Genomic DNA, 72089 nt, shown 5'->3' on the forward strand with positions numbered 1-72089 from the left:
CAGGGAAAATGTCTACGAACAACAACACCAGTCGTGCCACCAACATTACATTTATCTGGAGATTTCTCTAGAAATTCATCTAGTAGTTCTTCCAAGAATTCCTCTAGAGATTTCTCCAGCAATTATCACAGGAATACTTCTAGGAATTCCTGCAGGAAATACCTCAGAAATTTCTTCAGGAGCTCCTCCAGGAATTTATGTCAGCAATTCAGGAAATCCTTAAGGGATTTCTTCAGAGATTCTTCCAGGAAGTTCCAGGAATACTTTCAGAAATTTTCAAGGGATTCCTCCAGACATTCCTTCAGGAATTCTTTCAGAAATTTATCCAGGAATTGCTTCAGGGATATTTCCAGAGATTCCTCCCGGTAATCCTCCAGAAATTCCTCCAAGGGTTCTTCCAGGAAATCCTCCTGGAATTTCCCAAGGGATTTTTTCACAAATTTCTACAGCAGTTCCTCCCGGAATTCCTCTGGAGATTTCCCCAGTAATTTTTCCAGGAATTGCTCCAAGAATTCATCCAAAAAATTTCTCCAGGAATTTCTACAGGATTCCCTGTTCGGTCTCATCCAATAATTCTTCCAAGAATTACGTTAGGAATTTGTTTAGAAGTTTCTCGAATTAGTTTCTCTTTTATAAGTTTCTAGAATTTGTTTAGAGAATCCTGTTCTCTCTAGATATTTTCCCAGGAATTGCTTCAGGGCTCAGGTGTTCATCCTGAAATTCCTTCAGAGGTTTCTCCAAGAACTGTCCCAAGGATTTTTTTTAATTTCTATAAGATTTCCTCTAGGAATTCCACAAGAGATTTATTCTGATTTTTTTCGAGGGGTTCCTCCCAGAATTCCTCCAGGAATTTCTCCAGAAATTTATCTAGAATTTCTTCTAGGATTTCCTCATGAGATCTCTTCAGGAATTCCTCCAGATAAACTTTCAAAAATTCTGCCAGGGATTCCTCCGGGAATTTCTATGGGAATTCCTCCGAGAATTCCTTCGGGCATTCCTCTAGGGATTCTATAGGACTTCCTCCAGACATTCCTGTAGGAATTGCTCCAGGGGTTTATTCAGGAAGTCTTCCAGGGATTGCTCCGGAAATTCCTCAAATTATTTCTTCAAAAATTCTTCTCAGGTTCAATTCAAAAATTCATTCAGGAGTTCCTTAGGAAATTTTACAAATCCTTCAATCATTTTTTCAAACATGTACCCAAAAAACTTCTCCAGGTTTACCTGATGATTTCTGGAGGAATTCCTCCAGCGAATAGTATTGAAAGATTATTTAAAAAGGACTCATACAGGAACCAAGAAATTCTAGTCCTAAAAATCCTTAATCTGCCAGAAATTGCTCACCGCTACTAGCACCACCTTGAATCATCTAGATCAGGCGAGTTTTTAACGTATTGTACAAAATACAGCAACGTGTCTGCTGAAGGGTTGAATAATACTTTTAGAATATGTTATTATATTCAATTTCATCGTATTGCGTATAGATATAGAAGCTAGTAGGCACAAATTTGCTAAGGGTGCTTGCCCCCCCCTGACCGAAAAGCTGGCTACGCCCTTGTGTTGAGTTATCACAATACGTAACGCCACAGACAAACAGACGAAAACACCTACGAAATTTCCATCGACCACGCTTTTAACGATAATTTTACGTCTTCATGGTTGTGGCTTTCACAACCAGAGTCGCGCACATCGTTTTTCTTCACGTTAGACGTTTCCCACTATCGCCTTCTGTTGACGATATTGCACAACGCAAAGTTTCGTGAACCATTTCCACCAGGTGTGAAGTGGGCGATGGATTTTCACGAAAATTGTTCTCGGAGTCACGTCTGTTTGTCTGTGGTAACGCTTTTCATCGAAGATTTGAGAAAACTAACTAGTGCCGCAATGCATTTTGAGTGTTACATCTCTTTATCTGTGGCCCATCGCTTTCATTTACTATATTAATGCCAAGAACTCAAAATTTCCCATTTTTCCTCTTATTCTACTTATATGATAAAAGCAATCCCATCAGATAGTATAATTGACTCATTTTTCGCTAATTATGATCCAATAAAAAAAGCTTCGTGCTACCAGCATATTACTCAAACGTGTTAATAGCATAGCTGTACGTACCCTTCTAGGATCACAACTAGCATTGCCTTGCCCATGATTTTCCATTTATTTTCCCATTTACTTTTTCATTTTCGCGTACCATGGGTCAGTTACAACTTCGCTTACCATCACAAGGTGTGAATTAATTAGAGAGAAGGTACCTACTCTCTAATAAAATTGCGGTTTGCGCGTTGCGTGCCGCGCAAAAAAACGATGGTTCTGACTGATCTCTGGTAATTAAGTATTACTGCGAAAGCCGTTATCACGCGAGTAGAAAGAGTTCCTCGCCCAGAAGTAGGTACCCATAGTGGACAGTAGTGTAATAACATAATTAACTCGCGTGTAATCAAGTTAAGGCTGGTGTCGTCGTCGTCGCATTTACGTGGCTTGCCACTCCCGGAGGGCGTTCCTCTATGTCTAGGATGGCCAACAACGGAACGGATTTCAATTAAGTGATTACTACTACGTGTGAACTATAACTTATGGGCAATGGTCCCGAACATATAATCATAAAAGGATACATTACGTATTACGCTGAAAGGAACGCCCCAATGCTTTCAGGATAACCTTTTCAAAGTTCGCGTTTCTTTGTTTTTGCAATAAATAAATCAGAATATGTACCCCAGGGTAACTCAAACAGTTACAATAATTATAACAATGAATTTAACAACGTCGTTTCAAAAGCGGAAAAATATGCGATGAAAATTTCAATAATTGAATTTCAGCGACTATAGGGCAGCGTTTCTCAAACTATGGGTCGCAACCCACTGGTGGGTCGTGGCATGATTTTTGGTGGGTCGCGAAAGTTTAGGCGGAAATATATTAAATACCATACTGAACTTACGCCAAATTATTCAGGTGACCTTGTTATCGACAATGTCGTTAACAAAGAAAGGTCAATTTTGAGTAGTCTTTCTTTCGCTTAAATGTTTAAAATTTCGATAAAAATTATTAAATTAAAATTAAATATATTTTGTTAGTAAAAATAATCAAAAATCATGAAAAGTATTGAAATCTGTTAGTAAAAATAAAATTCAAATATAGGGAACGTCCATAAATTACGTCACGCAAAAATCGACCATTTTCAACCCCCCCTCCCCCCTATGTCACGCTTTTTGTATGGGACCTCTAAAATTTTTGTATGAGTTGTCACACTTTTCTGAACCCCCCCTCCCCCCTCAAAGCGTGACGTAATTTATGGACGTTCCCATATTGTTAGTACTGAAAGCTCAAAAAACACTTGAGAACCTCTGCGATATTCAAAAAATGCCGAATCTGTTATTCTATATGCAACCTTGCAAAAAATGCTTAGAAAAGAGAGCAAAACTGAAATGTAACAACGCCAAATCCGGGAGAATGATCAGAGTAAAGAAAAAGTGGAACGGGAGGAAACAAAGAGGATTTGGGAGGAAAAGATTTGGAGAGGAAGAGGAGATAGGGAGAAGATGAGAGTTGCAGAAGATCATTAAAGTCCGAGATGAGGAAAGAACCACATGTTTTTTCGAAGTGGAAGGATTCGAGAGGTGTTCGGTAAAACCGGGTGAACAAATAGAGGATAGTTTGTCCTACGGTCGGCAAAAGTGAATTTTGGAGCAAATATCCGGATTAAAGTGCCTCCGCCAGTCCATATAGAGCTACCGTCACTTCAAAGTGTCAACGTGTGTTCTAAGTGCTTTCAAGACCCCACAGAACCGAGCAAGCTTACCAAACCACCTCCCAACCACCCCACCTCCCCCCACCCCTTTGGCAAAAAGGGTCAACCATCCAGCGCCATAGGTCGTTAATTTCGGCCCTGCGACCAACGTGAAAGTTTCCCTCCGTGCATCATCAAACCACGGTGTACATCTCGAAGATGCCGCTGGGTGCCGCGAGGATCCCCGGCCAACGGTCCCCTGAATTCGACCGCTGATGTGGAACCCAGCGGACTCTCCGTCAGCAAGCTACGTTCATCTCTCTCTGCGCTCTCCGCAGCCGGTATTCATCCCCACGACGCCGAGCACGTGATGGTACATCAGGTAGGCAGTCACTTCCTCCTTTCTTCCCCCGCAACAACAATGGGCCCCAACGAACACAATTTTGTAAACTAACCCACACAATTATAGAATATAGTATAGTATAGAATGTACTCACTTCTATTCCTTTAAAACAAAAGAGTTTTTCATTTAAAAATCAGTCCAATTTTTTCAAACGACTTATGTTAAGAAAATACGTACTGGTGGGTCGCCAATTTTTTTTTACAATCAAAAGTGGGTCGCCATCTGGGAAATATAATATTTGTAAAACGGGATAAGAGGATCATTCTTAGAGCCAGTAATAAATAAAAGGCGTCCGAGCGTGTTCATGGTTGATATGAAACTCTCCTTTATTGTCTTATGGGATACATGCTGCATGGATCCTACTGTAGTGTACTCAACTTGTATGAGTACCCCATAAAGGCAGGGATAGGGTGCGACTCAAAACTCTTTGCGTGCCGCACACTCTGCTACGAGACAGCACAACAAACTAGAAGGAGACGAGTACGCGCAATCGGTTGTGTGTTGCTCGTTTGCTTTGCCGCGCGCTGGAGCTCCCCTGTCTCTCACGCTGCACTCTCTCGGTGCTTGTCTCCGTGCTTTTCACTTGGCTTGATACTACGCATGTTTCCAAAATTTCGAATCAAACGACCCATCACTTGTCAACCCTTGACAAGCTTAACAACTTTGCCGAAAACACAAACTCTTCAATTAATTTATTAATTGATTTTTTCTGTTCGGAGACAAGCGCAGTCCCAAGCACCGTGCATTACTCCCTGCGCCGTAGAGCTAGTGCTGCGATTGTCTCTCGCACAATTACGAAAGCTCTCACTCATACGTCTCTTGTCTCTCGGCAAAACGGGAGACGAGCACTTGCGATTGTGTGAAGCACACGCTTTTTTCGCACCGCACGGTGCATGCCGCCAATCCCTGCATAAAGGGTATGGTGGTTTTACCGACCTAACCATTTTACAACAGAAAAGTTTGAGAACCCCTGCTGTAGGGTGTCTCAGAAAGTATGGGCGCATCTTTGCAGCCCAGCTATTTGGGAATGGGTGCATACACAAACTTTATTTTCACACATATTCTGCCATCAACAATTGGGTTTTTAAATTTAAAAAAATGTATTGATTTTATGATTTTTTACGAAAGAGCACCTTTTTCTGAGTCACGATTTTTTTCAGATTTTTAGAACTTTGTTTAGGTACCTAAAATCAATTTCAAAAAGATTTTTTGAAATCACCTTTTGACAGCTGGACAACTGTTTGACAGCTCCGCCCAGTACACACTTAAAACTGATTCTCGAGCTCGGCAGAAATATTTACTGATTTCGAACGGCAATTCTTAATTTTGCTGATATTTCAGCAAACAAAATGTTTATGCCGAGATTGTTCAAACCATTTTACCGAAATATCAGCAAACTGCTTTAAAAATTGCAAAACTGACAGCATTTTTTGCTGAACCTGTCGGTGAACACGGATTTTACCGAAATCAGTAAACGAGATTACTGAGATATCAGCAATCATGTCACCCTTTGCTGAATTTCGGTAATACAACTGTCACTTTTGCAGGCGCCATGTTTCGGAAAAAAAAACAAAACAACAAATCAGTGGTAGTGGTGCTGAAGCCACATGAAGCGCATTTGCAAAAGATTAAGAAGTCCAAACAGGTAAGAATTAAAGACTTCTGTAAATAAATTATTGCTAACTAGCGCCATATTCACCTTATTCTAGAAAAGCAGACACACCCATTAGTAGCTGTTTTTGGAGGAGCAGTGGTACGCCTTTGCAGTAGCAAATCTTGAGATGAAACCCTCGGATGAAAGAATGTTTCCGGCGACAAAATATATATTTTTCATTGCTACTCTGTGGATATGGACAATGCAAAATAAATGTTCGAGAATAAAACTTCTTTATTGCGCTTTCGTGCGGGTTAAGAACTCTTCTTTATATTCTCAATACATTTTTCATTCTCAAAAGAAAACAAAATCAAATGCCGAGATTCAGCAAATTAATTTATGCTGGGTAATGATGTTGCCGAGCTTTCAGCAAATATTTTAGCTGAGAATCTCGGCAAAATATCAATAGCTGTCATTTTTGTGATTGCCGAGGTCTCGTCAAATCTAATTTTTGCTGAGCTGGTTGCCGAGCACTCGGCGGTGCCAATCTCGGCAATTGGTTTGCCGAGATTCAGCGAAAAAAACTTAGTGTGTACAAACTGCGACGAGGGGTGATTCGACAAATCGCTTCCATACAAACTTCAAATTGATTTTAAAATAGGTTCCCGGACTCCGACATTCATGAAAATTTGGATTTCGGCTCAGTTTGACATGCAGATTCAGAATATCGAATTATCTCAACACCGCTAAAGAAGCCAATTGGGTATTTAAATGTTGACAAATTTATTGATTTGTTGATTTATACGAAAGAGCACCTTTTTCTGAGCCACTATTCTTTTTTTCAGATTTTAAGAACTTAATTTTGGTACTTAAAATCAAAAAATAAATTAATCACCTTTTGACAGCTGAACAACTGCTTGACAGCTTCGCCCAATATAAAATGCGACGAGGGGTGATTCGACAAATCACTTCTAAGGGAACGTCCATAAATTACGTCACGCAAAAATCGACCATTTTCAACCCCCCCTCCCCCCTATGTCACGCTTTTTGTATGGGACCTCTAAAATTTTTGTATGAGTTGTCACACTTTTCTGAACCCCCCCCTCCCCCCTCAAAGCGTAACGTAATTTATGGACGTTCCCTAAACAAACTTCAATTTGATCTTTGAATATTTATGTTCCCGGGCATCAATATTCATAAAAATCTGGATTTCGGCTCAGTTTGGCATAAAGATTCAGAATATGGAATTATCTCAAAAGCGCTAAAGAAGCCAATGAAGGCCGATGCAAATTATTTAGTTTGATTAATGTCACCAAAAATCCGAAAATATTGAAGGTACGAAAAACAAAACATGGCGGCCATAAACTAACTTTAGACGAAAATTAATAAATTTTCGAACCCTTACTTAAACCTAAAGCAGACTTTACATAGGATTATTTGATGATATTTCGGTGTAATAAGGTATTCATGACCATTCATGATCAGCTAAATTGGCTAAATATGTTGGAAGCCGCATGGCAGCTTGTAAATTAAGATGACAAACTTTTTCCTCATTAAAGTTATATCGAACTTGGAGTGTGAACGAGGTGCTTCTTGCAATGTCAATTCATAATTGAAACTGGCAGAATCTCCTTTTGGTGACACTGCTTCATAGAGTCTCCGTCTTAGTTTTAAACACTGAGTAGAGCTCGTTGTCTTTTGATAGCTCATTAAATTAACGCATCGCTTGCGAAAGACTGGATGATGAATGAATTTTCCATTAATTTTTTAGTTGGCATTCTTACTTGAAATGTAATTATATAAAGCTATATTTTGAATGAGCTGGGTATTTTATTATTGTTGTTGTTTGTTTATTACCAGGGATTTTAACCTTTATGGGTCATTCATCCCGTGTATTTTATTATTATTATTATTATTATTTATTTGCTTTTATATTTGACTTAACATACCGTAAAATTAGGTGTTAAGGGACGAAAAAATTTTTCGTCCCCATTAGTTTATAGATTCTACTTCTTTAAACTTTTAGGAAAAGCAGTCCGATCATTGTCTTGCTGCCTGCTACCCATATAGATTACAAAATTTGACGATTTTTTGGAGAAATTGAAGATATTTAACAAACTGTGCGATTTTTTAGAAAACATGAAAATGGGGTGTTAACCCTTTACTTCCCACGACTTTGAACGACTATTTCTATGCCAAGAAAACGTTTCCGAAAAAAGTGCCTGAACAAAAGTGATTGCAAACCGGCCAGATTTTTTAAAAACCAACGAAAAAAAATAGTTGTAAATCAATAGTTTTTTGATTGTTTATCAATTGTTGCACTATTGAAACAAGTAGTTGGGAGTTAAGTTTAGCTAATGAGATTACAATAATTTTTTAAAAACTTTTGCCTCATATTCATCTAATTCTGTTTGTCACGAATTCGTCGAAAATCGATGGTGCTCTAGAGTAACCATGGGAAGTAGAGGGTTAAGGAACATAATGGGATGGATGTAAAAGTTGTTATATTGTCGCGCTTATCTTTTATTAGAGTCCTGCGGTGGTCGTACGCTCGCAAGGCATACCGCCGCATGACAGTCGCAAGGCAATACAAAAGAAAAAGTGTTCCCGCCAAAAACAAAAGCACGTGGGTTTCGCGAAGTGACAGATGTTTTTGAATGTATTTGTGACGAACGACAAGAGTGGCTCAGTGGAATGAGTGTTCTTGCTGTCAAACCCCATATAGAGATAAGTGACATTTCAACACACGAACACTAGCGCAAATTTTTCCTCACACAAAAGTGCACGCCGATTGAAAGGCTACTCAGATTGCATATGCAAATATTACCCAATCGATTTGGGTAAAACGGGTAAATAATGATAAAACTAACGTCCGGGGCAAGAGTGCAAATACACTAGTTTACAGCATTTTTGAACTCGGTAAGCTGATGATCATTTTTGGTGTAGAATCATGCGCTGAGTTCGAAATCGCGAAGGAAAAAAATTACAGTAGAGCGGAAATTTTCCATACAAGGCTGATGATTTGAAATCGATTTTTGTTCTATTTCTAAGCAACGTCACTCACCTCACGCATCACATTCTTCGTAATCAATGCTCCGATTGTACTGATTTTTTTACTGTAACTCGCATACATATAATATGTCAAATAAACGTTGAGAAAGAATTTTTAGATTGTTTTTTTCTTATTGAAAAAAATACTTTTCTTCATATATTTTTGGAAATTTGACTAAAATTTAAGGAGATCGTCCCTAAAACTCGCCAATATCTTGAATTTCATCAATCTGACACAAAACCTGCATTCAGATGATCGAATCGTATTGTATTCAGCTTTTAATTTATGGAAAAAGATTTGAAATTGGTTGAACAAAACGCAAGGTATTTGAATTTTAGTAAATTCAATATTTTTAAAAGTTGTTGAACTCCATATTGAGCTAAAACTCAAAAACTGCTCTACTTAAAATTTTTTGAAGCACGGTTTCGATATTTGTGCTAAATTGTACTTCAAAAATTTTGGTCGTTGACAGAAGTTCACGACTTTCGTTTTATTTTGTAAACTAGTGATATTTTCCTCGCAGTTTCACAACTACATCTACAAAAAAGGCACGCATACATTTGAACGTGATTACCTCTATAATGGAATTATATACTTTTAAATCTGGTGACGCTGTTATGATTAGCGACTGTCGCGCTAATATCAGAAGCCATAGGCAGATAATCGCCATATTCTGATTTTTCTTGAGAGGCATAATATTTCGAAGAAAGATAAAAATTGATTTATTGTCAACAGTGACTGTAATATTTCTTGAACATCGCCTAAGAAGATCATCATAGTCCTAAAGATGCAGGGACAGTTTGATTGTCATCTACCTTTGTATATGAGTTTTTTTTTATTATAGCCTCGAAATCTTAAACAAAATACCGTCAATTGTACCTGAATGGCTTCAATTTTTAACAAACACATTATTCACAGTTACTATTTAGAGTAACCAAATTGAGCAGTTCTGACTGACCAATAGGTTGTTGGCTAAGGATGTGTATTGACAGTTTTTTGTTCACATAAAAACTCTTTCATATTGAAATGTTTTACATGCAAGCATCATTAGATGACCCAGAGTGTAAACTGTGTATTCATTGCGATATTTCTACTCTGGAGCATTGCATATTTCAGTTGTTGAGATATTTTAGTAGCTATGCGTCATCTTCCTAAATACTTACTTTTGCAAGAGTTAGTGACAGTGTGGTTTACATAATATGGAACAAGTGAGCATATTCCACATTTTCAAAAAGCTGTCACGTTTTAACGCCAATCATTGATAATATTCAAATAATAAAACAGATGGAAAATCTATTTATTTGAAGAATACGCCCTCGTTAAAACAAAACAAAACACCTAAAGAACACAAACACAAAGTATAAACATTTGATCATTTTTCTAATTATGTGTATCAATCTAACACTTGTTTTTAAAGATCTATATTGTATTAGTTGAATTTATCATTCATAGCAACTGTTGGGATGCTTATACCCAAAAAGAAATCCGTAATACGTCATTTAGAATAGTTACTGTTATACAATGAATCAATCGCTTCATAACTTCTTGATACAAATAAAAAAGTTGTAGGACAAATTTCATCCCCTAACACCCCACCAGTTTATAAAACTAGACTTTTTTTCTCAAAAACTGTCGGTGTTCGAAAACCACCTTAGTAACATTAAATATTTTACTCTAATTTCGTTAGAAATGAGTTGTAGAACATCTTACAATTACTCACATATTTTTCCTAATAAATGATGTTTCTACAAGAAGCGTTGATTGCTTTGCATTAAGGAGACAAGGGGCGATCTCTAGGATTTTTTATCTGTGAAAGTGTAACTTTTCCCATAGTAAATCCCATGCAAACTTTGAACCACTTGCGCTTTATTATAGTTTCACCGATTGCGCTGATATGTTGCACAGTTAGTTCGTATAGGACCTAAATGGAATTCAAAAAGTCGACTGGAGCGAGGATTAAGATTTTCCATACAAGCGTGTCCCACGCTAATGTCCATGGTTTGTCTAATGATCACTGACAATGTTCTCACAGATCTTCTGGGAAATATTTTGATTAAACTTCAGAAGAAACTTTTGTTTTATTGGAAAATTCTGGTAAAACCAATTAAACTAGTTGTCAAAAATAAGGAAAATAGATCGTTTGAATTTTCCTGATATCTCCTGAAAATCAATTCAGAATTGTTTTGAACATAATTAAGTTATTATGGGCTTCGTGGCCGTGCGGCTAGAGGCGTCAGTCATCTAGGCGTTTCGTAAGTCTCGGAGTGTGGGTTCGATTCCCGCTCCAGTCGGGGAAAACTTTTCGTCAAACGGAAAATTCTCCACTGGGCCACTGGGTGTTATGTGGTTGTCCGTTGTCATATGTTAGTGCTCGTTTAATCTGTACAACCTCTGGTTGAAGACGGTGTAGTGCCTTTTAAGAAAGAAATCCAGAAAAGGAAAATTAAATGCAAAATGTGTTCGTACTTCTACTTGTATAAGAGAAATACATTTTGAAAATATGTTGTGGCGACTTCCATTTAAATTCCTAAAGAAAAACACGAATGAAAAACAGTATGAGAAAATGAAAAAGCGGGAGAATTTGTTTTTTTAGAAACACCAAAATCCAACAGAAATTAAAACATAAAAAATAATGGGCCTGATTACGAGTGTCACTTCACGGTGAAATCGAAAAAGTGACACCGGTAATAAGGACGGTGAAAGGGATTCCCATTTGATTAACCCACAACTTTTTCACCGTGGATTCGCAATGTGTCACCGTGAACGATTTTCACCGTGAAGTGACACTCATAATAAGGGCCAATGAATAATCACGAACTTTGAAGACGATTCTTCGGCAAAAAAAAGTTAAATATTGTATGAGCAATACTTTAGGTAATCATTATTTTATTTATTTATTTTCATACAACTAAAACCTAAAAGAACATCCCAGAAACGTACATACATAGAAGAAAGAGCAAAGCCACACATTTCAGAGTCCGTAAATGCTGTTCGCTACCCACCGGAGGCCTCTATCGATCCGTTCGGCCAATATCGTCGTTTACGCTGACATCTGTAACGAATCGTAACAATTGTTATTAGAAGCAAAAGTTTTAAAATTTGAATGTAGCGCTTACTTTTGCCATCGCATGCCACGATCTTGACCTTGTCCACTCTGGCGAATTCGTGCACCTCCCGGAACTCGACGTCGTTCAACATCAGGGTCCACACATTATCGCAGAACCGGTACGTGTTCAGCTTGGCGGCTTTGAAGGTAACTCTCGATTTTACCCGATTGGATAGGGCCGAATTGATCGATTTGTCGAACTGCACCAGCACCCGGACCGCCAAAGCCGGAGTAATTTGACCGTACTGTAACATGAGAGAGAGCGCTTGAATGTTTCCATCTGGAACGGGAACACCAAAAATTTCCGCTTGTTTTTCTTACCTGAATCAGCTCGTCCAACGTTTCCTGCAGCGTATTGCCAATCGTTGTGTTCCGGTACAACTGGTACGACATTTTGCTGCACTAAGCGATGGCTTTATTAATTAAAATTAAAAGTTTTCTTCCGGACAGCCGCGGTTCTGGTTTCGATTTCATCAAGTGAATAAAATCAAAACAAAGCGCATTTTTGCCTGTGTCTGACAGATTGCTATCGAGGATGTAAAATTCTCTGTGAAGACAGTTGGAGTGCGCTCACAGCTGCATTCATCAGAGCGCACTGAAGGAAATTACAATTTTATTTTCACTGGATTCCTTATCTCTTGCGGCCGGCGGGACCATTTATGATCCGAGCTATGAAACCGAGCCTAACAAACGTGTTCGACACCAGCGAGATTGCGGCAATGGCAGCCTCCAAAAGGGTTATTTAAGGATATTCAGATTATTTTGTCGTTTTGTTTTAAAAGGTACGTTCACATATTACGTAATGCTATAGCGTAATTGCTTATAAGAGGGGCAGAGGAGAGAGGGGGTATACCGCTGTGTTTGCTTCATACAAAATTTCAAAATTCTTCATACAAGCGGTCAAGAATCAAAAACAAATCCAGCTCTTTATGCCAGCCTGTCATTATGGATACACTATGCCCAGAGAGCCAAGAAAAATTTGTGGGCATATATTAGTGGAGACCCCCCAACTAACAATTACAAGTCACAAACAAGCAAGCTTGCTGAATTGTTGCTTTATAATGGTAATGATAGCTGAACTAAAATTATGCTCAACAGATTACTGTTTAAATGATTTTTCAATTGAGAAAGTAGTCAATGTTCGACTTTCCTCATCGGTATCAACCAGGCTTGTAAACATTCGACACTTTTCACTACCTTCGTTTCGTTGCCGCGGTCGGGTGTCAGCTTGCTTTGTTTCATTTGAGCGCGACCGCTACCTCTTACGCACAACACGAGCGGCAGAACGAAGATCAATAAACAAAAAAGTGGATCAAATCATCGTCGTCTGACACGGTGACATTTGTCTAATTTCAACTTTTCGCAAGATTTCAGCTATTTTTGATTAAGATTGGTATAATATTAGTTTATTCGTGTGTGATAAATCGATTACGACACATACATTTATACAAAACAGCTCTCTTTATGGGGAAGACAGGAATAACAAAAACCGAACCATCTCCCGAAGGCGCAATCGTGGTCAAGCGCATTCATTCGACATTTTTGTTCCGGACAGTAGTTTGATCGCTTGTGTTGCGAATGTTGGAGACAAAGGCAGCCGAATATCGACAAAAAGGTGTCAAAGACTGTGATCGCTAGCAAGACTGGTATCAACAATGATAAATTAAAACACTTTTCAAAAGTTTAACAAGAAATTTTTTCGACAAGCATTGATTCCTCAACAAAATAGTTTAACAAAACATTTGTCTGCATCTTCTTAAGCTGATGTATCGATAAGCATATGCTCCTGAACAATATGCTTTTAACTTGTCAAATAAACGCCTTCAGCCCGTCATAGTTTGACTTGGAACTTTGTTCGGATTATGGGATAAATCATGGCTAAAACTGTTTAGACAACCAAGTTATTAAAGAACCAATATTTTAAACGAATCACATAAAATAAAACAGAATAGAATTATGTAGTTTAACATTGAGTGCCAAGAGACGTAATCAACGTAAAAATGAGGCATTTATATTTTTTTAATTAGTCTGTAACAAGATATCTTGTACCTTGATTATTATATTTTTTTATCTTCCGTAGCAGTTCGATTGTACGAGATGCTTGGATCGATGCATATTGCATTTCAGTGCTGTCGTTCTTACTGAATATTGTTCCCATAGTCACTATGCACTATTTATTTAGTCATTATGCACTATTTATTGAACATAATATCAAGATTCCATGACAAAAGCATAAATAAAAAAATGCTTAACGGATCTTCTTAACGGACTGAGCATGAGTAGATAACCTGAACAGACGCTATGAATGCACAATGTCCAAGACCATACCGCACCACATATTGTCATACATTTTTAAAGATCGATATTTAATATTAAAAATAAAATATATTCATATCGCAATTAGTACGTCTGGAAACAATATCTTCAATAAGGACCAACACTTTTTGGCCGCATTCGATACAAATTTGCTCACCGTGCGAGAAAAATACTGACAGCGAAATCAGAATGGAAAACACGTGTTTTGAGCTGAACAGCTGTTGACGTTGAGGCGTTGTTCAGTTGATTACCACGTGCTGTGCTAATTCACCACTGCTGAACACAAGTTCAGGAGTGATCATTATTGAGTCATGGGAAGTGGAGTGACTGGAAGGGAGAGTGGCGTCATGTTCCCATTTTGACAGGTCTCCTGCTCGTTTGGAACAGGAATTTGTATGGATTTGACAGATGATCGCTGTTCCAATTTTGACATTGACGCCACTCTAAGTTAGAGCCACTCTAATGGGAAGATTATGTTTTGCTTTGGGTGCTGCATCTCACCATCTCTAGGATGGCGCAGATAGGAAGGCATGCGGCTGGCAATCGATAGGTCTCGAGTTCTAATCCGGATTTAGGTAATTTTATATGTAATTGTTATTTCATAATAGAATGAGGCGACTCTCCATTTGATTTACACGGCGAGTCACTTCATTCGAGACGAGATTCCACACCTCGATATACGACTCCGACTTTTCTCACGTCACTCCATTCGCAGAATCAGCACATTAGAAACTCCTCCAAAGATTCTTTTGACGATTTCTCTATAAATTTATTCAGTGATTCTTTTGATAATTCTTACACGCATTCATTTGAAATTTTCCCCGGGTATTCGATAATTCCTCCAGCGATTCATTTTATTTTTTGCAGATATTATGCCTCTCAAGAAAAATCAGAATATGGCGATTATCTGCCTCTGGCTTCTTATTGTCGCGCTTATCTTTTATTAGAGTCCTGCGGCGGTCGTACGCTCGCAAGGCATACCACCGCATGACAGTCGCAAGGCAAAACAAAAGAAAAAGGTTTCCCGCCAAAAACAAAAGCACGGGGGTTTCGCGAAGTGACAGATGTTTTTGAATGTATTTGTGACGAACGGCTAGAGTGGCTCAGTGGAATGAGTGTTCATGCTGTCAAACCCCATATAATGGAATTATATACTTTTAAATCTGGTGTTACTGTTATGATTAGTGACTGTCGCGCTTATATCAGAAGCCAGAGGCAGATAATCGCCATATTCTGATTTTTCTTGAGAGGCATAATATATCAGCGCAACAGTCACTACTCATAACAGCGTCACCAGATTTAAAAGTATATAATTCCACTATATGGGGTTTGACAGCAAGAACACTCATTCCACTGAGCTACTCTGCCGTTCGTCACAAATACATTCGAAAACATCTGTCACTTCGCGAAACCCACGTGCTTTTGTTTTTGGCGGGAACACTTTTTCTTTTGTTTTGCCTTGCGACTGTCATGTGGCGGTATGCCTTGCGAGCATATGACCGCCGCAGGACTCTAATAAAAGATAAGCGCGACAATATGTTTTCCTATGTCTTCCAGGGATTCTTTCTAGAATTCCTCCGGAGATTTATCGAGGGTCTTCTTACAGGTATTTTTCCAGGAATCCCCTAATAAATTTCATCGGGAACTATCCGTTTCTCTCTGGAAACCTGTCGGAGATTCCCTTGGAGATTTCTTAAAGTTTTCTGTCTGCAGTTCTACCAGGAATTCCTTGGGGAATTTATCTAGATTCTTTCGCGAATTTTAGCAGGAGTTCCTTCAGGAATAGGAAGCAATCAGTGAAGTACTAGATTGAAAGTAGTGAGCTGGATTTTTGTATGGTGAGATGATCAGTTCTCCGTTTCTGCAATAAAATGGTGCAAACAGCTTGGGTTATATGATTTCTTGCCTAATTTGATGCTGTTTGAACAAAAGTTTGGGTGACTGCGTTGTTGTATTATTTATTTCTTGCAACTTCAACAACACAGTTACCCAAACTTTTGCTCAAACAGCATCAAATTAGGCAAGGAATCATATAACCCACGCTGTTTGCACCATTTCATTGCAAAAACGGAGAACTGATCATCTCACCATACAAAAATCCAGCTCACTACTTTCAATCTAGTACTTCACTGATTGCTTCCTATAGGACAGATCGGTGAAGTACTAGATTTGAAGTAATGAGCTGAATTTTAGTATGGTGAGAAAGTCAATTCTCCGTTTCTGAAATGAAATGCTGCAAAAAGCGTGTGTATTATGATTCCTTGCCTAATTTGATGCTGTTTGAGCAAAACTTTAGGCAACAGTGTTGTTGTTTTCTCAATTTCTTGCAACATAAACAAAACAGTTATTCAAAGTTTTGCACAAACAGCATCAAATTAGGCAAAGAATCATAATACCCACGCTTTTTGTACCATTTCATAGCAGAAACAGAGAACTGACATTCTCACCATACTAAAATTCAGCTCATTACTACAAATCTAGTACTACATCGAACGTGCCCCATTGCTACAGGAATTATTTCGAATATTCTTCGAAAGATTCCTTTTGCTGCTCCTTGAGGGATTTTTTGAAGAATTTTGTAGGTTCTAACTAACTAACTAACTAACTAACTAACTAACTAACTAACTAACTAACTAACTAACTAACTAACTAACTAACTAACTAACTAACTAACTAACTAACTAACTAACTAACTAACTAACTAACTAACTAACTAACTAACTAACTAACTAACTAACTAACTAACTAACTAACTAACTAACTAACTAACTAACTAACTAACTAACTAACTAACTAACTAACTAACTAACTAACTAACTAACTAACTAACTAACTAACTAACTAACTAACTAACTAACTAACTAACTAACTAACTAACTAACTAACTAACTAACTAACTAACTAACTAACTAACTAACTAACTAACTAACTAACTAACTAACTAACTAACTAACTAACTAACTAACTAACTAACTAACTAACTAACTAACTAACTAACTAACTAACTAACTAACTAACTAACTAACTAACTAACTAACTAACTAACTAACTAACTAACTAACTAACTAACTAACTAACTAACTAACTAACTAACTAACTAACTAACTAACTAACTAACTAACTAACTAACTAACTAACTAACTAACTAACTAACTAACTAACTAACTAACTAACTAACTAACTAACTAACTAACTAACTAACTAACTAACTAACTAACTAACTAACTAACTAACTAACTAACTAACTAACTAACTAACTAACTAACTAACTAACTAACTAACTAACTAACTAACTAACTAACTAACTAACTAACTAACTAACTAACTAACTAACTAACTAACTAACTAACTAACTAACTAACTAACTAACTAACTAACTAACTAACTAACTAACTAACTAACTAACTAACTAACTAACTAACTAACTAACTAACTAACTAACTAACTAACTAACTAACTAACTAACTAACTAACTAACTAACTAACTAACTAACTAACTAACTAACTAACTAACTAACTAACTAACTAACTAACTAACTAACTAACTAACTAACTAACTAACTAACTAACTAACTAACTAACTAACTAACTAACTAACTAACTAACTAACTAACTAACTAACTAACTAACTAACTAACTAACTAACTAACTAACTAACTAACTAACTAACTAACTAACTAACTAACTAACTAACTAACTAACTAACTAACTAACTAACTAACTAACTAACTAACTAACTAACTAACTAACTAACTAACTAACTAACTAACTAACTAACTAACTAACTAACTAACTAACTAACTAACTAACTAACTAACTAACTAACTAACTAACTAACTAACTAACTAACTAACTAACTAACTAACTAACTAACTAACTAACTAACTAACTAACTAACTAACTAACTAACTAACTAACTAACTAACTAACTAACTAACTAACTAACTAACTAACTAACTAACTAACTAACTAACTAACTAACTAACTAACTAACTAACTAACTAACTAACTAACTAACTAACTAACTAACTAACTAACTAACTAACTAACTAACTAACTAACTAACTAACTAACTAACTAACTAACTAACTAACTAACTAACTAACTAACTAACTAACTAACTAACTAACTAACTAACTAACTAACTAACTAACTAACTAACAAACAAACAAACAAACAAACAAACAAACAAACAAACAAACAAACAAACAAACAAACAAACAAACAAACAAACAAACAAACAAACAAACAAACAAACAAACAAACAAACAAACAAACAAACAAACAAACAAACAAACAAACAAACAAACAAACAAACAAACAAACAAACAAACAAACAAACAAACAAACAAACAAACAAACAAACAAACAAACAAACAAACAAACAAACAAACAAACAAACAAACAAACAAACAAACAAACAAACAAACAAACAAACAAACAAACAAACAAACAAACAAACAAACAAACAAACAAACAAACAAACAAACAAACAAACAAACAAACAAACAAACAAACAAACAAACAAACAAACAAACAAACAAACAAACAAACAAACAAACAAACAAACAAACAAACAAACAAACAAACAAACAAACAAACAAACAAACAAACAAACAAACAAACAAACAAACAAACAAACAAACAAACAAACAAACAAACAAACAAACAAACAAACAAACAAACAAACAAACAAACAAACAAACAAACAAACAAACAAACAAACAAACAAACAAACAAACAAACAAACAAACAAACAAACAAACAAACAAACAAACAAACAAACAAACAAACAAACAAACAAACAAACAAACAAACAAACAAACAAACAAACAAACAAACAAACAAACAAACAAACAAACAAACAAACAAACAAACAAACAAACAAACAAACAAACAAACAAACAAACAAACAAACAAACAAACAAACAAACAAACAAACAAACAAACAAACAAACAAACAAACAAACAAACAAACAAACAAACAAACAAACAAACAAACAAACAAACAAACAAACAAACAAACAAACAAACAAACAAACAAACAAACAAACAAACAAACAAACAAACAAACAAACAAACAAACAAACAAACAAACAAACAAACAAACAAACAAACAAACAAACAAACAAACAAACAAACAAACAAACAAACAAACAAACAAACAAACAAACAAACAAACAAACAAACAAACAAACAAACAAACAAACAAACAAACAAACAAACAAACAAACAAACAAACAAACAAACAAAAAAAAAAACAAACAAACAAACAAACAAACAAACAAACAAACAAACAAACAAACAAACAAACAAACAAACAAACAAACAAACAAACAAACAAACAAACAAACAAACAAACAAACAAACAAACAAACAAACAAACAAACAAACAAACAAACAAACAAACAAACAAACAAACAAACAAACAAACAAACAAACAAACAAACAAACAAACAAACAAACAAACAAACAAACAAACAAACAAACAAACAAACAAACAAACAAACAAACAAACAAACAAACAAACAAACAAACAAACAAACAAACAAACAAACAAACAAACAAACAAACAAACAAACAAACAAACAAACAAACAAACAAACAAACAAACAAACAAACAAACAAACAAACAAACAAACAAACAAACAAACAAACAAACAAACAAACAAACAAACAAACAAACAAACAAACAAACAAACAAACAAACAAACAAACAAACAAACAAACAAACAAACAAACAAACAAACAAACAAACAAACAAACAAACAAACAAACAAACAAACAAACAAACAAACAAACAAACAAACAAACAAACGAACAACGTTTGGTCACAAAGCTTTTTTACAACTAATTGAAGAAATGATTGTAAAATGCTTCAAATACTTAAACGTGATGTTGCTTCCATCCATAGTAAATCAAATCATCGGTTTCAAAGAGAGCGCCACAATAGTTCTCTCAACTCTTTTCCTTTCACTGCCCATCGTACATACTCATCGTTCTCCAATCCCAGCAACCCAACCACGCCGACACTAGACAGACGGCGGCGGCGGTGGCTCAGTCGTCGAGAGCAGAGCAAAGAGATTACGCATATTCACTTTTCGCACAGCTAGAGCAGTTCATGTCCGACAGACAATGTAAACCAGCCCGGGAGGATCGCATCCCGTATACGTAGAAGAGCTTCATTGTTCAAACAACAACGACTGATAACGACGATGTGAGGAGAGTTGCAACAACAATAATTGATACCGGGGTGGCTGGATTACTATCAGAAGCAGTCTGTCTCCTCTCTAGTCAGTGTCAACCAGCTGTTTTGTGTGGAATGTCCGGATGGTGCGGTGAAAATATGCTGTGAATGTGTGATGTTCGTGATAAGGAGATTTAGCAATAATTTAAACTAGTGTCATTAGGGAGGTGATTTACTCTTATCATCGACGCCAAGTGGAAGATCATCATCGTCGTCGTTGAGTGCTCGTTGGTGCTAAAATAGAAACGCAAATTTCGATTCAAACTTCGCAGCTCAAGGGTGCCTTATCTATATGTGATCAGTTATTGTGTGTTGTAGTGTTGTTGTAAATCTTAGCAGAAGATATCCAAGAGCTTTCGAAAACATGAGCATTGACACGATGAACGAGCTGAAGCAGAAGTACAAAAATTGGAAGTCCTACATAAAGGTACGTATGGTGGAATAAGGATGATGGTGATCCGTTAAACTCTGCGATCGAGTTTATTTTAACAATTAACACCCATTTCTTAACTGATACCCTCAATACACAGCAGTGGTGGCGTTGTTGCACCAAATCAGATAGCTGTAGGTAGGTGCCGTGCCGTTGGCCATTGTTGGTTGGCTGGCTGGTTTTGGCGTGGATGGTTGCTATAGCTCACCTCACATTGCTCGCTGGCAGGCATAGGTATTTGCAATGACAGTGTGGCAATTCTTTTTCCTGTAACTTGAACGACTCAAAAACCGAACGAAAAACTACAACGCACGATAGGTATAATAGCATAGGGGGAGAATGGGGTGAAATGGTTGTCTGAAGAAATCTTTCGCACGAATCTATCTAGATTTTTGGTTTAAACCTCAACATATGGTCAAAGCGTACATATTTACTTATTTCTTGACGTTTTTATTGACCATGGTAATAAATATTCAAATTTTAATTTTCAAATCTTTTGTCACGCTTCTAGCTTATAACTCATACTTAGAGTGATTTTTTCCAATCGTGTACGTAAGATACAGTAGACGTTCGCTCGGTGCAAACGGTTTAACTGCAATGCTTTTTGACTGCAAGTCCGCTGAGTGCAACAATTTTGCAGTTATCGCACCGCTATCTGTCAAAAACAAAACGTCAACAGAGTTGCGATGTTTTTCGGATGCACTACAGCTACATTGCGATGTTTTTGAGTGCATTCTGCCTGCATCCAACAGCATTTGACAACTGTTTGACGGCTGTCACTCGTTGTAGTTAGCGAATTTCATTCGGCCATCCGACCATAATTAACAAACGTAAGCAAAACAACTTGCACCACAACAAAGTCACGCACAAAGTTTGAACTTCTAGCTTTGTGGCAAGTGTTGGAAGCAGTCGTAAACAAAACAAACAGCGTTACCGAATCGACATGTGTATCTTCCGCTAATCTCTATAATAAAGGATTTCTAGTTGCACTTATCGAACGTCTACTGTAAAAACATTTTTCAATCTCCAGTATGAAAAATGTCGAATCCATCACGTCAAATTCGACCCTAAAGTCTAGTACGCACCTGGTAAGAAAAGCACTCCAGAAAAAATCCCTCTAATTACCAAAGGAATTTTGACATCTGATTAGTATGGGAAGAAATGTGACTTTTCCTTGAGGAATAATTGAACGGAATATTTTTCCGCAAGGAAAAGTGACAACTCCATTTGATTTGCCCGGCAGGCGTTACGAGCGTTACGCAATTTTCATTCCTTTCCAGTTGCAGACCGCTCAAGAAATTTTAACAGCGAATTCAATTCTTGACCGTTCCTTGGCCTATCTTTTTCCACAGTACTTATCAGGTGCGTACTACCCTTAAACGTCAAACCACAGTCTGCGGTCTGTGTCTGTGCCTGTGGTCAAACTAAAACCACAGACAAACAGACGTAACACTTTGAACATTTTCCGATTCAAATCATAGTCACGGAAACATATTCGCCCAATGCTAAAAGGACTAAGTTTGGCCGACCACCAACTAGGTGGCGGTAGTGAGCAAACGTCAAACTCGAACAGTTGGGTTGGGCAGTTGGCCAACTATCAAATTTTGGAAAAGACCGTTAAATCGGTGTACGATGAGAATTATCAGAGCGTTACGTCTGTTTGTCTGTGCTAAAACTGTTTATCATTTTACTTTCAGAATTTTCTCATTCAAAGTTTGGGAAAGGTACATTTTCGATTAGAATAGCGTGCTTGATCGTATTATTCAATAAAAGCGGAATTCCGGCTTTAATTTTAGGATCCCATTGCTGCACGCCAACGATAAAGGATCGTATACAGTAGACGTTCACTGCTCACTCGGTGTACAAGCATTAACTGCAATGGTTTTTCACTGCAAGTTCGCTAAGTGCAACACATTTTGCAGTTATCGCACCGCTATCCATCAAAATGAAGTGTCAACAACGATGCGATGTTTTTCGCATGCACTTTTACTGCATTGCGATGTTTTCCAAATGCGCATTGGCTGCATTTTGCAGCAATTGACAGTTCTTTGACGTCTGTCAGTTGTTGCAGTTATCGAATTTCATGTTGCAGTTATCGAACGTCTACTGTAAAATGTTTTTAACTGCAAGTTCGCTAAGTGCAACAAATTGAGATAATTTGTTCTAGCTTGAACGTATGTTCTCCTTGGAAAAACATGAGAATCAACCCTGCAATCAACAGTGTTGCCAGATCATTTCTCTGTGTATGTTAGTTACGACATTACGACAATGGCTTGTGATGTTACTCCCCATTTGTGCATTTTACCCCTTCACTCCCATCGGTAAAGTCTCGTGCTTTGTTGGTTTAGCTTAAATAGAAGAGAGTTGTGTCGGTGAACGTGTTCGCAACAGGTGTATGGGTGTGTGAAAGATTCTCCAATATAATTTTTGTCTGTTATGCCCATTTGACGCTTCGTTTGGTCCATCATCTGACCACATGGCGCATGGACGGACTTTCATCATCGCTCGCGCAAGGCAAAAAACAACTCTCACGTCGCAGCCTCTCGCGCTCTTTGCTACTAATAAGCGCAACACGCTCTCAGGGTTGAATATGGTTCAGATCAAACGCAAACTGATCGTTCTGAGGACGGTGAAGCACATTGTTGCTTGCGGTTCTTTGCACTTTTCCTTCCTATACCCACAAACATATGAACATGGGTAGATGATCGAAGTGAACTTCAGAAACGATGCCAAATCGCAGTTGCATGCATGGTTTGGGAGAAGTTTTGTACTTTTCTTTCCGAGCGGATATACGACCTACAGTACAGACACATGCGAAATGGCAATGAGACCGACCGTTGCGAGAGTTTTGTGAGTCACAGCCTCGAAGTCAGCTGATGGGGGTTTTCCAATAAATATCGCACACGTAGGTATCTGTGATCGTTTCATGTTTTAAAACCGTGATCAGATGGATGGAAAAATCCTGCAAGGTTCAACCTTAAACTGTGTAATCATTTAATCATCGTACAGATCATTGCCTTTTTTTCGATTTTTCTTTCTTTAATGTTAATAAAATTATTAAAAATTTGAAAATTTTCAGAGCTTTCGCCATTTACATTGTTTTGTGATAATATTGGACTAATTCAATAAAAAATATGATCTATATGTTAAAAGATGCTCGATTTGACTCGTTTCCTCTCAAGATGTTGGGTTTTATCTAATTCCCGTCTAGCTGAGCAACTATCAATAATGATAAAGTTTATTCTTGCACTTCGCTTAATGTCTCATGGCCAAATCGGTATCAATTACTTATTTAAAAATTAGCTTCCACATCATGATGAAAATATTGTGAAAGAGCTTCAATTTATTTAAAATAATAATATTGAATAATTGTCCCTCGAGTTCTGTTTCCGTCTAGTCAACATCTATTTCAGGCACAACCTGAATTCAATTCCCGACACACCTTTTACGCGACACTATGATACAGTAGACGTTCGATAACTGCAACATGTTTACGTTTCACCTACCGAATGAAATTCGTTAACTGCAACGACTGGCAGACGTCAAAGACTTGTCAGTTTGTCTGAAAGTGCATTCAAAAATGCATCGCTATGCAGCTGTCATCTGTTTTGACAGACCTTTGACGGATAGCGGTGCGATAACTGCAAAACTGTTGCGCTTATCGGACTTGCAGTTAAAAAGCATTGCAGTTAAAGCGTTTGCACCGAGCGAACGTCTACTGTACATAGGATGGTCAAAATTATTATTTCACCGTATGCAGAAAATTCACGCTCATATATGCTTGCATCCTGTCTATCCACTTATCCGCGAGCGGTAATGGCGGTGGCGGGCTTGTCCAACCGGTTCGGTTCTTGACGTTTCATGGGGGAAAGTCAAAACAGTTTCATTTTCCTCCTCACCCCTTCACTTACCGTTTGATGGCGCCAACCGATTGCGATCCCCACGAAACGTCAAAATTTGAATCGGTTTTTTATGCCCGCCGCCGCCATTACCGGTCGCGGATAAGTGGATAGGCGAAGACAACTTGTTGTTTACATTTTACCGATGGGAAATGGGAAAAAGGTGGTTTATTTGAATGTTTGGACTCTGCGGTCTTGAGCTAAAATGAAGAAGAAAAACACAGAAAAATATCTCCAATCAGACGGCTGAACAAAGGTTTATCTATTTGCTCTAAATCTCGCAACACAACTGGACAAGAGATTTGGATGATAACCGGAATGATAACGCTGGTAAATACAGCCGGCGCAAGATGCCACCTACGTAAACTTTTGCTTGTCAGTCACTTGTAGACTGCACCACAATGCAACCCACAAACGAAGTGACGCCAATAATGATAGCGATACGTTGAGATACGTTATCACCTACGAGAAGCTACGTGTCAACTCATGTATGTACGCCGTTTCCTCAAATATTTTTTGGGCAATCGGTTCTCGTTTCCTTTGTTTGCTAATTCATTGCCAATGTGTGATTTCCGTTGTGGATCCATCCGTGCGCACATATGCCTAGTAAGGTACATTTCGTCGAAAAATCTTTAACACATATTGAACTGCTGTGTACTTTTCAAATGTTACGACCATGACTCAGAAGATTTTTTTTTCGAAATGTGTATGAAAACCTTACCTCCCTCCTTTCCTCTTCTTGGCGTAACGTCCTCCTGGGACAAAGCCTGCTTCTCAGCTTAGTGTTCTATGAGCACTTCCACAGATATTAACTCAGAACCTCCTCTGCCAATGACCATTTTGCATGTGTATATCGTGTGGCAGGCACGAAGATACTCTATGCCCAAGGAAGTCAAGGAAATTTCCTTTACGAAAAGATCCTGGACCGACCGGGAATCGAACCCGTCACCCTCAGCATGGTCATGCTGAATACCCGTGCGTTTACCGCCTCGGCTATATGGGCCCTTACCTATAGATCATCAACTTTTGATCCCTTGAAAAATAAAATAAAATTAAACCTATCACTGTCAGAGAGAGATCATCAATCGGTTTCATTAATCATCCATAATTATTTTACAATTTAGGGCCATGTAGCCGAAGAGTATTCAGAAAGACCATGCTCTAGGGTGACGGGTAGTCTATGGTACGACTCCCTCTCGTTCCATGGAGTTTTTGTAATGGAAATTTCCCTGACTTTCGTGGGCGTAGAGCATACAAAGGCAAGAATTGTCAACCGGCTGAGAAATATGGACTCTCATGTGGTTTGGCAGATATAATGGACAATTGCTGCTTTCCTTTAAGGACAGACATGTTAGAATATCAAAATGGCCGCCACAATGGCCGACTTTGGCACCTACTCTCGATTTCGAGCACACAAATCTATTCGTAAACAAACCCAGCGCACCTGATCTTCATATTGTTCGTACAGTTGAAAATCGGAATTTTTGCCACGCGAAAATCGGTTTTTCTCCTAAACCGTGTGTCGGACGTACGTCGGGCACAGTGCGCTGGATAGAGGGCCAGGCCCACTGTCCAGCGCACTACGTCCGACGTTAGGTTTTACGTATAAATTTTGAGAAAATTCGATTGTCGGGTGTATTTCAACCGTGACGACAATATTTGAAGCTTATTACAAGTGAGCAAGAACAGAATAATAAAATGCACTGTAGTTTAAAACTTGCTTCTGGAGATTTGTGCATCTGAAGTTCTGATGCACTGTTGATGCACGGGGGTTCAAGACGTTTGTCCTTAAAATTACTGCGAAATTGTACCAGTTCCAAATAACAAAGAATACATCACCATAGCCATTGCCAACGATGAAAGTGTTCATATTTATATTTGTTCGATTTTTCATGGCCGACTCTTCGGACAGGTTCCAAACCGAACAAAGCCTGGACTGAGAGGTACTGCTGCTCATGCAAGGTGACGCAGAGCAAATTGAGCCGTCAAAAAGACTGGCGCTAATTCTCGGTAATTGTCAATCACTTGCTAACGGTGTGTGCAAATATCCGATGCAAATCGTTGTACAAACTTCAATTACACCACATGGTGTTATTTTATTTATTACGGAATAAAAACATTTTCTACAAATTACAACTTTTCCATGTGTTAAGTTTTTTTTTTATATTCGTCCTAATTCAGATGCAGATGTTACAGTTATATATTTAAAATACGTTTTTTGAGACTAGACTAGACTAGACTAGACTAGACTAGACTAGACTAGACTAGACTAGACTAGACTAGACTAGACTAGACTAGACTAGACTAGACTAGACTAGACTAGACTAGACTAGACTAGACTAGACTAGACTAGACTAGACTAGACTAGACTAGACTAGACTAGACTAGACTAGACTAGACTAGACTAGACTAGACTAGACTAGACTAGACTAGACTAGACTAGACTAGACTAGACTAGACTAGACTAGACTAGACTAGACTAGACTAGACTAGACTAGACTAGACTAGACTAGACTAGACTAGACTAGACTAGACTAGACTAGACTAGACTAGACTAGACTAGACTAGACTAGACTAGACTAGACTAGACTAGACTAGACTAGACTAGACTAGACTAGACTAGACTAGACTAGACTAGACTAGACTAGACTAGACTAGACTAGACTAGACTAGACTAGACTAGACTAGACTAGACTAGACTAGACTAGACTAGACTAGACTAGACTAGACTAGACTAGACTAGACTAGACTAGACTAGACTAGACTAGACTAGACTAGACTAGACTAGACTAGACTAGACTAGACTAGACTAGACTAGACTAGACTAGACTAGACTAGACTAGACTAGACTAGACTAGACTAGACTAGACTAGACTAGACTAGACTAGACTAGACTAGACTAGACTAGACTAGACTAGACTAGACTAGACTAGACTAGACTAGACTAGACTAGACTAGACTAGACTAGACTAGACTAGACTAGACTAGACTAGACTAGACTAGACTAGACTAGACTAGACTAGACTAGACTAGACTAGACTAGACTAGACTAGACTAGACTAGACTAGACTAGACTAGACTAGACTAGACTAGACTAGACTAGACTAGACTAGACTAGACTAGACTAGACTAGACTAGACTAGACTAGACTAGACTAGACTAGACTAGACTAGACTAGACTAGACTAGACTAGACTAGACTAGACTAGACTAGACTAGACTAGACTAGACTAGACTAGACTAGACTAGACTAGACTAGACTAGACTAGACTAGACTAGACTAGACTAGACTAGACTAGACTAGACTAGACTAGACTAGACTAGACTAGACTAGACTAGACTAGACTAGACTAGACTAGACTAGACTAGACTAGACTAGACTAGACTAGACTAGACTAGACTAGACTAGACTAGACTAGACTAGACTAGACTAGACTAGACTAGACTAGACTAGACTAGACTAGACTAGACTAGACTAGACTAGACTAGACTAGACTAGACTAGACTAGACTAGACTAGACTAGACTAGACTAGACTAGACTAGACTAGACTAGACTAGACTAGACTAGACTAGACTAGACTAGACTAGACTAGACTAGACTAGACTAGACTAGACTAGACTAGACTAGACTAGACTAGACTAGACTAGACTAGACTAGACTAGACTAGACTAGACTAGACTAGACTAGACTAGACTAGACTAGACTAGACTAGACTAGACTAGACTAGACTAGACTAGACTAGACTAGACTAGACTAGACTAGACTAGACTAGACTAGACTAGACTAGACTAGACTAGACTAGACTAGACTAGACTAGACTAGACTAGACTAGACTAGACTAGACTAGACTAGACTAGACTAGACTAGACTAGACTAGACTAGACTAGACTAGACTAGACTAGACTAGACTAGACTAGACTAGACTAGACTAGACTAGACTAGACTAGACTAGACTAGACTAGACTAGACTAGACTAGACTAGACTAGACTAGACTAGACTAGACTAGACTAGACTAGACTAGACTAGACTAGACTAGACTAGACTAGACTAGACTAGACTAGACTAGACTAGACTAGACTAGACTAGACTAGACTAGACTAGACTAGACTAGACTAGACTAGACTAGACTAGACTAGACTAGACTAGACTAGACTAGACTAGACTAGACTAGACTAGACTAGACTAGACTAGACTAGACTAGACTAGACTAGACTAGACTAGACTAGACTAGACTAGACTAGACTAGACTAGACTAGACTAGACTAGACTAGACTAGACTAGACTAGACTAGACTAGACTAGACTAGACTAGACTAGACTAGACTAGACTAGACTAGACTAGACTAGACTAGACTAGACTAGACTAGACTAGACTAGACTAGACTAGACTAGACTAGACTAGACTAGACTAGACTAGACTAGACTAGACTAGACTAGACTAGACTAGTCTGGTCTAGTCGTGGGTCTAGTCCACTCGAGTCCATCGTGTCAATCTGTAGCGCGATCGACGCCGCGATGGTGACGCTTCGCATTCGATTTCGAGCTTGAGTTTTTATTCAGTGTACCTGCAATAAAATGTAATTATTTGTGAACGGAGTCCAACTCCGGAGAGAGAACTTTTTTGTCTCTTTATGCACTCTGTACACGTTAATCTAAATTTACTAAGAAACGAGGAAAAACCATTTTCCAGATTTTCCAAAAATATTTAATCGAACATTGATCAAATGAGGCCATCCAAAACACTTGACAGAAATAACGTTTTCCTTACCAAATTGACAAAAATTATGTCTCAGATTTTAATTAATGAGTTAGTCTAAAAATTGACCTTGTTCTGAGTGGAATCAAATTAACGTGATTGGTTTTGTTTTTGTCGGGTGTGTGAGCAAAAGTGCATCGCTCTCGCGCTCGCACCTGATAATGCATATTCTCTCTCGCGGATGCGAATGACGGCGATGTAAACGTCAAGAAGTGGATTGCGAACGAAGACAGAAAAGTGTCATGTAACGTGGGAGTGAGCAGCCTGAAGTAAAAGTAAAAATATCTCGTATTTTTAGCCCAAAAGTGAAAAGCGAAAGCGAAAAATTGGTGTTTTGTGGCTAAATAGCTAATCGATAGTTCGGGGGTTTCGTCCAAACTTGACCGAGAATCCGCGGAGTGTTTGTTCGTTCGAAAACTTTAGTTGACACGGACGGGAGTGATATCGCTCTACGTGGGTTGAGTTCCTTGATCCAGATTGGCAAGGAAAATTCCTCGTCATCAATCTGTTGAGGTGTTCCCTACTAAGGGAACCTGTGTGTTATTAACCATTACCAGCTAGCCAGCCAGCCAGCAGCCACTTCTGTGTATTGAGTGTATCCACTTGACAAACTTTCCCGTCTCTCGGAACGATATCGATTTATTGCCCCATCGTCATCGGCTGGAGTTTCCTCCTTCGCGTTCACGACGGAGCTCAAGGAAATAGCTAATGATTCTACTTCCCGTTGCATCTCGTCGTCGACATCATCCGATGGTGGTTGCTATTATTCGTCGCCTCGACAGTTCGTAAAGCTCGTCTCGGACGGAATGGAGGACGAAACGATATTCGGAGAAAAACAATCGATACGGGACTCGGCCCGGGCGCTGAAGAAATATGGTAGCATTTCCGGCGGCGGCGGCGGAAGTGGGAGCGGATGCGGAGGCGGCAGTCGATCGCCGGCACTCAGCTCGGAGGCACTGATACGGCACGATGTGGACAAAACCGACACGCTGCAGGGGATCGCGCTGAAGTACGGATGTAGTGTAAGTAGCTAACTTTTTACATTGTCATTTGTGTCACTAAATTCTTATCATTTACTGGGAACTGATCTCTTATCTTTTATTTGAATAAGTAATACGGGCAACTCATACCTATACAGTTTGTCACATCTCACCGGGGACAGAACTTACTTTTTTCCTACCCTACAATGCACATGCTTCAACACTCCCTCTTAAGCGTTGTTTTCTTGATCAATTTCAATCCATATGCGTCTCTGAAGGTTTGTAGTTTGATCTTTGATAAAGGCTTCGTTATCATATCGGCTATTTGCTCAGCCGTAGGGCAATATGCAACGTCGATAACTCCGTTTTTCTTCAAATCTCTCGTGAATACATATTTCGTATCAATATGTTTCGATCGTTTCTCAACTCTTTCGTTCGCCAGTTGGTGTACACAGCTTTGATTATCTAACATGATCTTGATCGGCTCATTGCTCTCACCAAAATCGTCCAGTAATTTCTTCAATCTCAGTAACTCCTGACAGGCTTCAGCTAGAGCGACAAACTCTGCTTTTGTTGTCACACAGTTTTGTTTGCGAGCGGCCCATGAAATCAATCCTGCTCCGAAATATACCGGATATCCTGGGTTGAATTTAATGTCGCTGACATCGCCTACCCAGTCCGCGTCCACGAAACACTTTAAGTAATCCTGCCTGGCTAGCGCCTAGATGCAGCCGCAGGTCTCGGGTGGTCATCAAATAGCGTACCACTCTTTTGGCTTCTGTCCAATCAGCACAAGAAGATTTGCTGACTTTTCCCCCAAGGATTGATATGGCGATAACAATGTCTGGTCTGGTCACCACAGATACGTACAATAGTGCTCCGATAAGGCTTTGGTATCGTCACTCCTGGGTAGTGTTTTAGAATCCTCCTCTTTTCGTTGGATATATCCTTCCTTGAGGCAGGCCATTGGGGACGTCGAGCCATGAAGAAGAAGAAGAAGAAGAAGAAGATCCTTCCTGGGTCCATGGGGATTGCTGACGGTTTGGCATTTTAAAGGCCAAATTTCTCCGCAAGCTTAGAAATATACACCTTCTGACTCGACTCAGGGCCCATATAGCCGAGGCGGTAAACGCATGGGTATTCAGCATGACCATGCTGAGGGTGACGGGTTCGATTCCCGGTCGGTCCAGGATCTTTTCGTAAAGGAAATTTCCTTGACTTCCTTGGGCATAGAGTATCTTCGTGCCTGCCACACGATATACACATGCAAAATGGTCATTGGCAGAGGAAGCTCTCAGTTAATAACTGTGGAAGTGCTCATAGAACACTAACCTGAGAAGCAGGCTTTGTCCCATTGAGGACGTTACGCCAAGAAGAAGAAGAAGACTCGACTCATCATATAGCAGCCATTGTTGAATTCGACATACATTCCCAGGAATAATTTCAGATTTCCGAGCAGCGACATTTTGAACTTCTTCTCCAAAGGTAGTCTTTCTTGAAATTCGAATAGCATGTTGTCTACATAAACTGCGATGAAAGTGTGCCTTTTTTTCGTAATCCTCTAGTACAAACATTGATCAGATGCAAAGAAACCTACCCAACTAACATTTTCAGCGCTATAAGCTTCAGTCATTTGCTTTCTGTTGTGTAACCATCGAGTAAAAGCGGTCAACGCTGAATAAAAGGAAAGCTAGTCAAATATAAAGCATAAGCTAATACACGACTGCAAAACAAGCACCATCCAGCTACCAAACTCGGTTTTCAGAAATCCATTGCTTGTCACTGGGGCTGCCTTTACTCCACTCTATTCCAACTCCGGGAGATTTCCCGGAAGATGTGAAATCTTGAACACATCGAATAGCAGTCCCCACTAACAAAACAGCTGCTACTATACAGTACAATTCGTTATACTGACAAATCCCCAAACCAGCAGCGCTTTAAAGGCCGTTATGCGATTTCTTTACGGCTAGAAGCTGTAATAAAGAAATGGATGTAAACATTATTGTCAAAACAAACTTAAAGCGGAATATATAGCTACTACACAAATTCTTTACAGCTATCCATCTCTGTGCTGTGAAATTATTTGGGTTGCTTTTATTGCACTTTAATTCAATGCCGGAAGATTTTCCGGAAGATGTGCAAATCGAGAAAGAGTCCCAGCCACTACAACAGCTGCTTTTATACAGTACGTTTTGTAATATTGCCAAAACACAAAACAGCAGCGCTCCGTAGCCTTTTAAAGAACACTCTTTCAGCTAGAAGCTGTGAAGAAGAATCTGTTGGCGCAATCACACAGCTTGTTCAATGTAAACATTATTGCGTTTGACGTTTCACAAGCTTTTGCAGCAAGATGAAGTTGGGTAAGGTTTCTTGTGGCACAATTATGAAGCCTTGTCTGGAGTAAAACAAAACGGGCTATTTTCTATGTTATTTATATATAGCAGTGTGGCAGCGAGGACATCATCGGGACCAGTGGATACGGAGATCGGGAGTTCGATTCCAAATAGCGGCAAGTACTTTAATTATTCAATTTTAAAAGTGATAATTCCAGTTCCACATGTATTGCGTCACGGTATCCATAACCTCATTATATTTAATCGTTTAATTTGGGGATGCCGTATAACTATTATTTAACAACTGCGAAAAGGCTGAAAAAGCGCCTTCTCAAGATGTTATTCAGTTAGTGGTTACATAGGAGCCGAGAAAAGAGCTATGACTTGGTGGCATAGAAGCTTCTCGCACAGCATATACATGCTGATTAAGTTCGCCAGATTCATTGGTATAGGGCTTGCATAGAAGCTTCCATCTATATGTACAACACAGTAACTCAGCATCGAGCCGTATTGAGGACGCTTTGTTGACGTTTACATTCACAATAAATGTTAGTTGGGTATTCTCCGAAGTACTTCTGAATGAATCATCCAGCGTTTTATTCCGAACACGACCAGCTTGCTTGAGGCAAACTGTGTTGTTCGATTCCTGGAGGTACCTTCATGTATATGTCCAAATAGGCCGTCCTAATGTCCACGTGCTTGACAATCAGGTTCTCGCGAGAATCAACAATCAAAAGGATTCGGAAGTTGGCTTGCTTCACAACCGAAGAGAAAACTTATTTATAGTCCAAGCCATAGCGCTGGGAAAAACTTTAGAATCATAACCTTTTAGAATTAAGTATAGGGTAGGACGGGACACGATGGCCACCCCTCCGTTTTACTACTTTATGATGAATTTTGCCCAAGCAACTTCATAATCCGTTAGAATAATGTTCATCCTGTTTGTAAACCTGATAAAAGGTACTTCATAATGAACGAATTAAACAATATTGTCAAATAAGTCGATAGCATGGAATTTTAGCATTTTCGTATAAGAAATCATCAGAATAAAATAAGGTTTTTATGTCAAAATCAAATTTTTACCATAATTCTAGTTATCAGCCAACATTACTAGCTTACTGCAAAGCATTTTAATTTACATTAGAAAATATTTTTTAAAAACAAACATAAAAATTTATTCAATTTTAGTTATTAACCTATAGTGGGGCAAGATGAGCACCCCTGATGGTAATATAGAAAATATTTTGAAATTATTGTAATCCACTCAATAGTGCCGAACATAGGTTCCCGTAACCTCTGCAACTATTTGGTTGAGTAAATTTCTAAAAATAAGCAACCTAATAATCGTTTATTGTTTTTCGGGTCATTTTGTATAAAGTATTATAAAACCGCATTTTTTTTTCAATAATCGAAAAAAAATGATAATTTTAGAACGTGATACCATAGCCATACACAAGGTTCACTATATCAATCAGTGTATGACCAATTTATTGTTAAAATATTGGGATTTTAATGAAGTGCTCTTCTTGCCCCATAGGGGTGCTCGTCTTGCCCCGCAGCATGTTCGAACTGACCATAAAACATCTTTTTTGTTTAGTCAAATAAATCATCCTTATTGTGAATTTTTAACCCTCCCATGTTTATGGGTGATAGAAAACAAGATATAGAAGAGAACTACTGAGAGGTACTTTGAAAAATTGTGTTAACTCATCTTGCCCCGTCCTACCCTAATGCGTGTCCATCGTAGCCGTTGACTTCTTCTCGGTGGACTTCGAGAACGGTTTCCGTGCTTGCTTTCCCTTGAGACACGGTTCACAAACTTCGTCGGTTCCACAGTCACGTACCTGTATTCCGCTCGCTAAATTCTTGCTGATGTTTGTTGAATGACGGCTTCATCCCGGTGTCCCAAACGCCTGTGCCAAGTGTGCTGGCACTCAAATCGATACCGATCTGGCTTTATTGTTGCTGTTCTTTTTTGTGCCGCGATTGTTAATAGTTTACGGTTAGGATAGCTCAGATCAATCTTCAGCACGAAAGAACAGCAACGATCAATCTTTGTAGACTTAGGCAAAATGGTACATCCCAAGTGGCGTTAGTCCAAGAACCTTACTTTCGTAAGGGGAATTTCTATCTAAGAAACCTTGTGAATCCGGTGTTTGCTACTTTCAGTAAAAATGATATGGCAAACTCACGTGTCATGCCTCGAGCATGTGTGCTTGTCAACAACGCAATCGTTACTACACTCATCTCTGAATTAACTACTAGAGATGTATGTGCTATCACAATCGATGTAACTGTTGGAAATCTCAACAGAAAATACTTTTATTGTTCGGTTTATTTACCGCATAATGTGTAGGAAACACAGAGTCACGGCGGACAGATTCGGGCAGCGGAATCACCAGGAAGATCACTACCGGCGGGGACAGAACTATTACCCGGGGTACTTTCGGAGACCGCGTAAATCAGTGGCAAACGGAGCGATACAATTATACTCTATATTCACGGACGTTTTACAGTGGACTGGGGAACAATATATTACTACAATTTACTCTCCTCTCTCATGGCCGTCCATAGACATGGGAACAGATGTCGCACTGCCGACATAATGAACCATCCCCTACGAATGCTTTCAAGCAAGTCATTGCATACTGCACTTCAAAAGGCCTTCCGCTAATTGTTGGTAGTGATGCTAATGCTCACCATATAATCTGGGGAAGCTTAGACATCAATTTGAGAGGCTTCAGTGTAATGGAGTACTTAAGTAGTACAGATCTTGGATTACTTAACATAGGCAATCGCCCAACCTTCATGGTATCTGTTAGAGAGGAAGTGTTAGACATAACGCTTTGCTCTAGCAGAATTAGTCGCGAGCTGACCAATTGGCATGTGTCAGATGAAGAATCTTTATCTGACCATCGCTACATCTTGTTTGAACTTGAGAATGTTACTTCGCAAACTTTGCGTTTCAGGAACCCCCGATCAACCAACTGGGATCTCTTTACCGATTTGGTTGCAGACAAATTTCATGGATACTCACCATCCGTTGACAATCCAAGTGATTTAGATGATGCCGTTGATACTACAACGGCCTTCACCATAGAAGCTTTTGAAGAAGCTTGGCCTCTGCGGTCTGTGAAGACCACAAGAGGAACCCCTTGGTGGAACTCTGATCTGACGAAGCTCAGGAAACAATGTAGAAAGAGTTGGAACAGACGACGTTCTGCTGGATCGGAGGCTTTCAGGTCGGCTCGCAAGGCTTACCAGAAAGCTCTTCGGTCTGCTGAACGATCCGGCTGGAAAAACCTTTCTACAAATGTTTCCAATCTGAGTGAAGCCAGTCGGTTGAACAAAATCCTTGCAAAATCTAAGTATTTTCAAGTGAACGAACTTCGTTTGCCAAATGGTGATTTCACTTCCTCTGATGAGGAAGTTTTGGAATGTTTATTCAGTACACACTTCCCTGGATGTGTGGGTATTACATCTTCGGATGAACCTAATGTCTTTTCTTGTAGTTATGATTCTTTAGCTTCGGCTCGGAGTATCATAATTTTAGAATCGATTGAATGGGCACTTAATAGCTTTGCTCCGTTCAAATCTCCTGGGATTTATCCTATTTTGCTTCAGAAGGAATTTGATCATTTCAAACATGTTTGAAACAACTACTTGTTTGCAGTTTTGCTACAGGGTATATTCCCAAATCCTAGCGGGATATTACTGTAAAGTTTATTCCGAAAGTGGGTCGTGCGTCGTATGAAGAAGCAAAGAGCTTCAGACCTAGGTTATCCGTTTGACCTCTTTTCTTCTGAAATGCTTAGAACGCATTGTCGATCATCACATCCTTGATGTTCATCTGGCCAATGTGCCTCTTCATGTGAACCAACATGCCCACCAATCTGGTAAGTCCACTGTGACTCTTTTACACAAGGTTGTTTACGATATCGAGAAAGCATTCGCTCAAAAGCAATCTTGTTTGGGTGTTTTCTTAGATATCGAGGGAGCCTTTGACAACGTGCCTTTCGATGCCATATTGGAAGCCGCACGGGGTCATGGTATATCTCCAATGATTTCCAATTGGATTCACCAAATGCTCAAAAACCGACATCTCTTCTCGACATTGCGTCAAGCGGCGATTAGGAAATTGAGTGTTTGTGGATGTTCCCAAGGGAGAGTCTTATCACCACTTTTGTGGAATCTTGTAGCAGATACGCTATTAAGGCAACTCAATAATAGCGGTTTTCCTACTTATGGTTTTGCCGACGACTACCTAGCATTGTTACACTCAGCGAAGTAAACTACCGAAATTCATCAATATGCCTTATGAAATTTGCCATAACTGTAAAGTATGCATGCCATAAGAATACCTTATGAAAATTTAACATGCTTATTATGACCTAATTACATAAGATAAACTTATGAAAAGAGCAGAAAAATCACAAAATGATGCAGACTGGAATCGATCCATGAACGTCGAGATCACTGAGCTCGTGCCCAACCCACGCGGCTATCGACGCTTGAAAATATCGTGTTGCTAAATGTGTATAAAAGCCAAACTGTGAGTCGATTCCGCGTCATAGACCGACCTTATGAAAATCGTTCTAGCCGTTATGAATTGTTTAAAGGCCATTTTATAAGTTAGACCTTATGATAATCTTAGGTTTATTTGCCTAAGTGTAGTCGGTATGTGCATCAGCACCCTTTTCGACCAGATGCAAAACGCTCTTTCAGGTATTTGAGGGTTGGTGTCGCCAATATGGCCTTTCGGTTAATCCGAGTAAAACATCTATTGTTCTTTTCACGGAAAGGCAAAACCGTAATGGCGTTCGACCTTTGCGTCTCTTTGATTCTGAAATCGATGTGACTGAACAGGTAAAGTACGTTGGAGTCATTCTTGATTCCAAGCTTTCCTGGACACCTCATGTTGAGTTCAGAATCAAGAAAGCTTGTATGGTCTTCGGGCAATGCCGACGAACCTTCGGTACAACTTGGGGTCTAAAACCCAAGTATATCAGATGGATATACACAACTATTGTTCGTCCAATATTGGCCTATGGATGTCTTGTGTGGTGGCAAAAGGGCGAAGTGATAACGATCCAATCAAAGTTAGGCCATCTCATTGGCCCTGAGCCAGCTATTCCGGTATCCAAGTGTTGGGTAAAGCTTCAGATTGACACCTTGGCTGCCACTCAGCACAAACAATACTTGAATAGTTTGGAGTCATGTCGTCAAAAAAAATTGTATTCTACTGAGCCATCTCTAGGGGTTGCAAAGTATCTAACAAATCTGTCAAAGCAGAATTGCAGCATGCTGGTCAAAGCATTGACTGGCCACTGCCGACTCAGCTATCATATGGCGAATATTCAGCAAGCTGATTCATTTGCCTGTGACAGTTGTGAATCCGATTATGGAACTTCGTATCATTTAATATGTAACTGTCCAGTTTTTGCGCAACTGCGTTTCCGAATATTCAGAAAACGCTTATCAAGTGAAACTGACTTCAGAAACCTGAATCTTCAGGACGTTCTGCTGTTCTTGACCCACTGTGGTAAAGAGCTATAGGCTTTCTTTACGTTTTATACGTTATCACAGTGCCCTTCTCAGGGCGCTGTTTGAACCCATTGTGGTACACTTATGCGTTATTACGGTGTCCTTTTCATTGTGAACCCATTGTGGTACGCTTTTGCGTGTATGACGATCCTATTCCCTTACCTGTCCTTTCCCCTGTCCTATCCTTTCTCCTTCCCTTCTCCGTCAGGTAAATGATGAATAGGCTCGTGTTTATGGCGATGGCACAAATTTCCCAAATGGAGGAGAACGTGCCTCTAGAGCCGACCTACTGATACCTGATACTTTGTTTAGAAACTCCATGAAAATAACATCAAGTCAATTTGTTCCATGTTCAGTTTTGTCATCATAAGTTGTCCCATGTTCCATCTTTCGATCTCTTCACCTAGCTCTTACTGAGTCCACAACTTCTTAGAGTTAAGGAAAATGCGTGGAGCTAGGTTAACGGCAATGGAAGAATAGTTATTTATGTAATGAGTTGCAAAAAGTTGATTTTTTCAGCCCTACGACCAGCACGTGGTCTTTTTCATTCGGATGTCGCCAGGTGTGTTATCCTTACGTGCGAAGTAGGTACTGCTAGCTGGCATCCCTCTAGCAGCAGCGAATGCCACAAGGCGCAGACCATTATCGCTGGTAACGGAATGAAGGCTTTCCGTGCCAATTACAGGTCTAAAGAAACTTTCTCTGCCGATCTGCGCATTTGCATCTCCGATGACTATTATGACATCTTGTTTTGAGCACTCTTCGTAGACCTTATCAAGGCTGTCATAGAACTCATCCTTCATGTATCGGGTTTATTGTTCGTTGGCGCATAGATGCTGATCCGGTTATAGTTCAAGAATTTCCCCCCATCCACAACTTCCCTCCCCCTGGATATTCAATCTTGACGCGATGGGAGGGCTTAACCCATCAGCACTTTAGCGCCAGTTTATTCACCACCGCTAGAACTTTGAGCTAGATGTATCTGGTTTACGAGTTGAGCGCAAGTGAAGGAATCGGCCGTAAGTGCTAATGGGAACCAAAGGAGTATCCGTTGTGCATTTATCACAAGTCACAGACAAGTTATAATTCAGCTTGCACAGACCTAATCTGTGCATTTTTTGAATTTTCTCAAATTTGACAATAATTGTTAAATTTAATGTAACGCAAGAGTGGGTAGGGGAGGACTCTGCGTTACACTCATCATTCATCATTTTAATTCGAAACTACACAGGACAGGGGACGTTAGGATAAGTAGACTTACAGCCTTACAGATTAGGTTATCTTAACAACTAAATTTATTACCATTAGACAACTATGGACTGATTAGGTAATGATAAAACTGTTAATGTTCAAATAAGTTTATATTTGTGTTTCTTATTTTTACCTACCTACAAGTGTATGTATATAAAAGTTGACAAATAATCTTCATCATTTTTATTGTTGACACAAAAATCAGCTGACTGAACTTTTTTTGTTTTTATATCTTAGACGGTATTATAACACTGACCAAAAAATCAGGAATTTAGTTACTTGTTTCTTTAGGACTTAGGACGGTTGACAATGTAAAGGGTTACGGTGGATATAATAATTCTTCGGACTGAGATGATCACAGATATGCAGAAGACGACTAGCGAAATTAATAACACAATTTGACACATTTTGACATGAAGGGTTTGACTGATTCCTTCTCAACATCGAATGAAAGCTCAACAATTTTTATCTAATAGAGTTATTTGGGGGTGATGCTGGTGCTGTTAATGACCAATATCGGTTATTGACACTATTGGTAATCAGCTTGAAATAATTCTCAGAATATATTATAAAATAACTTAGGATATTATTTGATTATTGTTTGGGGAAGCTGTCAGAAAAATTAGTTGCCCATATCGGCTAAAAACGCTAACTCTGGTAGCTGTCTCCGAATAATTTTCAGAAATGTCAAATCTTTAAAAATTAGCTATGACACATTTTTTTTTCTCTTCTTTGTAATATTTCTCAGTCCTTTTCAAAGTACTATTCATTGAAGGCATTAACATAGACAGCCTTCTTTTCTCTGAATTTTCGATTATTGAAACATTGTTCAATTATCAAATCAACTTTGGAGCTTCCATTCGGTCAAAACACTAGTGCAATGGGAATAGTTAAAACAGAGTATTTTTAAAAACCAGAGCGTTCATGATTAACAAAAATTTTAATCATGTTTAATCATTGATGATTATTTTTTTTTGTTTCAGTGATTATTGATTATGATTAATGATTAATTTGATTTTGAGGATGATTAAAGATTATGATTAATGATTAAATTTGGTTTTATCTGTGATTATTGATTATGATTAATGATTAAAAATAGCTCATTGATTAAAAATCATGATTAATCATGATTAATCAATCACAAAAACTGGAAGTGATTGAAATATATTTGTTGTTAAAAATATTTTTGAAGTTTCAAAAGTAAAAGGTAACTCTGTCTGGGAAATTTTTGAAAGAAGAATCATAAATTATAATATTTAGAACAGCATTTACACCAACTTTAATTGAATAGTATATTTTATATGATGAATCATTTTTCGGTGATGAGTGATTAATGATTGATTAACTTTTTTTCTTATGATTATGATTACTGATTAATGATTAAATTGCGAAATCAGTGTGATTAAGATTAATGATTAATGATTAAACGAGAAATTTTTGTGATTATGATTAATGATTTTTGATTAATCTTAATCACTAATCATTAATCATGATTAAATTTATGATTAATCATTAACGCTCTGTTAAAAACTACTACGACCCAATACTAATTACTACACACTTTGCTCAAGTTGACGACATCGTCTAGTCCATCGTGAGTATTGGTCCTAGTAGGGGGAAAGTTGGGAAAGGGTCCAGGCTTTCCTATCAGCTGTCCTGCAGCTCCACCTGGTCTGGTCACTCTACAAAAAAAAAAAGAATTTTCCCCCATCCACAACTTACAGACTCGGTCGCTTATCGGCTTCCACTGAATAACTCGCTTCATCTGCTTTCCGATCACTATGAAGCCAACTACATGTTCTGCGTTATCGCCGATGCTGTTGTAGATGTGGTACTTGAATGGAGTGTTAGTGATGGAATCCACCGCTCGGAATTTGCATTCTCCAGTTTTGAGCCAGCGTATCTCCTGGATAGCTGCCACATTAATGCCGACATTCTGCGGTTCACGAGCCAGGAACCCGACACGTGCGGGTTCATTCAAAGATCTCAAATACCAAGATCCGACTTTCAAATCGTTGTCCTTAATTGGCTGCCAAGTTTGTTGCCGTTGGATCAATCCGTTTACTCTACTATTGCTTTCTTTGTGTTTGAGGGTTTTCAGCAGGCTACCTTAACGGGGCCGCGCTGCCTACATCGCGTTGAAGGGGCTTCCTCCTGAGGTATAGCTGACGCGATACAGCATGTCATATTCAGAAGCTGGATGCCAAAACAGACGCTGTTTGAGCAGCACCTCCTTGATGAGCAGACGCTCGGCACGTACCTCCTCAATCTAGCTGAAGTCAGGACAACAGTGCTCAGGTTGCACTACCAGCTAAGCACACATCTCTTAGCTGGTAGTCTTTGTCATTGCTTGACCCGTGGAAGCATGAGGTATAGGAACTTGTGAGGACCAGAGCTATGTTAGTTGGACGCTCTCCTTCTCGACTCATCATTTTGTACTCTACAACGAATCGTTCATTCTTGTCTACTCAAGACGGAAGCTTTATTACGACTTAGGTCTAACTAAATTCCCGATTTCCATCATACAGACATTCTGGTAAAACGCATTCGAGATAACGTTGTTTGAGGAAAGGGCGTTTGGGGGGAAATTTAACACAACCAGCTATTCATTCAATATTAATTCACATATCTTTTCGTCTTTCCAGATGGAACAAATCCGACGCATCAACCGACTCCTGCCCACAGATACCATCTTCCTGCGACCGTTCCTAATGATCCCGGTCGACAAGGACTCGCCGTACTACCCGAAAGATCCGTCGGCCATCATCCGACCCAGTTCCCTGTCGGTCCGATCGGCCACGATCACCGGCTGTCCACCATCCAGTTCTTCGGCTTGTTCCACCCCGATGGACCCGGTGGGTATCAGCGAAGAAAACGCCATCTCTCCCGAGGAAGAAAGCAGGAAAAATATGGAGGAATTCCTAGGGAAGATTGACTCGTCGATTGCAACGACCCGGAAGTATATTGCCGAGTCGCAGCGAAACAGCGAGTTCGGTTCCAGTCAGATCGATGATAATATCTTTAGTTCCGGTGCTAGCATGAACAGTAGTGGGTACTATTCGAAGCCGAGGGCTTACTCGACGGCTTCCTCTTCATCGTCCATCTCGTCATATCAGCAGTATCATTTCCACGGGTCGTCAGGGACTGGCGGCGGCGGCGGCGGGGCCAGTTCGTCCCATCATCACAAACGACAAAGCTCCTCGGGGAGTGCGGCTTCCGATACGAGTCAGCTGATCGTAATGACCCAGGGCAAGCGGGTGCAAAGTTCCCTCCAGAAGCTGGAAAAGCAACAGGACGAGCTGTTCGAATTGTAGCAGCGACAAAGCCACTGGACCGCCTGGTCCCGGTCCCGGTCGTCATCCACGGAGGAGGAAGAGTCACCATCGCCAACGATAGAAATGAAAATGCTCGTCGATTATCATCGGAACTATCCGGAGGAATGCCTGTTCGGAGGAAATCGCGACCACAGCTATAGTTACTACTACTATAGGAATCATCCTTCCTCGTACCGTCAGTTGGCGGCAACGTTCGGATCCGGACTGAAGTCGCGGATCAATAGCTTTCTCACGCTGCTGATGAGGCGACGACAATTGCAGTATCGTCACCGGAGTAACACCGAAAGCGGAGGAGCGGAACCATCCAGAAGAGGAAGTCCCAGGGCGACAACGACGACGACGCGGCAACCGGCGTGCGAGACGACGGATCGGATCAGCTTTAAGAGTTACTGTAAGCGGCCAAAGGCCAACGGGTAGGAACAAATCACCGATAAATTACCGACATCGGTGCTGACCTTTTCCACCGGTGTTTGTTAAAAACGCACCGGTGATCAGTGAGGGATTAACCGACTACAGTGGTGCTTCACCGAGGTCCCTCAACTCCGAAGTCAGCGATTGTGTTTCGATAAGTAGCATCACTACAACAACTGCTTGTAAGTAGAATAGTCATTTCTTATACTTCATCACGATGACACATCGAGTCAAACTACAAAACAAAAAAAAAAAAAAATCGGGACGAGAACTCATACAATATTATGTTAGGAACAAAAGGAAATATAATCTGAATAAGGCACATTAGCACTTACCGACACTGAATCAGCAAAAAAAAATAAATAAAATAAATGGAACAACCTAATCGATGAGATTCACCTATAGAGCAATACACCCCCGTACGCCGAAAGGATAGAATATTATAATATTGTGTTATTTTTTTCTTTATTATTTAGCGTGTATTATTTATACGAATAGTATCATTTACGCTAAGCGTTTTTTTATATCGTTACGAACTAATTTCCTTATCCGCTGCACATTGCGGCAACTTGTAAAGTTGTTACAAAACTGGTTTGCAGTAGTGCATCGTTCTTTTTTTTTCTACTATATCGTCACCTCGAATTATATAACAAGTCCACCTTTTCTTAGGTTTATGTTTAAATCCCTCAAACATACTCGTCGTCCGAACAAAGAATCTTCTAGTATTACGTTCGTCATCCATCACTGATAAATATATGCTTTTGCATTATCGTCTCACGGTACGCTGGCAAAGCGTTTGGCAAGATGTAAACTCGCAACAACTATTTTAATTGACTTACCCGACTAGCGGAACTCACTTAAACGGCTTTTACAGTTGAAAATAAAACAAAATAAGAGTGGTGTGTTTGTTGAACAACAATGTTGTTTCTTGAAAATTTAGAACTAGTCAATTTCAAAGTCCATTGGATTCGAAAATAACTTCTTTGGAATTCAAATATTTAAGAATCGACGAAAGAGCTCACACATAATTTCTTATGAGATTTGTCCAGTAGTGTCTTCACTAGTATTTATCTTCAGATATCGGCATTTACCTGGAATTTTATCAAAAATTTATTTTAAATTTTTTCTGCACATTCTTCAAAAGTTTTGATACGCAGATCTTCCAGGATTTTTTATTGAGATTCTTTGATTGCTGATTCTGACATTTTTCGGACATCGTAGCTGTGAGGCCCTACAAAGGATGAGATCCTAAATAGAAGTTCTTATGTTTCCACCACGTATTTGAAGGTAATATTTTTCGAGAAATTAGCCTTATCCTTTATTCATTTAACAAAGTTTTTCAAAACTAAAATTTCGACAATTCGATGAGCTAAAAACTGATTGTAGGTACTTCCTGTGCATCCTTGAGAGTTCTCTCCAGGACAATTGTTTTCTCAAGATCGTTTTTCTTCTGCCGGATCTAATTCTCCCTCAAGTGACATTTCGCACAGAACCAGGTTTCTTCTTTAGTTGGTTTCCGTTCCAACTTAGCACAAATGAGGTGAAACGATCTGTCACACTGGTCACAGCAGACCGTATCAAATTACTTACATAGTCGGAAATGACCTTCTTTCTGTTAAAGACATACTGAACCGACATCCTCTCTAATGATCCAGTAACTGGTTTCTTGATGAGATGCTTCTTCAAGTTTTCTTGTGTGATTCACTGCTGTTGACAGGTTGCGCTTGAAGTGACAACCACGCTTTTATGATTTGCGAATTTGAAATTTTGAACTCTCCTCTTTGGAGCCACCAATGACCTGTGAAGATTTTGGTAAATAAAAATCTTGCTCCAATCGAGTGAAAACAGCAAAGCCTTTGACCTGATTCGCAAAGCAAATGGATTGAGTTGTAGCTTACGCTCAGTATCTCGGCCCGATTGGCTCCAGGTCAAACATGTCTCTCAAGCGAAGGGCTGATAAACTGGCAGATGAGAAATACTTTGAAGGACAAGCCTTAACTAAATTCTCTTACGGGCTTAGAGTCTTACCTGATTCTGTCTACAGTTGTTTTTTCGCAATCTCAATTTTTCTGAGCCAGAACAAGTACCTTTTCTTAAACCAAGGTCTAGTGATTCTGGAGGGGAATCTTCGAGCTACCAAAGTGAAACTAGGACTTTCTTTCTGAAGTGAAAGGTTCGACCTTAGGGAGCACACTAATTGTTTTCTAACTATGACATTACATGACAAAAAGAAGTAATATTCCTCTTTTCCCTTTCACCTGTTATCTGCTGTCTGGCTTATCTGGCTGTCGCATACTGATATCGCGTGATAACGTATTGATAAGTACGCGATACCAAGGAAGCGAAAGAGGAGTGGGATAATATACAGGATTCATCCGGAAGATCGGTCTATTGAGGAGACATCATCTACCAGACGTCGCAACAGTACGTGAACGAACTGTTCACGACTAGTCATCAATTGGTGGAAGACGGATTCAAGGTTGACGACGTTTGGCTGACCAGTTTGCTTATGAAAAGCCTGCCAAAATTATACGATTTGATGATCTTCAGCCTGGAGTCATCCAGTATCAAGCTAACCGGAACATCGTCAAGGCAAAGATCCTACAAAAAGTGTTGCTGCATGCTGGCGATCATAGTAATCGGTGAATAGCTGACGTTACCCTAGATGTAATTTTTCCTTGTTATTCGTTTCCCAACTCTCAACCTATACGAAAGTTACCTAATAAAGATCGTTACCCGTTGTTAACCCTCAAGCTCTATTACTAAAAGGTTATGGGCGATTCACGAAAAGAAGCGGTATACGGCATTCCCCAGTTTGCGGGTACCGGGTACGAGAATTGGAAATTCCGGGTTGAAAAGTTTCTCAAGTCCGTCGGCCTGCTGGAAGTCCTGACCAAGGAAGCCCCAGCAGCTGCAGCAGAATTAGCAAAATTCAATGAACAGGACTGTAAGGCAGCGAATCTGATCATCTCATTTATCCACGACGACATGCTGGACCTCATCCGGGAGAAGGACACGGCGAAGGAAATTTGGAGCACTCTTGAAAACGTCTACGCCTAGAAGTCAGTTTCATCCCAAACATTGGTCAGAAAGCAACTTGCGAAGCTGAAGATGTCTGAAGGAACGTCCGTTCGGGAGCACCTCAAGATCTTTGACGATTTGATCCGACAATTGAAGTCTGCCGGAGCCAAATTAGAAGAATCCGACATGGTGTCCCAGTTATTCGTGACCCTCCCAGAATCCTACGACCCACTAGTAACCGCACTGGAGAATTTCGGCGATGGCAAGTTAACGTTGGACGTGGTACGTGAACGGCTTTTGGCTGAAGAACTGAAGAAGAGCGATCGAATGTTGGACACCCACAAGGAGAAGCCTGCGGCGTTTGCTGGTAACAAGCAGAAGATGCGCAAGTTTGCTGGCAAATGCAATCGTTGCCACAAGAAAGGGCATATGGCAAAGGACTGCCGAGTGAAGCTTCAAGCTGAAGCCATCGTAGCCAGTGGTGGAAAAGCCGTAGCGTTCATGGTCGGTAGGAGTGTGTCGACAGAAGCTGTCCAGAGGAAAATCGTGCTTAAACTCGACTCAGGAGCCAGTGATCACCTCGTCAACGAGAAGAATTGTTTCAAGAATCTCGTGAAGTTGAACCGGCCGATCGTAATCAACGTTGCAAAGGACAATGAATCGATAGAAGCGTGGCACAAAGGAACGATTACTGGAGTCAACAACTTGGGAGTGCAAGTAACCATCAATGACGTGCTGTACGTTCCAGATCTGCGAGCAAACCTTCTTTCGGTGAAGAAACTGGCTAGAGCGGACATCAAGGTAACGTTTGGGAGAAACGCAGCGAAGATGGAACATGAAGCTGAAGTGGTCGCGATCTGTCCGATACGCGGAGACTTCTACGAGCTTGACGTCTACTATGAACAAGGTTCCGCTTTTATCTGTCAAGTCGAGGACGCAAATCTCTGGCACCGCAGATTGGGACATCTGGGAAGCGCGAATTTGAAGACCCTGGCTGGTATGGTAACCGGCATGCCGAAGCAATCCGACGAACTAGCATTCTGTGAACCTTGTGTATTTGCCAAACTATGCAGGGAACCGTTCAAAGGCACACGTGTCCGAGCAGCAAGACCATTGGAACTCATCCACTCGGATGTATGCGGCCCAATAACACCGGCTGCATGGGATGGTTCGCGCTATTTTGTCACCTTTATAGACGACTATTCTCATTTCGCAATGGTGTACATGCTGAAAAGAAAATCCGCAGTATTCGAAAAATTCCGGAACTACGAAGCAATGGCGACTGCGGCAACAAGTTTGAAGATTTCAAAAATGACAGTAGACCAAGGCCGTGAGTATTGTTCGAAGCTTCAGGAAGATTTTTACGCGTCCAATGGGATTCAAGTTGAACCGACTGCGGCATACACTCCACAGCAAAATGGAGTCTCCGAAAGATTCAACAGGACAATAATCGAGAAGGTCCGGGCTATGCTGACAGAGTCTCAAGTTCCAAGAAACCTGTGGAATGAAGCGGTCCTGGCTGCAACATATTTGTTAAATAGAAGCCCCACAAGTGCCTTGAAGGATCAAGTAACTCCAGTGGAACTATGGACAAATCAGAAGCCAAACCTCTCGAAGCTGCGAGTATTTGGAAGTAAAGCGTTCGCCTGGATTCCGCCTCAGCTGCGGAAGAAATTGGATTCGAAATGTCGAGAAGCGCGGCGTTTCTGTATGGCGACCTGAAAGAAGACGTTTACCTTGCTGTCCCGGATGGAGTGTTGGCCAAATCAAATGTTGTCTGAAAATTAGAGAAGTCATTATACGGACTGAAGCAAAGCCCCAGATGTTGGAATGAAAAACTGAACGATTTGCTAACCAGGAACGGATTTACTCGGTCAAGGCATGACTATTGTCTCTACACGCGAACCACAAGCAACGGAAGCATTTACGTTATCATCTACGTTGACGACTTGCTGTTGGTAGGACGTGACCTTTCGGAGATCAACGAAATCAAGAAAATACTGTCGCAAAAATTTGAAATGTCCGACTGCGGAGAAATCAAGCATTTTCTCGGAATCAAGGTATCCTATAACAGAGTAGAACGCACGATGGAGTTGTGCCAAGAAGCTGGAATCAATCGAGTACTGGAAAAGTTTGGATAGAAGGACTGCAATCCGGTAAAAACTCCTATTGAGAAGACTCTTCCACCGGTGGCTGATTCAAAGGATTGCGTTGGACATCCGTTTCGAGAACTGTTGGGAAGTCTTATGTACATGATGCTTTGTGTGAGGCCAGACATTTGTTTTGCCGTTGGATACATGGGCAGATACCAGCAGAAACCTCAAGACGTACATTGGCAGTTGCTAAAAAGGATTGTCCGATATTTGAAGGGAACTAAAACGCTGAAGCTCAAATACAATCCAAGACAGAACGAATCCCCATTGACCGGTTTTGCTGACTCGGACTGGGCGACAGACACCAGTGATCGGAAATCTGTGAGCGGTTACGTGTTCAAAGTATACGGTTCAGCAGTATCTTGGAGCAGCAAAAAGCAGCAGATTGTTGCAACATCATCAAGTGAGGCTGAGTATATAGCTTTGAGTGCTGCTACATCTGAAGGCCTATGGCTAAAAGGAATTTTGGAAGATTTGAAGGAAATTGCTGCAGAAGACCCGTTTGTAATTTTTGAAGATAATCAAGGGTGTATTGCAATGTCGAAGAATACCGAATGTAAGCGTGTCAAGCACATAGACATAAAACATCATTTTATTAGAGATCATATCAACCATGGAACACTGAAGGTTGAACCTATTGGAACCACTGATCAATTAGCGGATATATTTACCAAAGGACTGGATATCGGACGCTTCAAGACTCTACGGTTCCGCTTAGGATTGGCCGATTAAGAGGGGGTGTTGGCGATCATAGTAATCGGTGAATAGCTGACGTTACCCTAGATGTAATTTTTCCTTGTTATTCGTTTCCCAACTCTCAACCTATACGGAAGTTACCTAATAAAGATCGTTACCTGTTGTTAACCCTCAAGCTCTATTACTAAAACTGCATGTACCATCAGAATCTAGTCAAGAAGATAGAAAAGTTCAAAGGATCTGGACATGTCAATTGTTTATAGGAGTTGATACATGAAACAATGACAGCAACAGCGCAAGAGGTTATAAGTACCACTCAACATCAACAACGTAATGGTTGGTTCGACTAGAAGTTCCAACGAGTGACGAAGGAGAAGAATGCCGCCAAAGAGCTGTACGGAGTGGCTGAGACCAGAAGAGAAACAGATTAGCAGCAACGAAACGACAGCCGAAGAGAGCGTTAGCGTCCAGAAGCACAGGAAAGCATGGATCAGAACGAAATGCAGAAGTTTTAAGCAACTGTCAATGGTGCGTGGCACAAGACTGCACTAGATTATCTTTCCCAGCTCCGTCCTCAGAAATGTTGACCGTTGAAGCAATTCGAGACGATCCTGGAGCCAGCTACATTGAAGATAAGGACTGTCAAAACATCCAGGAGGTTCAGTTTCCCAACCAATACAGGTGCGAGGATCGGAACATTACAGTTGTTCATTGTTCTAATCAAGCGGACCTGGGAGAGCAAAAGAGAAACGAATCCACCACAGCACGAAACGACACCACGGAGAAAGCGTGGAGCATGCAAAAGCATAAGAAAGCATGGATCGGAACGATATGCGAAAGTTTTAGACAACTGGCAATGGTGCGCGCTACAAGACTGCACTAGAAGAACATTTTCCAAGATCCGCCCTCGGAAATGTTGACCCTTGAAGCAATCTGAAATGGTTCTCAATCCAGCTCGAGTCAAGGTGGACTGTCAAGACATGCAGAAGGGTCGGTTTTCGTTGGTTCGTTGGAAGTAGTGCGCTGACTAGAGCATCAGTTGTACAGCGCACTACTTCCAGCGAAAGTCATTGAAGATATTTCCGATACCAACTTAGTGCTAAAACCACAATACAGTTCTTGATCCTTCGCCATAAAGATAGTCCTAATCAAGGAACGGACCTGGTGCGCAGCGAAGGAGCGAGCTGAAGATGAATCGGCTGTAAGCCATGGAATCTCCGAGCACGCGATGACGGCAAACAACTCAACAGTATGTGAACTAGCTGTTCACGAGTAGTTATTAGTTGTCGGAATTCATTGGCTGGCATTGATTACGGTTGGCTGAACGATTTGTTTATGAAAGGCCTATAGAAACAGTGCGATCCGATGATCTTCGGCCAAAAGTCATCCGGCTAACCGCGGACATCGTCAAGGCGAAGATCCTACAAGGTTTGAAAGCACCAAGCGATACGAAGCAAGGCGGGGAAGCGTACCTGCGCAAGTCCAAGCAATAACGTGTTGAATGGTAGGTACATCCTTGGAGGTGCATCACACAGCTCAGTGGAGTGCTAGGTATCAACTGGTAGGTAAATGGAAATAAATTGTAAATATGTTATACCTAGATTGAATAAAGGAGAGGCGCTGAGCTGGTAGCGATATCAGTCAGTGCCTGGGTTCGGAAACAGAAAGCCTCGCCTGTGTTTTTATTTCCAACATAACGGCAGTGACAAAACGAACGTGAACTGCTACCGGTGCAAGAAAATAAGTCACTTCGCACAGGGTTCCAGTCAAGTTGGCGAGTAGAAGAAAGAGCTGCCCAGCAAAAACAGTGGGCATGACGCATTTGCCGTGGCGCTCAATGCAAGTGAGGCATCTACTATGTCGGTGGCAGCAGAGGATGATTGAATCGTTGACTCCGGAGCAACAGCTCCTTTATGCCTGGAACGTAATCTTCAGAACGTTTTGTCAAGTATCAACGCAGATATTGGAGCCACCATCCTCTAAATATCCATTAACTAGTTCTAGTCCGTAACGGATCTGGGAGTAAATTTGTTGTCTGTAAGTGGGTTTGCCGAAACGATTACAACATAACATTCACGAAGGAATAGTACAAGGTAGTCAGTCCGACGAATGAAGTTGAAGTGTGTACCCTAGATACAAGGCACGCATCAACGACTACCGTTTCTATCCATAGAATGACGTGAACACCGCACCGTCTTTGGGAGCTAGTGCACTTCGATCTCTGTTGACCTATGCATAATACATCCATTGGATAGTCGAGAAGTATGCTGTGTTATGCGTGATTGTGCCGAAGCAGTTGCAACGGCATCATATGTGATCAACTGATCGCCAACTAAGGGATTACCGGTGACATCTGAAGAAGCGTTAACCGGGTGGAGATCAGATCTGGTTCATTTATGTGTATTTGAATCCAAGATAACGCTTAACAAGCCAAAAGAAAGAACAGTAAGAAGAGGAAGAAGTAGGATACAATGGCTCAGCCTGGCATCTTTATTAGTTATAGCAGCAGTTCCATTGTTTTCAGGCAGATGTAAAAGGTTCCCCTACCGGAACCTGGTCGGCGGTCTACAATACTCGGCACAAATAACTGGGTCAGATTGTATCTTCGCTGTGAGCCATTGAGCTTAAGCACGAGCTTGATTGATCGCTCGTGGATGCTGCCAGAAAAGCTACGATTACACAAGGAACCAATTAGATATCTGCCGGGGACTAAGCAGGTATTTTCAGAGAGTGAGTGTTGGTGATCTGCTATTTTAGGCTACAATGGCGCCTATGCCACGTCAGGTTGCAGGTCAATGTGGGGAAGAGGAAGAAAGTGATGATTGCAATCGTTTGTCACCACTGCAGACCGAATATACCCCTGCGTCTGCACAAATTCATGTGGATGTCGGAGTGTTGATGGGATATGATTGGCAGAGAGTTCACACATTGGTGCGTGGATGCCAGGCGTAAAGTGAAAGATTAGTATGTTTATTACTCTGAAGATGATGCGCGGCACAGTTCGCTGGATTACATAACTCGTAGGTGTTATCTGATAGATTGACTCTGTGCTGTGAAAGTTGGAAGGAAGGGAACCGACTTTTTCAACCTTTTTTCTGTTCTAGCGATGGCTGTGAACATACATGAACTGATATGTAGAGAGGAGGGAGAAAGTACATAGAGAGATACAAAGTAGGAGGAAAAGGACGGGTCAGGGATTGAATCCACCCAACTAACAATCACTCATTGTATTACTGTGTGCAAACGTTGCCCAAATGCTTTCCAAACGCGGTAACACAGTGTTACCAAAGGAAACTTAGCAACCATAGTCAAAACCATCGCCAACTTAGGACTCAAAAGCTCCCACTGATATCGGGTTTCGGGTTACTTGCTAGAAAATCTTACCGCATTAAGTGCTCCCGCATTTGAAATTTGCATTTCGAATGCACACAGCAATACAAGCACCTTTACGACGAATTAATTCAGTATGATGCTGAATAACATTTGCATAATTTTCAGGCAGAACCTTTGTTCGGGTTTTGTTCACACAAAATTGGAGAAACTATAAAGCATAGTGTTGTGTACCAACTGAACTATTTGTTGTTAAATCTTTTACTAACTATACAGTAAAGCTGTTATTCAGCTTTAGCAAAAAAAATGATTTAAAATAAATAAAAAGCAACATTTTTCAATTTCCACAAGGGTTTATGATTGGCACTTTTACTGTGAATAACTATTGAGAAACAATAACTGCACATAAATTAACTTAAATCAAGATTCGAACTCAAGACTGCGTCATCCTAGAGTCAAGAGATGATGGATTGCAGCGCTCAAATCAAAACATAAACTTCTCGTGGTTAAATATTGGTCAGAATTCGACTCCTATTCATCAGTGGTGAATTAGCACAGAATATTATGGGTAACAACTGAACAACACATTAATTCAGCTGCTGTTCAGTAAAAAACACGTTTTTTTATCCTGTACTCTGAGTCGAAGTATGATGAAACGAAAGCGCTTATTTGACTTGTGAAAAGCATATTATACAGTTACGTGTGCTAATTTTCACACACATAAAAGAGGATGAATAATTACTCATAAATCTAGATAGTATATGCCTGCCTACAAGGGGTGATCTAATGCACAGACTAGATTGTGTTAATTTCAGAGAAATTGCCTTTCTAAATTCGGCGTACAAAATCACTGTCGCGTAACCTGTTTAACAGACTGAGACCTTTTGAGGAGTTCTTCGTCGGCGAATATCAGGATGATATTTGTGAGGGCTATCGACGGATCAAATGCTCACCCTGCGAATGATCCAAGACAAATTTCAGGAATATAACTTGCAGACTTACCATCTGTTCACTGATTTTAAAACAGCGAACAATTCAGTTGAAAATCATGAGCTTTGACAGATAATATCAGACCATGGTTTTCCAATGAAGCTAATAAGGCAGATACGCGCAACGCTGGGTAGATCAAAATCTATTGTTTTGTTCGCAAACAAAGTGTCTACCTCGTTTGTAACCTTGGATGGATTGAAGCATCATCCTGATATAATCCATCGTTCAAGTTTACTGTTCAACGTTCCACTCCAAGCAGCGATATCAGGAGGTCCGGCGTACAGAGGAATTCAACTATCACCCAGGGTCACACATGCTCCGCGGCTTTGCGAACGATAATGATCTCATCGGCATCGATCGTAGGGAAGTTAAGGAAGCTTATGCTCTTCTGAAAAGGGAAACAGCGACGATAGGCTTGAGATTAACTCTACCAATACGAAGTACATGATTGTGGGTAGAGACAAATTTGATAGGGATGTGTTTGAAGTTGTTGAAGTTGGAACACTTGTGACAATGACGGTTCCCGTGGAATGAAAAGGAGTATTGCAGCTACGAATAGGGTTTTTTATGGATTGCGTTACCACTTAGGTCATGTAACATGCAAACGTAAACGTATAAGGCGCTAATGCTTCCAGTGGCCCTCTGAATAACTGTTGAAACTATTCTGCAGAAATCGACATTGCGAGTTTACATCTGCCAAAATTTTACCAGTTTTAATTTCGCTTTTATATTCTCATAAAAATCTTGAGTTAACTTTTTCGTCAACCAATGCGAACATATCCAATCTTAACCGATATGCACCTCTATAACAAAGCCCATGCACTAGATAAAAATATAGCTTTACCAATCGTATATGTATATGTTCTGTACCCTGAAACCCTTGTGTATTGCGCCGAACAATAACCAAAAATGTAAGTGGATCTACGAACAAACCATTAGAGCTGTTGCCTTCAGTGTTAGAAATACGACAAAATTGTACTAGTGATACACGAGGTAAAATTTGATCCTTATCGGAGGATCTTCTCTGGTCCTTACAAATTGGCTCACTCGCGTTTTCGTCCTAATCGTATCGTCAGTCAGTAAGCCGTCTGTATGGATTCACTCAATGCTTGTGTACTATTTTTAGCTTACGCTGTTGGTGTCAATTCTCTGCAAACTATTCAAACGTCCTCCAAAACGTCTACGTATTCTAACCCGCACTAATAGAGTACGATTGGTCAGCAGCTATAGGAACTAACAATCAAACAATCGAAATTGTGATACTAATTCAGTTATATAGGCAAGGCATTCGTGTGCGATCCTAGTTAAGTATGTCCCCCCACTTATAATAGTAGCAATCCTTTGCCGTTAATAGTATAAGTTCTGCTTATTTCTCTGTATTCAATCCTATCGAATGGTGCAATTGTCATTTAAACAAGTATATAGATATGTATGGAAATTAATACTTTTATCGAAAAACAAAAAACACAGCAACAACAATTCACAGCAGGAACAGGAAACCATTAAACACAATATATGTAACCGATGCTTTACGACACAGTGTTAGTCATTGTTAGGAGCGAAATATCCCCTCGAAATAGGAATAGCAAAATAGGACATGTATTGTACATATATTAGAAAGAAGGATCACCGGTAACGTCGTCGTTTCACCTAACAGACTTCTATGTGAGAAACGGTCAATAGAAGGGGGACGATGGTTACTAACCTGAGGAATGATGGTGCGTAGTAGTAGTAGCTTGATGGGCCACGATCCGTTTGAATCAGGAACAGGGACGGACGGCTCTACCGGATACAACAAAGATTGTAGCTATTTAGTAGGTAACAAATCGATCACAGCAGTATCTATATAGGTATATAGTTAGCACGGATCACTTATTGCGAACGAATGGTCGTAGATATGCATTTTCCACGGAAGAAGGTACATAAAGTGATACGGAAATTTTGCGTGCAGAGAGACTGGTTGGAATTGTTATAATGGAAAGTTTGTGTAAAACAATGTACATAAAAAGTCTAGTGAGTGGAAATCTATAAATATACACTAAAAGATATATATGAATCAATGAATCACAATGAAATTGCGATAGTATAAATTCAATAGAAAGGAAAGAATCTTCCTCTGGGGCTACCTTCTGAATGCTGGGTTAGCCGTGAAGTGCAACGAGCTTGTGATCCATAGTAAGAATCCCAGATACAGACGAATACATTTACTACCTCGAAGGTTTCCCCGTATATCGCGACATTACTTCCTAGTCAAATCCAGTCGTGCTCGGTTCCGCCTGTTACCAAGTACCTACTTTGACGCATTCAACACCTGTTGAACCTTTGCTGCTTCGCATTTCAGGCAGGTGTACAACTCTGCCACCGTTCCAAATATTCAAGCGATAATAAGAGGCAAGAGAGTCCGTCACCTTGTCACAGACCCCGGCTGGATAGTTCACCCGAAACCCTTACGCAGTATTGCACACCATCCATCGTTGCCTTTATCAGTTTAGCCAACTGTTACCAGTTTATTTTCTGTTACTTGTTCGATTTTAGCTTGTGAATATTCTACTAATTTTAATGTGCATTTATAGGGTTCTTCTATTACTCAGGAGAAATATAGCCCTAGCAACCGGAGTGGTTGCATACATTAAGGTCATTTCTGGCGACAAATGACTGCAAGACAGGCAAACCCCTCCCTAGCAGGGACATCAAAATGCAGCCGTCTTGCATTAAAACCCGATTCGGGATGGCCAATTAGGATTAGTTTTCCTAGACACAAATAAGGTATGAAAACAGAATAAATACTGTTAACAAAAATGGAATCAGCCAAACAAAACACTGTTCCAGGATCGACTGATGGACTAAAACCAATAAATGAAACCTCGTCATCCTGTGATCGTAAATTGTTATTCTTTTGAGGATAACTGGCCACTTTTATGTTTTGTCTTGTAAACGTGAATTCGTGTAGTTATATAATAATGTGCATTTCAAATGTTCTATTTATTTTTCGTAATGAAAAATAAAATAGAGCATTTATAGGGTTCTATCATTGTTTGTCCGTAATTTGGCTCCCAACGTGGGCCAATAATTATTCAATTCATTTTTATTTGTAATCATGACGCCCAACGTGGGGCATTGACTATTATATATTTTTTTATTTGTAACAATGGCGCCCAACTGAAAAACCCACTGTGTTGTCCTTGTTGTAACACAGGCATTGAAAACGCGATTGCTTATCCTTAGGCTATTTTAGGATTAGTTTTCTGGCGCCAAGTTGGCGTTGAATTCTCTCGTTTTCCGGCACCCATGGTGCAGGAAGAGTAATTCAGTACCGTTACCGCTACCGTTATTACCGTTACCGTTACTGTTTAAGCAACACTCGATCTCCTTTCAGGAATTTGATTTGTTCGATGTTGTGTAGAATAAGTTAGCTTAAGCTAGTTTAGAAGTTAATCAGCCTCTTCAAAGCCTTACCTACATTCAACCCAACGAAATTTTTGTGGATGCTTTGCAATCATCTACAAAAATTTCTTTCTCCGTTGGTGAAGGTTGTGTTACCAGTTTATTTTCTGTTACTTGTTCGATTTTAGCTTGTGAATATTCTACTAATTTTAATGTGCATTTATAGGGTTCTTCTATTACTCAGGAGAAATATAGCCCTAGCAACCGGAGTGGTTGCATACATTAAAGTCATTTCTGGCGACAAATGACTGCAAGACAGGCAAACCCCTCCCTAGTAGGGACATCAAAATGCAGCCGTCTTGCATTAAAACCCGATTCGGGATGGCCAATTAGGATTAGTTTTCCTAGACACAAATAAGCTATGAAAACAGAATAAATACTGTTAACAAAAATGGAATCAGCCAAACGAAACACTGTTCCTGGATTGACTTATGGACCAAAACCAATAAATGAAACCTCGTCATCCTGTGATCGTAAATTGTTATTCCTTTGAGGATAACTGGCCACTTTTATGTTTTGTGTTGTAAATGTGAATTCGTAACGTTATATCTTGATGTGAATTTGCAATGTTCTATTTATTTCTCGTAATGTGAAATTAAATAGAGCATTTATAGGGTTCAATTTTTGTTCGTTCGTCATGTGGCACCCAACGTGGGCCACTAATTGTTCTATTTATTTTTATTTGTAACACAACTTCCCAGGAAAGTCGAATTCGTCCATGGATTTTCCATAGCTTTGTGCGATCGATACTGTCGTATGCCTTGAAGTCGAAGTACAGGGACCTGGTATTCACGGCATTTCTGGAGGATTTACCGTACGGTGAAGATCTGGTCCGTTATCGACCGGCCGTCGATGGAGTCGGCTTGATAACTTCCCTTGAACTCATTCGTTTTACGTGACAGACGACGAAAGATGATCTGGGATAGCACTTTTTAGGCAGATGATCGCTCTGAAGTGCCCGCAATCCAAATGGTTGCCTTTCTAGTAAATGGGGCAGATTATGCCTTTCTTCCACTCCTCCGGTAGCTGTTCGGTTCCCCAGATCCCGACTATCAACCTGTGCAAACAGGTGGCCCACTTTTCTGGACCGATCTTGAGCTTTGGAATGGCATCCTTAACTTCCTTTAACGTGAGAGTTGGCTCATTTCCGTTCTCTGCTACACCGGCGCGTAGTCGTTTCTTCCGTTGTTATGGTCTCCCATGCCTAGTTTCTCCACGCCATTCAATGACGTGGCAGAGATTTTCGAAGCACGCTCTTTTTCGTGTCTTAATCTCTTTGTTCAGTGCCAGTTTAGTCGCCCTGTAGGCCACATCTCTTTCCGCTCTACCCTCATCGGTACGAGCTCTTTGCATCCTCCTCCTCTTGGGATGCTCGGAGCTCCGCGGTTTCTGGACACCACCAGTAACTGGTTTTTGTCCATTTCTGGGTAGCGAGCGCCTAGGCGTCACGCGCGGCTTAGAGTTCCAACTAGATCTTCACTGGACAGACCGTCGGTGTTATCCTCCATAAGCAGTCTCTAGACAAATGCCGCCCTATCGAAGCGCGAGGTCAGCCAGCCTTGATGACTGTCGATGACCTTCGGCTGTGCTTCTTCCTCCATGTTGTACCTTATATCGTACCGCCAGATGGTCACTGTGCGTATACCCATTGTTGACCCTCCAGTCTGAGCTAGGGTTTAGACCCGGGCTCCAGAAGGTCACATCAATGATGGACCCTGCACCGTTCCTTCTGTAGGTATTTTTTTCATCTACGTGCGCGACATCCACGTTCAGTCTTGCCATGGCTTCGAGTAATGCCCAGATTCTTGCGTTACTCGATCGGCTACCCCACTCAATCGCCCAGGCGTTAAAGTCTCCACCGATGACCCCATTGATGTTCGCTATTGCAAAGCCCTCGTGCCACCTGGAAATCTGGATCGGGAAACGCCCGGTTGTACAGATCGCCGCTTGCTTAGCCTTGTCCGCTACCCAGTTCCCGTTATCGAAGATGATTTTCGCCTCGCATAGCCTCCAGCACCTCGGCGTACGTATTAGCGTGGGACACAAAAAGACATTTTACTCCTGAACACTTTTTGAGTTCCATTTTGGCCCCATATCAATTGTGCAAAATTTCAGATTGATCACAGAAACTATATTTTAGCGCCAGCTATTTCAAGTTTTCATACGATTTAGTATGGGGAAAATCACTTTTTCAAAGAAAAATCGCCACAGGTTGTCCCTTAACCCCTAAAAATAAATCGATGAATGATTTCTGTTGGAAATTTTACGAGGAGCCAACCCTCCGAAGACCGCAAAGCAATCTAAGGCATGTGGAAAAAGATATTGACTGAAAACCGAATGGCATGCAAACGCTGTTTAACATGTAAGGAATAACAATAAATAATAAAATCTAGTTATTTTATCGATCGGGGGGAGCCTAATAACTTTTTCCACGAACGTCGCATCGGTTTGCTGTCTTGGGAGGTCTGATTCCTAGTGACGTTTTCTACAGAAATCATTCATCGACTTATTTTTAGGAATCTAGGGGTGACTTCTAGCGATTTCTCTTTGCAGGAGTAAAATTTCCCCATAGTAAATCGTATGAAAAACTAAGAATGGCGGGCGCTAAAATATAGTTTTTCCGATCGATCTGAAATTTTGCACAGCTGATATGGGACCAAAGTGGAACTCAAAAAGTATACAGGAGCTTGAGTTTTTCCATTTTTTGTATTTTCCCATATAAACCGTGTACCAGGCTAGTACGTATCTGCCTCGCGTCGCACCGTTCGTGTTTGCGGGCTGGTTACACTTTTCTCAACTTCTTCCTCTTTCCCACCGTAATCCAAGGGTTGTCCTTCCCTTGGTCCGGTTGGCTTCCGTTCGTTCTGGTATTGGTCTGCTGGGGCTTGGTTTCCCTGACCCTTTCGCAATCGACATGGCAGCCTGGTTACTCGCGCTGGCCGCTGCATGGATTCGTACTGTATTGTCACATTGAACGCAAACCCTGATAAAAAAGATCATAGAGATACAACAGAATGTATTGTTACAACACGCTGAAATGAATGGTATTTACCATTATTTCAATTGTTTAAAACGATAGAGTAACAACAGACCTTATGGTTTTCCACCATAGCATGTATTGTAAATGTCACTTTTACAATAAAAAATAGGGATTGTTATGTATTAGAGATGATCGGGTTTCAGATTTTACAGACCCGAACCCGACCCGTACCCGAGAAATTTTCAATTTCAAAACCCGGACCCGACCCGTACCCGAGATTTTTTTGTTCCGTCAAACCGGACCCGACCCGAACCCGAAAATTTTTTATCGATCAAACCCGAACCCGACCCGAACTCGAATTTTTTTTTTGCAATAAACCCGACCGAAACTCGATTTAAATAATAATCATTAAATGTATTGGATACAACAAATAAAGCATTTTTCTGAATACTGATTCATCTACATTGGTACCAAACCCGATTTGAACCCGACATTATTCAAACCCGACCCGACCCGTACCCGAAAATTTTGAAATTATTTAAACCCGGTCCCGCCCGTACCCGAGTTTTTTTTTCAAATTTCCAAGCCCGAACCCGACCCGTACCCGTCGGGTTAGGGTTCGGGTCGGGTTTCGGGTTTGAAAACCCGAATCCGACCATCTCTATTATGTATCTTTACCATAAAAAATCCAAATTTTCTGGAGTAAATTCAAGTCAACTACCATTCAATTTATGGTGTTTTCATTATTGGAATCTCTAGTGCCATTAATTCTATTGTGCACGTATTGTAGTTCCAATACAGCATTTTCAGCAGGAAAATATGTACACAATATAATTTGTTGTTGAACAGTCAAAATTATCATTATTGAATGGTAGTTTATGGCGATTGTATTGGAATTTTTTATCAGGGAAGCGGAAGCTGTCCGTTTGGGTGCACCGTTCCTCCTTGCTCGCGTCTGCCGCACTTCGCTCCTCGACCAGGCGATCTTACTCCTTTTTGGCCAGGGCCAACGATTTGCGGAGCTTCAGAAGGCTCTATTTCAGGTCCTTACTGATGTTGTTCCACCCGTTCGTGTAGCCGATCATCTCATCCAGCTGTTCGACAACTACCAACAATCAACATCTTTGGTAGTCCGCTCCTATTGCAGTTCAGCGCCCGCTTGAGATCCGCATCGGTCATCTGTGCTTCCTCGGCTGGCACTGTGCCGCTTCGTGCGCCATTTGTTCCACTCGTTGAACTACCTGCCGTTTGCTTCTTGCTGTTTGCCGCTCCTTCCGCTACTCTATTCTCGACCACGTGGCTGTTGTTGATGGATTTCGAAGTCATGTCTGTTGGCCACCCCTTAGAGCCGCTTCCCTCACAGCAAATAAAGTAGTCATTAAGGATGCTGGTGGTTATCTATGCAAGCAGAAAGGCCACACGAGCGTTGGCCAAGGCCGTTATGGGGGCTGGGCTCAGAGTGGGATCAGCGTTAATCAGGAGTGTTCATCTCTAGGTTCATCTGTACCTACTATCTACTTCCACTCAGTTAGTTGCCTAAGCTGGGCATAGATCAGGTAGGTATTTTAAGACATGCCACGGTTTTATGGGGCGGAAGACAGCGTCGACATTAGCCTATCCGCCGTTTCAATTCAGTGTCACCGGACCTTACTAAAAGGATAGAATGCCGTCGCCATCAGCTGACTTGTGCAGTTACGTAAGCATGTACCATCTCAACTACCAATTGCTTCCGGATGTGTGGAATTTCTGAAGAGGATCAGCGGAGTCCACTGCTGGTCCCCTGTCACGCCTAGGCTTACTCCGCTTGAGCAGTTCGTATGTCCTGGTGATCGGTCACCTCCCGGTGCCAAAGGTGGTAAGTCCACACTAAAGTGTGGATATGGATCGCTTAGGAAAGAATCCTAGTCTCCCTCCTGAAACCTCTACTGTCTAGGCGTATCTGAGCGTCTTACTCTATGGTTGAAAAGCTGTCTCCACAGACAAACAGACGTAACTCTTAGAGAAAATTCATCAAAAACTTTTGCCCGGTGTCATTTTTATGAGCACACTGCCATCTGTTGGTAGAACCGCGCGTGACACTGTCAGCCATGATAGATTTCGATTTGACGTTTTGCTGACACGCACACTACTAAACAAATTACCTGTAATTTTCGTTTGCATCATTCAGCAACGTGTACACTGTCAAACGTCAAAGCGATCGAACACTAGCGCATCTGGTGGAACGATCGCGCAAATCAAATGAAATTTGAATTGATCGTTAAATGCATGTGCCAAGCCGTTTTGAAGAGTGTTACGTCTGTTTGTCTGTGCTGTCTCTTACAATGAGTTCTGCGTGTTAAACTTGGTTCGTGCCTTTCCTGTGCGTTTAGCAGTAAATCGGGCGTTCCACAAGGTATCAATCTAGGCCCCTTGCTGTTAACGCTGTTCTTCAACGACGTTGCCTTGCTGTTAGATTCCAAATGTGTGTTAGTGTTCTAGTGTCCTAGTAGATCGGCGAGTATGCGGATGCTCCCGATGAAGTTCAGAGATTAGTAGTTTACCATACCAAGTTTATGATGATTAACTTGGGCTTGTTAGGGGAATATCTGAAAGTAAAAAGAAAATCGCGTTAAGGGCGGACGGGACGGTCGAGAAAATATCCGCCATTGCTCTGTTGCTACTAAGATGGTAATCTCAGATTCTACTTCATATTTTGCAACAAAAACCTATCATTGTGTATGCTCACTTGCAGTGCATATGCTGATTGGTTTTCAGCATCTTCAGTGCGATAGGTCTCAAGATTACCATCTTCAAAATCGCGAGGCAAATTGTTAGAAAGAGAGGCAAGATAGGAAAAATAACACGGCGTCCCGTTTCACCTTAAGTACTGTTCCTTTGAATTCCACTAAGAATTTGCATCCTTTGACAGATACGTATTTCGACCTCAACTGTAAGGTCGTCTTCAGTGTTTTGTACTTGACTCGACAAGTCAAGTACAAGACACTGAAAAGTGAGTTTAAAAATCTTCGATTTTTGCGTGACATAATTTGTGTATCACCCCCAACAGACGCTGAAACTAGCAGAAGTAAACCCCCCGTTGCCTGTCTGCCTACGAACAAACTGGGGTTGGTTACCCGATTTTCCCTTTGTGCAACATTACGATGTCTTCAAAGGGTGATCCCAACCTGGTTTTTTATCCCGTATCAGGAATGCTAATCATATTTATTCTGTAAACCTCAATGGGAATTGAAAATGCTCTCCAAGCGCAATGCTTGTTATGCCCACCCGCAATAATCCCCACCCATACCTTTCAACGCCCCCGTAATAATAACAGGTAGGTAGCAGACATACACGTTTCCCTGGTAACCATTTGGTCTACAACAATGATTTACATTATCCTTTCGCGATGGCCTCGAGCAGACGTAAAACGCAGAAAACAAGCAGTTACATCGTGTCGTGTGCTGACCACTAGATCTGGGCTTTTGAGTTTTCAAATTTTCAGTGAAACCCAGGATACTTGATCTAGAATTTAAACAATCGCAGCATTATGTGTAAATGGACGAGGGAAGTGTGAAATTACCACGTGTATCGAGTTGAAGACAGTTGCAAATAGTCCACAAAAATGGGTGACCCAGATCCTGCCATCATCAAACGGACCCAAACCGTCCTAGGGAAATATGTAAAAAAGCCGGCCCTAACGGATAAACTGCTGAAGAAACCGCCGTTCCGGTTCCTGCACGACGTCATCAATGTGGTCAGTAAATTTGAAATCGAGATCGTTTCGTTTCCTCCGAGCAATTTACTAAGCGCAAATTATTGATTAAGTTTTGCACCCCATTCATTTCGTCACCTTTTTTACAAGCCTTCTCTGCGCTGTTGTATTTGACTGAGTCAAGGAATTTTCCTCACAAACGAGCACAGCCGAGGTGTATATATCGGTGTGTTTTGGTTTCTATTTCTAGGTCATCAAGGACACCGGATTTTTGGGCGGGCTCTACACACCCGATGAGCTGATATCCGATAACATCAAGGATCGGGATGCGAAGATTGCCTATCTGCAGAAGTTGATTGATGTTACCAGTGAGTGTTGTGTTGCTTCTACCATATGTACACCGTTGGGACGGGGTTTATTTATTCATTCATAACGAAACGTGCGTTGTCTGGGGTGGTGAAAAGGGGCTGAATGGTTGCCACGGTGATTGGTGGAAACACGTGGAAGGGTTAACGTCGGTGTGGAGCGTGTTACAGACAGTTAAAAAGTTTTTTGTTGTGAGCGTTTACCTGAGTGATTATATATGAACGAATTTATTTCGTGACTAAATTAATTATTAATTTCGTTTTAATCATTTCGTATGCCACAAAAGTTCAGCTTATTGGACGCAGTGGCTTAAATTCTCCAACAGAAGAGGAAAAAAAAAAATCATTTCGTAGCTTTTCAATATAAAAAATGCATTCGTCCTTTATGCTTCTTTTGAAATAATCTTCTAGAATTTCCAGTTAAAAATGGCTCATAGCCTTTTGGATCTGCGTTGATCGGATTGTCAAGTAAGAACAATGGAAACGTGTCATTTGGCATAAGGTCGTATGCCATGAGGTTATTTGGCATAATGGAAATGCACCCTTCTTTGTTATGTCAAATGTCTTTATGCCAAACGACCTTAAGCCAAATGACACAGACCCTGAACCACTGTTCAGTTCACAGGTTGGGGGATAGCTGACTAAATCATTTTATAGGGCATTGTTTTGATTTTGTATGGGATTCTGACGTTTCTTGGCCTTGTTGTTTACAAAATTTTTGTAAGAGTTAAAGAGAAGGAGAGAATTTCATGCAGAGCCCTATTTCATGTCAAAGTACAGTATATTAAGGCCTGCTGGTTCTTCAAGTGCCTACTTTTCAATAGATTGATCTGGAATATCCAAAAAACTAGGCGAATGTCCAATAACTTTTGTTCAAGAACTTTTTTTTCAGAAACGGTTTTTTGCATAGAAATAGTCGTTCAAAGTCTTAGGAAAGAAAGGGTTAGGCCTAAGGATAATTCTAGAACATTCGCCTTACTAATGTCATGTTGCTAACACTGTCCTCCCCCAGAATCAGTAACTGGCCAAGAGTTGAAAGTACGTCCCTCGAAGGTCGTTGCCGGTCTCGAGGCGGATAAAACAAACGAACTGCTGCAGGCAATTGGAACTGCTCTGGATAAGAAGCTGGACAGCTCGAGCGCTGTCCAAGCCTACGTAAAAGGAACAGCGGCAGGTACTAGCAATGGCAACAATGAACCGGCAATCACAAACGGAGTAAAAAGCAAAGATGATAAAAAGAAGGAGGAGAAGAAGGGTGTCGAAAAGGAGAAGGACAAAAGCAAAGAGAAAGAAAAGGAGAAATCAAAAGACAAAGATAAGGATAAAGTAAAAGCAAAAGACAAAGATCGAACAAAGCGAAACAGTGATGCTCCGGAAACCAAAAAAGAAGACCTAAAGAACAAAAAGGAAAAGATCGAAAAGACGAGTAAACCTAAAGAAAAAGAGAAAACAAGCAGCTCTAGTAAAGTGGAAAAATCCAAAACTAGTAAAGTAGACCCCAAACTGACAAACGATAAGAAGAAACTAGAAAAACAAAAATCAAAAGATAAAGAGAAACCGTTGAAACGATCGGAATCCATCAAGGAAGAACCTGCTTCAGTGAATGGAAAGCACCCGCTGAACAACATTGCCGAATCAAGCATGGAAAACGATAGCAAAGACTCACTGAAAGAAACCCAAGATGCACCAGAGGTGCACGGCAAGAAGACTCTGGCCACCGCCGAGGAAGAACTGATTGCCGTGATAGACGAAGAAGCGGAATTGCGTCGATCGGAAAAGAACTCCAGCCGTAGATCGTCGCTCAAGAAGCAGGGAAGCCTAACACCCAGTGAAAACAACGCTCTAGGAGAACTGAACCAATACAACGGTCTGGAAATTCAGGGACCAAGCCGGCAGAACAGCGGCATCATGGGGGAGCCCATCGTTAGGCACGATTCGGACCCGATCGAACCGATCGCGAGTGAACGGATCGCCGTCAAGCCTACAATAAACCGCCAACAATCAGTGGACAGCGTGATGCGACCGAGAACGAGCCTGCGGCCACCAAGTGTTCGACCACCTTCCGCGCGGCCTGGAGCTCCCCGACGGAAGGAGAAAAACGTCGAAATTGTCCTGCAGCCAAACGAAACGACCAAGTTGGGCGAGATCAACGTCAAAATGGAAGTGTTCAACAACGAACTGCTGGACGACGACGGGGAAAATCTGATCGTCATTGAAGATCCCACTCAGGCTGGCGATGTCTACAGTGGTGCACAGGTCGAATCGAGTGAGGTGAAGGAAGAGCAAGAGCAAGGCCATCTGGTGCAACAGATTCTGGAAACGCAGAAGGAGTTCTCGAACATAGCGGGACCAGAGGCAGCAGTTGAGGCTCCCAAGAAATTGGATAACGTAAGTATAGTCGAAGCATTGAAAATCTTATCAATAACAAAAAATGTTTGAACAAATACAGGAATGGACCACAAGTCAAAGACAATCGTCCGTGAAGCAGATGGAGATGTTACGCGAGTCGATTCAAAAGCTGACACGATCTGTGAATCCCCTGGGAAAACTGATGGATTTCATACAGGAGGATATTGACTCTATGGAACGTGAGCTGACCAACTGGCAGCAGGTTTATTCGAGGGCGGTTGTTGATCTAAACAAGGAACGAAGGTATGTTGTTTGAGCTAGTTGAAACATGTTCTTATATCGTGCATATCTTAATTCCACAGTGCGAATGAAAATGCAATCGAACCGCTGAAACATCAGCTCGCCCAGATTGAGACCAACATCAAGGAGTACCGCGACATGGTGGACGTAACCAGGGGTAACATTCTTCAAAACGAGCAAAAGATTGAGCGATTGTACATGACCGAGATTTAAGACAGTTTTGTTTCCCACGTGTTGTGTTTTCTACGACTTTATAAATTTTAAATTTTATAGGAATCAAAAGTAGCTAGTACCTACTGAAGCTGTTGGGGCAGCATGCAAAGTTTTGACAAAGATATCATCATGTAAACCCAGAAAAAACATCGATTATGAAATATCGTACATACAAATCACAATCTTGAACTGGCATGAAATTAACAAGAATGCACGAAACTCAAAATCAATGATATTAAAAAAAATCCGCAAATACTTCCTAGCAACCTTCTCTCATATTGTCCGAAACTTAACCATGTTCTGTTGTGAAATGTTTGAATACCGCCTGTTTAATGTGGTTGTGCTATTCTAGATGGAATCAAGACCTCTGATTTTTACTTTGCATGACTGAACAGTTGACGCTCTTGTTTATGTCTCTCTTCGACAAAGCTTGCTGCGGGCGAACAGGTGGGATACCCAGAACTCGTTCGGTTGACCTGGTGTAACTTGCACTGGAGTCGAGTGTTCAGATGGCGCATCTGTGCCACCGGAACGCATGGTGTTCGTAACGTGTTCGTAACGAAGATGGACGTTACGGAGAATGCCGTGATATTTGAGCCTGACTTGACGGATGTTGATTCCAGGCTTGTAGCAGAATGTCCAAAAGCAACTGATGTTTGTTGGCCTTGGACAGAATCATGCGGTGTGCTATCGGAACTTGGCATAGACTAGATCACTTTTCCCAAATTACCGTGAACCTTATTGGTCGTCCGACAGTTGAACTGTTGGCGGACGAAACAAGTTCATCGCCTGGACATGGCTTCGGAAGGATTCGGTGACGATGATATACTATCGGAAATGTGTTCAGGGCTTCTTGGATGGCTCCTCTCTCCTCTCGGATTTTCATCATCACTCGCTGGAATGTGTCCACGAGATTCATCCCGCCCTCCAGGCAGAACTGCGCGAACTCAACGCTGGTGCCGTTGTCGTTGATTAGTGACTTTACAAGAACCTTGCGATCTTTTTGAATGTAGGCTTGCACAATGGTTGTCAGTGCCCTTATGCTACACTACCTTCAGCGACCCATCTGAAAACTTGTGGCTGATAGTGCTTCGACGAGATGCAGATGCACTGAGGTTAAACCACAGACAAACAGACGTATACCTTGGAACAAAGTGCGATATGAGTAGATGGCGGTAGTGAGCAAACGTCAAACAGGAGCAAAAACGATGCAAGCGCCATGAACGACAGATTTGCGAACTACAGAATATTTGAGTAGTCGGTTAAAAAGGGAAACGATGGGAAGTGGGTAGAGTAAGGCGTCTGTTTGTCTGTGGTTAAACATTACCGAGGCCTGTCTTCTAGGTATGTGCATCAGTTTATAACTGATTCCGATGTGCCTTCAACTTGGAGTCTGTCTTGGTTCGTCGTTGCATCGCGTCGTCGTCCTGTGTGCGTGATTTTATAGATAAACTAGTTTTCGTGCGAGTCGGTCGTGTGATTCCAGCAGCGGATGACATTTCAGTCTGTCTTGGTTTGTCGTTGCATCGCGTCGTCTCCTGCGTGCGTGCTCATCTTCGTACGGGGCGGTTGAGTGTGTTTTTGGAGGCAAAGTGGAAGTGACGCTTTTTTTTCATTCGGATCGGCCGCGGCGTCGTCGACAGTTTGAATGTGCACATTAGGCCTGTCCAGCTTTTCAAAAATGTTCTCTGATTCTCAAGTCCACCCCCATATTTTGATTGGCATCCTAAAAGAAGTAACTGGTCAAAATTTCAGCCAAATCCATTAAAATTAAGAGGTGCATCAAATTAATTTTGTGTTTTTCGACTATTTTTGAACTTCAAAAAATCATAACTACACTAAAACATGTCAAAACTTAATTCTTCCGGCAGAAATTGAAAGCTATACTTGTTTGCTACAACTTCTCCGAACAACGTGTGCCAATAAAATTGAAGGAAACATGTGTAATTATCACATTTGTAATCAGAAAAACCTTAAAAAGTTGGTTTTTTGATAGATTTTGTTCTGGAATACCCTAATATACGTAATAAGTTGGATTTTTCAAAACGGCATCATATTCTCCAATGTTTTTTGGTTATTTGCTTCTTTGGCACCAATGCTGTAGGAGTTGAGCAAAAATTACTAAAATTCGTGAAAGCCAAATGTGGCCTAAAAACTAGCTTTTCGGGTGCAATCACGCTTTGGCGCGCAAAAAGTGGCATCGCGTCAGCACTGATATGATAGCCAACACCTGTCATCGCGCTTGTTTGTTATCACCCGTGGTAGGGGGTAGCCAAGGCAAACTACTAGGAAGCAAAGCTACTACGTTCAGTACAATTTCGCGCCACAACGTGATTGCCTCCAAAAAGCTAGTTTTTAGGCCACATTTGACTTTCACGAATTTTAGTAATTTTTGCTCAACTCCTACAGCATTGGTGTCAAAGAAGCAAATAACCAAAAAACATTGGAAAATATGATGCCGTTTTGAAAAATCCAACTTATTAAGTATATTAGGGTGTTCCAGAACGAAATCTATCAAAAAATCAACTTTTTAAGGTTTTTCTGATTACAAATGTGATAACTACACATGTTTCCTTCAATTTTATTGGCACACGTTGTTCGGAGAAGTTGTAGCAGACAAGTATAGCTTTCAATTTCTGCCAAAAGAATTAAGTTTTGACATGTTTTAGAGTAGTTATGATTTTTTGAAGTTCAAAAATAGTCGAAAAACACAAAATTGATTTGATGCACCTCTTAATTTCAATGGATTTGGCTGAAATTTTGACCAGTTACTTCTTTTAGGATGCCAATCAAAATATGGGGGTGGACTTGAGAATCAGAGAACATTTTTGAAAAGCTGGACAGGCCTAGTGCACATCGTCGTACCCGTGTGTTGTTGTAGTGGTTCAGTGTGATTTCGAGGCCAGTTAGTGGAAGATGCTGCAGCACATACGCACTGGACACTTCGATGGATGTTTATTGGTGAGCTCGTTCCATTTTATCACAATAATTAATGCTAAAGGATGTATAAAATTCTGCTCTGGTTTTTGTGTAGTTATCTAACAAATATTGAAAAGTTCGTCACGTCATGTGTCGGCGCTAGTTCCAAATGCACATTTAGTTGGTAATAAATATTTTTCTTTCATTTTTTGCATGTACACAAAAAATGGTTCGTCATCTTCGGTTTCGACATTTGTAGAGAGGGTCGGCAAAAGATAGACAGCGAGTCATGCGGTAAAATCTTTCTGATTTATTTATCACGTATTATTATGCTAATACTTGTGAATCGATCGCGTTCAGCATTATCTCGCGCGGAAACGCAAACAACTGATGCGTCGGTGTTTAGCATTGTGTTCTCCTTAGTTGCGAATGAATAACTTATGTAGGGTGAGTTTGGAGGCACAATAGATCGCGTTCGTCGTCCAAGGTTTAGAAGGGTATTTCTTCGCGAGCGCATTATTAATCGTGAATCAGAACATTACATTCGTTTACCACGACAAAATCCTCAACACATCCCCATTTCCCCTGTCCAAACTCCTAGTGATTTCTCGTAGTAACGCAGAGAATTCCTCGGTTATTGGCCTAAGCGAGAATCACGTCATCACTTCCTTCCCTATCCTCAATTGACCTGCATTCGGACGCGGCCGGCGCTGGTGTTGCTTATTGAAAAGTATTGGGATTGCAGCATTTACACAATGAAGAGAAAGCTAATCCCAAGCATCATCTGTTGGTTCTTTGTGTAAATGCAGTTGTCCTTGCAATAACAGAGGAGCAACCGCGGGCGGTCAATCATGCTCATGCTCATTCCGATGTGCCTTCAACTTGTGTTCACTGAGTGTAATCTATTGCTTTTTCTCGTAATCTGTCAATTCCAAGATGGTTGATGATTGCAGGATTCAGAAACTGTGTGTCCCATTCTGGATAGAAGGTTTCCAACCAATCTCCTCCTAACAGTGGTGTAAAATTCTTGTTGCTTCCCAAAATAATCACTTTCTTAGAGCTTCGTAGACCATTTAGTCGAACTTCAGCATGATCCCAGACTGTTAGTCTTGATTTGTTAACTATTACTAATCCCTTGTTACACTGCATCTCCTAACCTTGAACTTCTTCCTTCACAAGACATGGCGCAGTAGTATGATTGATTGCACCAATTTTCAAACATTCTACATCTGAGTTATCACTGGCCTCATCGATACGGATTCTATTGAACTTACCAAACGGCACTGCTTTTACCACTGCTACTTCTTCTTGATCCACAAATTTAATGGCAGTTTTGTTCAGGAATAAACAATTATTCTTGATATACTCTACACGCTTACTACAATGATTACATACGACTTTGCTATGTCCGTTCCACTCTCGATAAAAACTATTATTAGCTTTTGGAGCGAGTACCGGAGCGATCTCCACTTCTGCTCCGAGAGCGGAATCTACTTGACTCCTGCTATTATAATCCTCTTGCTTTTGTTTTGACCGAATCAGTGTTTTCCGGATAAAATCTGTTAGAATATTTGGGCCAGCCTAATGTATGTTGCGATGTTTATCATCACTTGCCCTGCGCCGACCCTGCTAAATGTATGTATGTTGATTGTTATTGTTTGTACATATATTGTTAGATAAATAAACCGACCGCCGCGACGTGCACAAGCATCTCTGTGTTTGCTCCGTGTTTCTCCGCCGTTACGCGTACCGAAAGTTTTCCCCGTCGATAGTCGGTTCCGCTGGGCCGCTTTGTGGACCTCCGTGCTCAGTGTTTATTATAACAGGTCATGGGCCCAGTGTGGCGGAAGAGCCAGCAAAAAAGTGCTCGGAACTGTCGCGAAGTGTGAAAAATCATCCCGCGGATGATTGCTTCTCTGTGGTGCCGGTCGGTGGGGGAGTAAAAATTAATTAGGTACTCGATCGGCTTGTGTTCCATCAGCTGCTGTGTGAAAAACAGCTGACAGTGAACGGAACAGTGAAAAAGTGGTCGGCGGAATAATTGCCCGTTTTGCAAAGGCGGCGCCCAGAACGAGTTGGAAAGTGCCGGTGAGACTTTGTGGTGCACCATTTTGTCCCGCAGCCGAGGTGAAGAAAGAAGATTGTGCCATTTTGACCCGCGAATCGGGGAAATTGTTGCCGTAGCCTCAGTGAAACGAACATTTGTGACGGAGTCTGTGTGTACCGCCGTCGGGTACGTTCGCGTGTGTTGTTTTGGTT

At 40.5% G+C, this 72089-nt stretch overlaps 3 protein-coding genes across 3 annotated transcripts; 2 read left to right on the top strand and 1 right to left on the bottom strand.

Moving 5' to 3' along the window:
• Positions 1 to 11635: 11635 nt before the first annotated feature.
• Positions 11636 to 12370, bottom strand: LOC109416831 (transcription initiation factor IIA subunit 2). Its single transcript, XM_019690905.3, has 3 exons — positions 12198 to 12370; positions 11887 to 12121; positions 11636 to 11822 (listed from the first exon to the last, which is right to left on the bottom strand). Exons 1-3 carry the CDS (start codon positions 12267 to 12269, stop codon positions 11782 to 11784), a joined length of 348 nt encoding a protein of 115 aa, XP_019546450.1. The 5' UTR covers positions 12270 to 12370; the 3' UTR covers positions 11636 to 11781.
• A 7861-nt stretch (positions 12371 to 20231) lies between these two features.
• Positions 20232 to 55644, top strand: LOC109412597 (lysM and putative peptidoglycan-binding domain-containing protein 1-like). The gene is made up of 3 exons (XM_029860233.2): positions 20232 to 20866; positions 30308 to 30547; positions 42279 to 55644. The coding sequence occupies exons 1-3, from the start codon at positions 20804 to 20806 to the stop codon at positions 42945 to 42947; spliced, it is 972 nt and encodes a 323-aa protein (XP_029716093.2). The 5' UTR covers positions 20232 to 20803; the 3' UTR covers positions 42948 to 55644.
• A 7650-nt stretch (positions 55645 to 63294) lies between these two features.
• On the top strand, positions 63295 to 67161 carry LOC109412596 (TRAF3-interacting protein 1). The gene is made up of 5 exons (XM_029860491.2): positions 63295 to 63726; positions 63935 to 64052; positions 65062 to 66437; positions 66499 to 66701; positions 66761 to 67161. Exons 1-5 carry the CDS (start codon positions 63595 to 63597, stop codon positions 66909 to 66911), a joined length of 1980 nt encoding a protein of 659 aa, XP_029716351.1. The 5' UTR covers positions 63295 to 63594; the 3' UTR covers positions 66912 to 67161.
• Positions 67162 to 72089: the final 4928 nt, after the last annotated feature.

This window comes from Aedes albopictus, chromosome 1, assembly GCF_035046485.1.
Source record: "Aedes albopictus strain Foshan chromosome 1, AalbF5, whole genome shotgun sequence".
NCBI lineage: Eukaryota > Metazoa > Arthropoda > Insecta > Diptera > Culicidae > Aedes > Aedes albopictus.

Coding starts and splice junctions, on each gene's coding strand:
- LOC109416831 (XM_019690905.3), bottom strand. CDS start 12,269: ATGTCGTACCAGTTGTACCGGAACACAACGATTGGCAATACGCTGCAG. Junction 12,122..12,197: donor CGTTGGACGAGCTGATTCAG/GTAAGAAAAACA, acceptor CTCATGTTACAG/TACGGTCAAATTACTCCGGC. Junction 11,823..11,886: donor CGTGGCATGCGATGGCAAAA/GTAAGCGCTACA, acceptor GATTCGTTACAG/ATGTCAGCGTAAACGACGAT.
- LOC109412597 (XM_029860233.2), top strand. CDS start 20,804: ATGAGCATTGACACGATGAACGAGCTGAAGCAGAAGTACAAAAATTGG. Junction 20,867..30,307: donor ATTGGAAGTCCTACATAAAG/GTACGTATGGTG, acceptor TCGCCTCGACAG/TTCGTAAAGCTCGTCTCGGA. Junction 30,548..42,278: donor CGCTGAAGTACGGATGTAGT/GTAAGTAGCTAA, acceptor TCGTCTTTCCAG/ATGGAACAAATCCGACGCAT.
- LOC109412596 (XM_029860491.2), top strand. CDS start 63,595: ATGGGTGACCCAGATCCTGCCATCATCAAACGGACCCAAACCGTCCTA. Junction 64,053..65,061: donor GAAGTTGATTGATGTTACCA/GTGAGTGTTGTG, acceptor GTCCTCCCCCAG/AATCAGTAACTGGCCAAGAG. Junction 66,702..66,760: donor GATCTAAACAAGGAACGAAG/GTATGTTGTTTG, acceptor TTAATTCCACAG/TGCGAATGAAAATGCAATCG.